Raw genomic sequence first — 69,930 nt, forward strand, 5'->3', positions numbered from 1 at the left:
CACATCTCTCTAAGCAATTTTAAACTATCAACCTAGGCTAAACTATCAACAATTGACAAACTGAAGCCTGTCCAGAGGATGCTCACTGGGACAGCTGAACCTGAGGGTACTATTTCACTCTCACATTTAATAATCATCCATAGTGTCATTATGAGGCCTGAATAGAACCTCCAAGGTCAGGGGCAGACTATCTCTCTTCCCCCACTCCTCTACTTGGTCTTTAAAAAAAAAACACCTCCATTTTCAGATTGCCTGAAAATTGAATCTGGAACCTTCTGGCTGAAAATAATGGTTTTCTGCTCCCACACCCATTTCACAGAAGACTAACTGGTGATGCTCAGAGAAGCACACGCACCAGGCTGCTGCAGAACGAAATGGGATTCAACAAATCCACAGAGAAAGATCTATCAATGGCTATTAATCTTGAGGGCTGTGTAGAACCTCCATATTCAAAGGCAGTCTACCAGAGGGCTTGTGCCTCCACATACCCAATAGCACTGCAGGGCAGCAGCAGCAGCAGCCATTTGCCTTCATGCCCTCCTCAGCAAGGTCAGGGAAGAAGCGTGTAAGGATGGGTGCTCTGTCTCATGGGCGCATGGGGGGGGGATTTCTGAAGAGGTGTTTGCTTGCTGCTCACTCAACCTCCCTTTTTCTCTCCCCACCCCAGGGAGCCTGGGCACTGACACCGAGGAACGGCTGGTGGAGCATCTCCTGGACCCGTCACGGTACAACAAACTGATCCGTCCGGCCACTAACGGCTCGGAGCTGGTCACCGTGCAGCTGATGGTATCGCTGGCCCAGCTCATCAGTGTGGTGCGTTAACAGCGGTCGGGAGGGCCAATTTTGGGTCAACCTCGAGAAAAAAACAGACACCGCTATTCTTACCGGGTTTAGTCACACTCAATATGCTCTTGATAGGTTCCGTCAGCCTCGCCGAACTGGCGGTGTAGCTTGGACTACCGTTCCAATCACCCCCAGCGGTGTCAAGGGAAGGCATGATGGGGCAACTACCAATGGCCCACAGCCTAGTAGGGGTTCACTTGCAAGCCCCCCCCCCCAGAGTTGCGGCTCTTCTGCAGCGCTACCTGCTTGCTCACCTGCCTCTTGCTCAGCCCTAGGCAACGGCGGTGCTGCTGAGGAGGAGATGCAATGGCTAACTTACTCCAGGCCTGCCCAACTACCAGGTGGGGGCAATGATGACAAAAGGGAGGCGGAGCTAGAGCAGCTGGGGACAATGGGGTGAGAAGGTAGACTCACAGAGGCAGGGAGCCATAGAGAGGGCTTTGCCTCTGGGGCCCAAGAAACTTGGGAGCCCGCACCAGTTGGGGAAGGCGGCTTTCCTTACATTCCCAATTGCAGAAAAGCAGAGAAAGGACATTCTGAGCTCCTTCTCCTATGCCTCAAGTCCCCGCCCACCTCGAAGACGCCCCACCTACCTGCTCCAGAATGAAGGAAAAGGCCAGTTTGGCTTCCTTCAGCCGGGTGGCTGTTCCAGGGTGTCAATAAGGACCCTCTGAAGATGGTGGATTCCTGCACTGAGCAGGGGGTTGGACTCGATGGCCTTGTAGGTCCCTTCCAACTCTGCTATTCTATGATTCTAGGAGTTAGGCACCTGCCCTAGCCAGCTACCAGAGTCCTGTCCAAGCCCAGAAGGGCTGTGTGCAAAGCCAGCCTCCACGATTGACCAGGCAGGGTTTAAATACCAAGTTCACCGCATTTGACTCTCACTTGGCTAATGGAACAGACCGTTGGTGGACTTACTTCTGAGTAAACAGGATTGGGGCATAAAGCGGCTGTTTTATACACACTTAAGAGGAGAGTTCGTTATACTGGAGTCCCACGGGCCTTACTTCTGACTCAATACTTCATTAGACTTTGATTTCCCCCCCCCCCCAAAAAAAAATCCCTTCGTTTTATCTGTGCCATGATTGTGATTTATAACTGTTCAGTTTTTGTTACATTGTAAAGTGTAAAACACTTTGAGCTTGTGAAAAACAACATCAATTAGAGGTGTAACAATGTTTCTATAAAATGAATAACACAGATCTGCAAAAAAACAACCTTGGCTAAAGCAGAGCTGGTTCCACCAGGCCATGAAAGATGTCTCACTGATTTATTTAAACTACTTTCCTACCAGTCTCGCTTATTTACAACTTACAGACACCCTTTGTGATCAAGTCACTTGGCGGTGTACAAAAGGCATTAAAGCAATTAAAACAAAAGGGAAAACAAGGGAAATCTAATCAGCAAAGATTTCCACCAGTGTCAAAATCTTCCACTGCCATGTTTTGCTGCCTGACCTTCCTACTGCCTCCGGCCGGAGTTCAGCCTTATCAGTGCTTAGGGAAATCATGAAGCAGCCAAGGAAAAATGACAGGCTTGCATTTTGACACTCTAGCCAAACCTGGCACCCTCCAGCTGATGTGGACCTCAGTGCCTAGCATCCCCAGCCAGCTGGGCCAATGGCCAGGCAGGCTGGGCATTGTAGTCCAAAATATCTGGAGGACACCGGGTCAGGGAAGGCTAGTAGATTTTATATATCCGGGCCGCGTCCAATGTGCATTCAGTGCAACGGCTGGTGGAAATAAAATGTCAATTCTTCTTTCTGGGTGTTTTTAAACACCTTTTTCCTTCTGCTTGCAGCACGAGAGAGAGCAGATCATGACCACGAACGTGTGGCTGACGCAGGTGAGATATCGCCCCTCCATTGTTCCCCCAGACGCTCACCTGGTTTTCTTTAAGTATATGTTTAGCTTTGTCTCTTGAGCAATTTATTGAATACGTTTCTATGCTGCCCAACGGCTAGAACTCTCTGGGCAGTTCATGGATGGGCCGATTAGACTGTGGGGAGAGAGAGAGATGGACAGACAGGACGTTCCTGCTAATGTTTAGCCAAAATCCGCCTCTCTCCCATCTCCTCTTGTGGGTTCCTATTCTGCTCCCTCTGGAGAAACTCTTCTTTGTGATGATTTGCCTTTTCAGATCTTTTATGGTACGTCTAGCTCCTTACTCTTCCCTTCTCTACGGGAGGGAGTATTTGTGTTTGTGTTTTTAACTTGTTGGTTGTTTTATGATGGTTTTAATTTTTGTGAACCGCCCAGAGAGCTTCGGCTATTGGGCGGTATAAAAATGTAATAAATAAATAATAAATAAATAAGGGAGTTGAAGAGACAGCAGGAAACGCTGTTGGGCGTGGAAGTGGGGAGGAAAGCTTGAGGGGGTGAGGGGTGGGAAGGAGAGGGGATCTGGGTTGTTCCCAGCTCCTGACTGGCACTCCCTTGCATGTCCTCTGCACCCCCCCCCCAGGAATGGGAAGACTATCGCCTCACGTGGAACCCAGAGGAGTTTGACGACATGAAGAAGGTGCGGCTGCCATCCAAGCACATCTGGCTCCCAGATGTTGTGCTCTACAACAAGTAGGTGCCGCCTGGAGCCGCCGTTCCTTAACGCTCCTAACACTAGCGGATCTAGGGGAAGAGATAGGGAATCCGGTGCTCTGTGCACAGACTACAATGCCCATCAGCCCAGGCCAACATGCCCAATGGTTGGGGATGATGGGAGTTGCATTATGGGAGCTTTCGAGCAGAAAATGTAGGATTTCTCTCTCTCTAAATATGCAAAGAACTGCACAGTTAGTCTAAAAGAGCCCTGCATCACAGTTGTCCAGATGTGGACTGGAATGTCCCATCTGACGTTAAGATCATCCACAGCACTCAAAAGCAGCAGTGAACTCCATCAAATGCTCTAGATTTGTTCCTAGCCTTCCCCCACCCTGAAGAACGAGTGTTTTTGCCCAAGGCAGCTGGCTCTACCATAAGATAGAGAGGGGTGAAGAACCAACACCATGAATCACGCCCAGAGAGCTTCAGCTATGGGGTGGTATATAAATGTAATAAATAATAATAAGTAATAATTGTCCTGTAAAACAGCTCCAACCTCTTGCGAGGAACGCAAAGCACCTTACATGGTCCTCCTCTCTATTTTATCCTCCCAACAACAATCTTGTGAGGCTGAGAGTCAGGGACTGGCCCAAAGTCATCGAGTGAAGCTTCATGGCCGAGCGGGGACTAGAACCCAGATCTCCCAAGTCCCAGTCCAACACCCTAACCTCTACACCACCCCGGCTAGCTTTTAAGCCAGTGGGCCACCACCAGGGCCAGACCTATGCCTCGGGTAACAGTACATCCCTTTTGCGCAACTGTTGTGGCATTTTGGATATTGCAGAATGAAAAGTGGGAGATCATGCTAAGAAAGCAGTATCCAGAATATACGATTATCAGTGTACTTCAGTACAGGTCAAACACACACATATTGATCTATCTCGGGTCACGTGCCAGCCAGCATTTCAGTATCAGTAAAAAGCACTGGCGCCCACCCGTACTGGGTTTCCCCACCTAGACGACCGGGTATCTAAGGCAGTGTTCTCCTTCTCCTCTTGTTTTGCATCCCCCTCTCCCCAGTGCCGACGGGATGTACGAGGTGTCCTTCTACTCCAACGCGGTGGTGTCCTACGACGGCAGCATCTTCTGGCTGCCGCCAGCCATTTACAAGAGTGCCTGCAAGATCGAAGTGAAGCACTTCCCCTTCGACCAGCAGAACTGCACCATGAAGTTCCGCTCGTGGACCTACGACCGCACCGAGATCGACCTCGTGCTGAGGAGCGAGGTGGCCAGCCTGGACGACTTCACGCCCAGCGGCGAGTGGGACATCATCGCCCTGCCGGGCCGGCGCAACGAGAACCCCAACGACTCCACCTACGTGGACATCACCTACGACTTCATCATCCGCCGGAAGCCCCTGTTCTACACCATCAACCTCATCATCCCCTGCATCCTCATCACTTCCTTGGCCATCCTGGTCTTCTACTTGCCCTCCGACTGCGGGGAGAAGATGACCCTCTGCATCTCGGTCCTGCTGGCCCTCACCGTCTTCCTGCTGCTCATCTCCAAAATCGTGCCGCCCACCTCGCTGGACGTGCCGCTGGTGGGCAAGTACCTGATGTTCACCATGGTCTTGGTGACCTTCTCCATCGTCACCAGCGTCTGCGTCCTCAACGTCCACCACCGCTCGCCCACCACCCACACCATGCCACCCTGGGTCAAGGTGGTCTTCCTCGACAAACTGCCGACCCTCCTCTTCATGAAGCAGCCCCGGCAGCACTGCGCCCGCCAGCGGCTGCGTCAGAAGCGCCAGAGCCAGGAACGGACCTCTGGCGGCTACTTCCTACGAGAGGGGGTGCGGTCCTGCACCTGCTACGTCAACCCCGCCACCGTCAAGAAGTTTGGGACGGGGAGCGGTGGCAATGGGAGTGGCGGCGAAGGAGGAGGAAGGCCCTTTACGGAAACGGCGGATGGCGTCAACGGTTACCGGGACAGGCCAGGTCAAACGGCGGTGCCGCCGCCGCTACCCGGCCAGTGCTGCTGCGGTCTGGAGGAAGCAGTGGACGGAGTGCGCTTCATTGCAGACCACATGAAGAGCGAAGATGATGACCAAAGCGTAAGTACTGGGAAGAGATACAGGGAACCTTCTAGGCCTTACAGCTCTGTGGAGGGGAGTTAAAGCTCAGAGTCACATCAGAGGGATCTCCAGTAGCCCCTCCCTTGGCCCCGCCCCCCTTTTTAGAGGTTTCCTGTACAGCGTCGTCGTCCCGTCCCGTCCCCCCCTCTCCCAAGCCTAAGAAAATGAAATGCTTCTCCTAAGATTTAGGGTAAAAGCCACCCTGTCCTACTTAGAGACCCATTGAAATGAAAGGGATCCAAGTGTGTTACGGCCAACTTCAATCCCATTTATTTCAATGGTTTCTATTCTACAACTTGGGTTGGGTTTTACCCTTTGTTACTGGCGGGAAGAGCTTTGGCCTGAAATATGCTCATGTTTTCTGGGCCTGCCGAGTCGGCCTTGCCCACTCCTGGATTGTGCCCGCCCCCCAAGCGCTTCTCCAAAATTGAATTCAACCCCAGGGAAGGAAGAGATCCAGAACCCCCCAAGGTGATGGCTTGAACTTGAGCAGTGGGCCGGACTCAGCAGAGGCCCTGACATCAGTGGAGCGGTGAATCTGCTCCGGGTTTCAGTCAGAACTGAAAGGTGCAGAGTACCGGCTGGTTTGGACTAAAACCTGGAGCGGATTCACAGCCCCCCTGACATCGGAGCCACCACCCTGGACTCGCATCAACTCTGACCTCCTTTCGCAAAAGCCCTATAATTTTCTGAGAATCACCTTTAGGGGTGATTTTCAGGAGGGGTGCAGGAAGGGAAGAGCTCATGTTGACACATGCTGCCCATCCCTAAGCCTTGCGACACCTTCTGAAACGGAGTGCACAAAGAGGTGCGCTGGCGCCACGAAGGCAGGACTCTGGGGCAGACCTCCGGGCCCCCGCTGAGCAGAACGAAGAGGAGAGTCCCGCATGGGGTGGCAGGGCTGCCTACCACCATTTGAAATAGGAGAACCCACTCACATTAACCTCTAACGAAGGGGAAGGGAAGGCCAGGTGCGGAATCGACCACCACCAGGCCGCGCCAACGGTGGCAGTTCGCCTTCCGTGAACCTGTGAGACACTTGCAGAGACGCACACGGCGGCTCCGCCAGCACAACCGTGACTCAGAGCATCCTGTCCTCCGCCGATCCCTTCCTCCCGGAGGTGCGGCGTCCGTGTTCTCCAACCGAGCGGCGAGGCCCCGGAATCGATATTTCCCTTCTGCTCGGCTGCATCCCGATGCGGCAGGCGCATGAAATATTCATGCGCGGGGATGTGGAGGCGGGGACAGACGTGGCAGGGGAGAGAGAGACCTGGCTCTCTTTCGGCGTGACGGCAAAATCGATTGCGGAGTCCGCTGGAGTAAACGGGGGGGGGGGGGGTGACCCACAGCGGTCACTTTAGCACTGCCCAAATCCACTCCGACCACCACACCTGTAATCAGGGAGCAGAGCGTCAAAACTAACTCAGGCTGCCCCCGCAGTCAAAGCAAATCACCCCTTGCCAGACTGTCTCTTCTGCTGATGCTCCCTGGACCAGGAGGTGCCAAGTTTTAAGTGGTCGCCATAGGAACCGGGGATGGGGAGGCGGAGGGAATCTGGAACAGGGCTGGGTGATGTCACCGCCTCGGGCGGTGCTCTGAGGCTGCAGGTTCGGGCCAAGTGACGTGAAAAGCAGCCGGGGGGCGGGGGAAGAGGCAGCCCGGGAACATCCCTAAAAGTTGGCTGAGCTTACTGGGCATTATCTGAGGTTCCCTGCACAGAGGGCTTGCATGGTGGTGGTGGCTTTTCTCTCTGTGTAGCACCTGGTGACCATGGCACTGAGATTACAGATTCATGGAGGGAGGGAGGGAGGGAGGGAGCCCATACCTGGGGGGTAGAAGTTCTCGCAACGCTGCTTGGCTCAAAATGGTTGTCCGGTGGGCCGTAGAGCGGGCACTTACAGGGCAGAGAAGAAGCCACTCGAGGGAGGGAGGACAGGTGTTAACCCCAGCTGCGTGTCCCCTTCCAGGTGAGCGAGGACTGGAAGTACGTGGCCATGGTGATCGACCGCCTCTTCTTGTGGATCTTCATCTTCGTCTGCGTCTTTGGCACCATCGGGATGTTCCTGCAGCCGCTCTTCCAAAATTACGCCACCAACTCCCTCCTGCACATCAATCATGGCGCACCTGGCTCCAAATAGCGGCAGGGGACGCCTCCTCTTCTCCGCCAACCTGTCCGGAGGAGAAACAGAGGGAGTGTGAAAGAGACACGCACGCACGCACATCCAAAACGTGGTCCTGCCGCGGACACGATCTCGAGGTGCGACCAAGGAAAAGGACCCGGGGGGGGTTCCTCCTCCCCCCACCCCGCCCCCCACCCCAGCTCTTGCTTTAGTACCAGGAACAGACCTGCTTGGGGAAGGGGGAACAGACGGAAACCAAACAATTACCAGGCTGCGTTGGCTTCTTGGGAAGAGGCCGCAGGAACGTTGTGACGTCCAAATGGCTGCCGGGCCAGCTTGGCTCTTGGGAACTTGGTCGCGCATATCGGTGGCAGAGCACATGCTTTGCATGCAGAAGGTCCCGGGTTCGATTCCCCGTCTCGCCATTTTAAACAGAGGGATCGATCCGGGAGCAATTGATAGCAAAGGCCCTTCTCTGTCGGAGACCCCAGAGAAGCCCTCCCGGTCGTTGGACTTGACCCAATGGATCTTGTTGCTGCAAACGCATCGGTTTCTACTCCAACAGCCATAAGGGAGAACGCACAGGATTTCCTTCCGTGGAAGCGAGCCGTTTCCCAACGGCCAGGAGAAGACGTTAAAAGCAAGGGCAGGGAGGTAGCAGGGGTGAGGTGGGAGGAGTCTTGCTGCCATGAGGGTGTTTGGAGGAAGGACCTCCACTTCTCCAAGATGCCCTTAGCTTGTGCCAATGATGGGGTACCAGCTCCCAACTCAGGGAAAAACAAGACATACATAGATATATATATACACATAGATATACATGTCCCCCCTACATATTCATGGAGCAGAGCGCCAATCTCCAGCTGAGTTATAGATGCTATAATTGGGTTTGCAACGTCGTGGGAAGGGAGCAGTTAGCAGTTAAGTCGCTGACGTCACACAGAGGGGGTTCTCATCAACTTCCTTCCTTCCTTCCATCTCCTGACGCCCAGACCGCTTTGCCCTAAGCATATCTGAGTGTGCCCGCGTGCAGGGAGGAGGGGAAACACAAGCTGGTGCCACTCTGGAACAGCACGGATGTGGGTGGGGGCTTCCACACTTGATAAGCACCAGCGGCTTGGGGATTGAGACCGAAGCCTCAGCACCGTCGGGCCAGTGACTGTGTCTTCCTGCCCCTGAAAGCCAACGCTGACACCGCAAAATCCAATAAAATAGGTCACATAAATGGGAAATTGTCCTTGTTGGGAGTTCAGCTGCGCACGCACATGCATATGTGTTTTTTTGAAAGAGTTTGGTGGAGGCAGTGGGATTCGAAGACCAAAGCAGGCATTGACATCTAGCATATTCCCCCCCCCCCAAAAAAAATAGGCAGAAGAGGCTGATCTGGACCCCAGCATGGCAGGGCTTTTAAGATCTGCTTTGCCCCCACCCCACCCCAAATGCCTACTCTGGAGTATCAATGGAAAAGTCGTAGCTGCTAGATATGAATTTAAATGCCTTTTTTGGCCCTCAAGGTATACGGTGAAAGAGAAGCCTGCACCCGTGTCCTAATGCCACATGAATGTATAGATCACAACAATGAGAGCAGAGGGCCTTTCTTTGCTCCTCCAGAAAGGAGAACCTTACTGTTTCCTTTATATAACAAAAACAAAACATCAAGTTGCTAGTTTTCAACACTGCAAGGAACCCAACCCACCCATAAGAAGTTGGGGAGGAGTGTTGGGAGGCGAGACAGAGCAGTTCTGTTAAGTGTTTGTGTGTGGGGGAGGGGGAATCTAAACAACAACAACACCCCAATATTGTTTCTATGGCTTGATGAGGATAGATGCGCATACCAGGAATTAAAACCACACCAGAAGAAAAATGGAATTCCCTGCCCTGTATAAAACTTGTACGAAGAGGAAAAATGAGAGCTGAAGGCCAACGCTGCTTGGAAGGCAGCAATTTTGCATGCAAATGAATCCGAGTTGAATCTGCGGTAGCGTGTCCAGTGAAAAGGATAAACAAGCCATAGAGAAAACATTTCCCTGCCCAAGATATTGAAGAGCTGTGTCCAGTCAGGGATACAACTCTGGACTCATTAGTCTTACCTGTCCTAATCGGCAGCTCCCCGTGAATGCATCGGAAGGGGCAGAATTCATCCCAGCCCTCTCGTTTCCTCCATTGCAGCTCCTTGGTTTTAAGTCCGGTGGGGGCTGGAGGCCGTGGGCAAGGGCCCCAGGTTCTGTCTCCGGTGTCTCCAGATGAAAGGATCGTGGCCAGTGGTGCCAACAGGGGTTTTTGGGGCAGACCCCACTTGGAAAAATGATCAGAAGCTTTCCCCCCACCCTCCCACATGTAGCAGGGCTGGCTTACCATCTTTTGGCATGGGTAGATGCACATCCCTTTCCAAAGCAGGGGTGTTCAAACTCTTTCAGCCCGAAGGCCAAATCTCTAGGACGCAGCCCCCAAAAGGGGGGGGGGGGAGAGAGAGAGGCTGAGGCAGGCAGGGCTGAAGGCAAAAAGGGGCAGGTTCAGGACACCCAAAACACCAGGGAATTTCACCTTAAAGCTCTTGTACTGCCAGAAGCATTTCAACCTCATTTTGTTTAAAAGGGGGGGGGGGGAGCATGGAAAACCCGACAAGCCAACCCATGATCAGGGAAGAGGACCATACCGAGATCCCAATGCTGACCAAATAGGACCACGGGCCTGAGGTTCGACATCTCGAGAGGAGGAGGAGACGGCACGTTAAACTGCGCAATTCACTCTAAAATTACTTAAGTGTTCCACTGATCTCAGGGAGGTGATGAGAGGGACCCTGTGCCCAATGCTCAGGAGAGCCGCTGTCCAGCAGGAGGCGGTGACATGGGCAAATCATCTGACTTTGTTTAAAATCAGCCGGTCAGGTTTACCGAGAGGGTCCGATGGATTTAGCAAGAGCCTCTCCCCAACAGTTGTTTTTTCTTGAATTCTCTCCTGCACTTTGAACTTCAAAGCTGTGGCACTGCCTACATGCTTCCAGATGAATCCCTGCATCACCCTCCCCAAACACGTAGCATGTGCCGTCTCTGCCAAGAGGCCCCTCTGCTTCCTTTCCTCGCCAAGGCAAGGCAGCCGTTCGCTGCAGAAGCGAGATTTCCCGGCCCCTCTGAAAGGTAGCAGATGGCCGGCAGGCAGGCAGGGTTGATTAGCTGTCCTGCCGTTGCTTTCCACAGCAGTTCTGCGTTCTTGACACACAGGGCAACCCGGCCATGACGGTGCCAGACCGTTTCCACTGGTTGCAGGAGCAGGGAGCGACGGCGTTAAGGCAGTGCACAAGGTGATGCAGACGTGCCCGCGGCACAGACCTTTTCTCGAAAAGGAAAGATCAGACAAATCCACAGCAGGCAAGTGTTGATTATTAGCTGGGAGAGTGTGGCAGAACATCTGTATACAGGAGCAGTTTACCTGGAAGTGGCGGATTTGATTTCCTTCCCCACCCTTTGGTAGCTTTTTGGCTTTTAGCACACTACAAAGTGTCTGGGTTACAGAAGCCTGAACACCGTTTCCTGAACGACACTCCTGTCCACCCCCCACCCCACCCCACTGCTAGAAAACTAACCCCAAAGGGTAGACCTGTTTGCAAGCACCTTGAACCATGAGTAAGTGGTTCTACAATTGCCTTTGGCTACAAAACAAACCATGAACAAAGATTACGTTGATGCTTTTTCGAGACTCTTCCAACACAGAAGTCAAAACACAGCCTGAAAGTTTAGGTCAGCCTGGCGCCCTGCAGATGTGGAACTACAATTCCAATCATCCGCAGACATCATGGCAGGCTAGTTACGGTGGCTAGCAACGCACACTGGGTGTTTCCCACCCGTTGGAGATTTTGCCTCTAACCATCCTTGCTTGTGGCTAAGTTTAGAGAGACCGAAACTATCCTCCTTGCCTTTTCTCCCAAAAGCTGAAACCACAGTAAAGGAGAAAGTAAGATTTTTGGCAGAACCACAAAACAGAGAAAGAATACCAGACAGATGCACTTGAAATCACGACAGGCAAAAGTGTACATACATACATCGACAGCTTACGGTGTAGTGTTTGAGAGTAGTATCAAAATCTTTTATGTGCGAGCTAGAACACCCCTCTCCCCGCTATGCCTGTTTTGTCAAATTCCCGCAGCGCTCTCTCGGGCATTATGCATCAGCAGGAGAGCGAAAGGGACGGGTCCAGACGCATGCGCGCACACCTAAGTTCATCCACAGTAAGTCCAGATTAATGTGTGTTGCACCACCAGTTCTGTTCTCCCAGCCGTGCGATATGTTGGCCTTGCCACCACAGAATTTCAAGGCTCCACCTTTTGGCTAAGGTGGGCTCCCAAAGCCCGTTACGGAGAATTAAAATCCAGCACACAAAAAAGAGATTCCTCTTTGCATCGGCCAGGGCTGCACATACATTCAAGACTTGGCAGAGGGTCACAGTGTCAACCCCAAGCACTGAACGATCACGGCAACTTCTCGCTTGTTTTTATGCCTTCCTATATATATATATATTTTGAGAAGATAGATTTAGACAGACAAGAGCCAGAGGAAAGCCATCCATGCAGGAGCCCTCCCCTCCCGGTTGGTTAAAAGTCGAAGCGCAGCTGTGTCCGTGCCAAGCAACGGCTTCAATGGATCAACTAGCATGGGATGCTGAACAGAGAGGTGCACTGGTTTTGCAAGCCGACAATCGGAGTGAGTTCAGGGCCTGCTTCAGGTGTGTCCTTGCGAAAGAGGAGGGCCTGTCGTGGGAGTGTTTTTATTTCAGAGGAATTAAGAACGAAGCAGCCCTGCTTTGCCCCCTCCCCCCTCTCCCGAAAGAACGACGCCGGAGAAACAAGATACAGAAAAAAAATGTTTTATTTTAGGTGGAATGTGATGACTTCAGTTGTCAAACAAGGGTTTCTAGAGGGGCGCTTAAAAGCAGACTTACAAAAAATAATGGGGGGGGGGGAGAGAAATAACCTGAATTACAATAGTGATGGCTTGGGGAAGGGGAGGGGGATTTGCCATGAATAAATTTACATCTGTTTTTTTTATTTGCTCACTAGAGCCTTCGCAACTAAAGAGGGAAACGAACCGTAGGAGACAAGGGACAGGTGGAGGGGGGGGGTGATGGGTGGAGAGGCTGCCTTCGAAGGGAAAGGAGTTTGCATAAAGAGAAGTCCCCCCCGTTACAGCGCTGCAGCAACTGCCCAGACATCCGGATGGGAGGGGAAGCTGCACACACCCAAGCACAGCAGCTACGCGTCGCTTTCCAAAGACACGGGGGGGCCCTCGGAAGAAAAGGGGGTGCGGGGGAGAACACACAGACTTGGGCGGAAGCTCCGGGGAGAGATTCTACAAAGCAGGTGGAGGAATCGCCGCTCTTGACTCCAAAGTGTCTGCTGCAGCCAAGAGCTCTGATCGGGGGTTAAAAATAAAGGGTCCGTGACCAGGCGGCGTCCGTTTCCTTCCGAGTTTTGGGGTGCAATCCTATACATGCTTAGGCAGTAAGAAGTCCCACAACTCCCAGCATTTCGCAGCTAGCACTTCCTTTTCCTGTCTAAGCATGCCTGTGATTGCGCCCTTAGTGCAGGTAAACCACACCTGAGGTGGCAGTTCTGGCCTACGCCATCACAGACTGCAAGGGGCCCACTTGAGCAATCAAATACACCTCCCTCCCCATCCACCCCAAATTTAAAGGCCGCACGTAGAGAACAGGTGCACGGAGCCTGCGTGTTGGATTTCTACGTGCAGGGAGGAGAAAGCGATTCAAGCCCCCACATTCTCTCCACCTGCGCCTTGCAATGGGGTGGGGTGGGAATGGGTTTTACCTCAACTGGTGTGTGGGCCAAGCGGAGCTCCCAGCGTCCCAGAGCGGTGGCGACGCCATCTCCAATAGGAGGGTTCCCATGCGTTACGGCCCTGCAAGGATGAGTTTTACGACACACGACGAGTGCTGTGTGTCAGGGGAACATGGGAGGTTGTTCCCAGTGCCCATTCCAAGGGGTGCAGGATGAGATCCCAGCCCTTTCGGGCCAGCTCCCCGGCCACCCAAGGGCAGAGCCAATGTGTTGCGTTACAGTAGACCCCCAAGAGGCGGTCACCCCACATTCTCAAACGCTTTGAGGCCCAATGTCAGCCTCCTCACACCTTCCACTGAAGACTCTCGCACCCTGGTCGGACAAGGAGATGCGCGCTCTCCCAGAGCTCAAGCTTGCCCAAGGCTTTCGTCACCTTTCCACGGAGACTACGCTGCAAAGGATGCAGGGGAGCAGAGAGGCAGAGCGCCGTGCGGGCTGCACTCAGATCAGTGAAACCCCAGCTGAACAGGGCAGCCGAGCTAAAAATAGCGACGAAACAGCTGTCGCCAGGGCGCACCTGGGAGAATGGCGTAGAAACAGAAACAGCTGGGACATGGGCGCACTGCTCCATCTTAGCCTGCAGGACAGCCGCAGCAGGGAGGCTGGGCCGTCTCCGCAAGAGCAGGGGAGGGCTGGCAACGAGCCCCCCCATTTTGCGCCGAGGCGGACGTGATCAGCATTTCAAGGATCTGGGAGAGGGCTGACGCCTCCCTAGAACGGGACAGGCGACGCTGCAGCGTCTCCCAAGGCAGGGCCTGGAGCTGAAGAGAAGGTCGTGCCGTCCAACTCGAGCGAGGAAGGAAATCTCCAGGACACTCCCCAGAAACACCTGGGGAGCCCGTGTGGGGGAAAAGGAAATGTATACGTAGCTACCAGTGCAGAGATTCACAGCTTCAAATAGGCGTTTTCAAATAATGGGGTTTTCTGGAAAAGCCAAGAGGAGGAACAGAAGGCAGCCTGTTGATTGGTGCGTGTGTGTGTGTGTGTGTGTGTGTGAGGAAGAATCACAGACACATGTGGATGCTGGTGGATCTCTTTCTCTCGCTCTCTCTCCCTCAAGTGCACATGCTTGGAGCACGCCTTTGCAAATGTTGGCTGAAAAGGGGGGGGGAGTAAATGGGGTGGGGAAGAGCCCCTCCTTCCCGACAGAGTTAAAACGTGCTGTCAATTTAAACCCAAAGGAAGGAAGGGTTCCAAAAATCAATGACCCTAAGTTAACATTCCTGCTTCCATTAAAAAGGGGGGGAAACACCTAAAATAATAAAAAAATATCCCTTCCCTTAACGCGCCCGCCCCCATCAAAAAAAAATGTAATAAAATAAAATTAAATGCACAGCTTGCTAGACTTCAGACAGACCGAAGGTCTTCTCCTCCTGGGGTTTGCAGATCCAGCTACCGTAGCCCATCTCCTGCAAGGCCCAGAAGAACTGCCGCTTGGCACTCTGGTACGTGACCGCGGCCTCCTTGGCCTCGGAGTACACGGTGAATTTCTGCAAGCCCAGGCGATCCATCTTGGCACAAAGCAATTGGAAGAGTGCAAACAGGTTCGTCTTGGAGACGCGGGAGACGTCCAGTTTTGGTCTGAGGACGAGAGGAGGGAGGAAGAGAAGACGAGACGCTTTGGGTGGGCCGAAGCAAAGAGCAGTGCGCTTCTGGGGGCAGACTGTGGCGCGTGGAGATCAGGGAGGGGAGGTGCGTGGGGTTCTGAAGGGGGCAACAGGATCTAGGCCTTACTGCATTAAGCGCCGGGTTACGTTTCAGGCTGCTAGCTTTCCGTACAGCTCAAAAAGAGGGCCATCAGGTCTTCGAAAGAAGACAGCTCGCCCTTGCGTTTAGAAATAGGAAGCAAGCACACGAATTCAACGGCCTGCGCTTGGCGGTAACGGCAGGGAGTGCGCTGTGCAGGGGAATCCCCCATCACAGCCGGAAGGCGGCAGCCTCTGCGACTTGATCCGGTGGCCTTCGGCTCAGCTGCAGGGGCTTCACTTGCCTCGCATCATCCTCTCCCCAAAAGGAGAAGGCCGCCACGCAGCGAAGCTGGTAGCTGGGAGACGGGCCACAAGGATCCTCCCTCCTGACGCGCCTATCGGGGACTGAATTATGCCAGGGGAAATGGCCGTGCCCTTTCCGTGTCCTTCGTGGTTCACCCTCCCAACCCCCAATTCTGGTTGCCCACTCCTGAAATAAATGCAAGCCCAACAACGAAAAAGCCATCCCTTCCCTGTCGCCAACGGAAGCCATCAGCAACCCCGCTTAGGGACACCATAGGTACCCTGCGGCGGCGCACTCAACCTTACCCGTCTACTTTGCCCTTTGTGCCATCCAGGACTTCGACGTCTGTGTCGTCGGGCAGGCACCAGTTGACACTGGACTCCTTCGTCTTGCCCGTCTGCCTCGCGGAGTCATACACGCTGACTCGGCCGACCTGCGCGGCCACAAAGAGAGCAAGGAGGGAAGAGGGGGAGAACAAGACTGCATCGTGGCATAGTCGAGGTGGGAGGGGGCCTAGAAGGCCACCGAGCCCAACCCCCTGCAAGCCCCAGAGCCCAAGGAAGGGTGGAGTAGCAGTATGCACAGCGCCACCATTCTCTCTTGCACTTTCGGTGCTGCGTGTTTGGGAATCGAACAGGTGATACCACAGATAGGCAACAGGAGGGGCCTCCCGACGTTTTGGGCTGCCACTCCCATCAGCCCCCGGCAGTGTGGGAGTGGGCATTGTAGTCCAAAGCATCTGGAGGGCACAAGGCTGCGAACCCCTGGCATTCAGACAAAGAGCACATCCCATCCTTCACGCTGCCCGAGCAAGGGCTAGTTTTCCGCCACGGCACCTACCGTGATGGTATTGCTGAGCGAGAGGCAGTGCGTCGTAGTGGCCGGAGTGCCAGCACTCCTAGGTCCGAGGAGACTGGGTTCAAATTTCCCCAACCCAGCCATGAAGGTCACGGAGTAGCCCTGGACCGGTCACCAGCTCTCGGCCTAACCTACCTCGTAGGGTTGTTGTGGGGACGAGAATCATGTGACCTAGGAGACTGCCTTATACAGAGAAAGTCCCTTTGTCCATCTAGCTCAGTACTGCCAGCACTGACCGGCAGCTGCCCGCCAGGGTTTCGGGCAGGATTCCTTCCCAGTCCTACCGTGAGATGCCGGGCATTGAACCTGGGGCCTTCTGCGTGCAAGGCGGGGGGTCTAGCTCTGAGCCACGGCGGCCCACCTGCTCTCTGCCTTGACACCCTCGGAGGGAATGCAAGATCCCATTAGCAGCCATTCCAGCACGCTGTATGGAGGGAGAGCAGGGCCATTCCACCAGCAACACTGAAAGGGCCCCTCCCGAAGGCTCCTCCTCGTGGGAGGCTTTTGTCCTGGTACAAAAATCCCGCCTTCCCTTTCTCCTTTTAGATCATGAAGCCTGTCGGCAGGAACTGTCTGATTTAATCGATTACACGTAAGCTGCTCTGGGAGCCGCTTTGGTTGAGGACCTCACTAGCTGGGGAAGCTGGGATTTGTAGCCCAGCATGTCTAGAGGGTGCCAGGTTGGGGGACTTAAACGAATAAGGACAAAAAAAGGGGGGGAAGGGAGAAGGTGAGGTTGGGAGAAAGCAGTACCTCTGGGTGATTGACAAAATACGGCTCAGGGAGTCCCGTCTGGAATGTGCTGCCGTCTCTCGACATGCGGCAGCAGATGGCCCGCGTCAGGTGACCTTGGCTGTACAAGTAGCCTGGGAAGAGAGGGAGGATTAAGAACAAGGAAACTCGCACACAGCAAGGGAGTGGCGCAGGGCACAGGAAGGGACACAGATGGGCTGCTTCGTCCACCTGGAAGGGGAAAGCCGCTGCACCACCACCGCCACACGGCAGGGCTGCCTTGGGAGAGGGCCTGACGCTGCCACTAGCTGCTGCCTTTTGGCTGGAACGGCAAAGGTTTAAAACTACACGCAATACCGTGGCTCTGAAAGCCACGCAGCCTTCGTGGCCTTCCTACAGGGTGACGCCATGGCGGAGCGGTGGCGTCTGGGTGTTCCCTGCCCTCCTGCAGAGAGCTGTACCCATTTACTGCCTGAAGAGCTTTACTGGTTTCACAACTATGACAAAAATGATACAGGAAGGGGAGAGAGAGAGAGAGCTCTGTACGCTGAGCTATCAGAAAGCCATCTTGGGCCGCCTACCAAGCGTGACGGAGCGGAGATACACCGGCTGCAAAAAGTGCGAGAGCAGCGCCCCCTGCAGGCCAAGCACGTTCCAGCGCAGGATCTTGTCGCTGCAGGACATGGTGCGGAGGCGCTCGCCGTGCTGGATCCCGTCCCAGGTTGGAACGATGTCGCTCGACTCCACCGGAATGGTGCCTTCCCCTACGGAGAAAGCGTCACTTGGTCAGGAATTACTCCGCCGGTTCAGAACAAAGGCCGAAGGCCAGTTATAGCATGGACCTCTAGCCGCCACCAGGGAGGTGACTCTGGACCGTCACAGAGGCAAGGGCAACCCAAGTGCCTGATTTTCACAGGACTACTGGCCCAGGGAGACACCACTGCGCTATCGTCATGGCACAAAGGAGCCTTCCTGAACCTCGCGCCCTGAACTACAACTCCCAGGATCCCCCAGCCGGCTGAGGGATTCTGGGAGATGCAGTCCCACACATCTAGGCTGGCATGGAAGGTTGCTGACTTATCCTCAGGGGACCTGTCTTGCCCACTGAAGGCCCGTCTCAACAGCCTGTTTAACCCCTTCGCTTTGGATTTACTGGCATTCTTCAGTCCATCTAGCCCAGTATCACCAACACCGGCTGGCAGAGGCTCTCCAGGGTTCCTGGCAGGCGCTTTCCCCAATTTTCCCTGGAGATGCCGGGAATTGAACCTGGGACTTTCTGCGTGCAAAGTGGACGCACGTGAGCGTTGGTTTCACCCTTCTATTTAACGGAGCAGCAAAGCACCCGAGAAGGTCGAAGCCTCTCCCCCAACCCGCCTTCGGAATTTTCACCTGGCAGCCATGAGGACTAGAAACTTTGGGGGCTCCGCTCTCCTGGCCCTTACCGTTCTCCACCTTGGTGCGCAGCTTCCCCTGCTTGGGATTCTCAAAGAGCGGCTGGTGCTGGCCCTCCCCGGCTGTGTTGGCCTGGTCGCTGCAGGATTTGTCAAAGAGGGCGCCGTCCCCGCAAGGTGCCGTGCTGGTGGGCAGGAGGGAAAGGAAAACAACAACAACACCGAACCCAAGAGGTTATCGTTTTGGGTTTTTTAGAGGGAAAGGAAAAAGGGGTTGCTTTTCGGCAGGTGTCCCTGAAACAGCCCCATCACTGCAGGCCTTCTCCTGGGCCCTAAGGACCTGTTATCTTTGGCCTATACCTATTGGGTTTACCTAGTGCAGCCTTCCTCAACCTGGGGCGCTCCAGATGTGTTGGACTGCTGGCTGGGGCATTCTGGGAGGTGCAGTCCAACACATCTGGAGCGCTCCAGGTTGAGGAAGGCTGACCTAGTGGGTGCCCTTCTGTATAAAGGTGTTACCTGGTTTTAACCATTAATCTTCGTTCCACTGTATTTTGTGGCTTTAAGTTTTCTTTGCCTCCTCAGAGCGTTTTCCCTAAAAGGTGGCTTGATTTGAAAGTACATAAATAACATCTAGGCCCCATAGGGATCCGTTCCCGTTCTCACCCAGCCTCCCCTGAGAAATAAGCACAAGCAGCAGGCGGAGACCCTCCCCCAACGTTTCACGCCACTGTCCTCCACCCAGGCCACAGCTGGGACTCACCTGATGTACAGGTGAAAGGTGATGTCGTCCTTGATCTTCAGCTTACCATCTTCCAGTGGCTCGAAGATGCTGTCTTCTGGGGCAGAGGGGTCAAACTTCATGAGCTCATTGTACAGAAACCTGGAACAGAGCGCCAGAACGTGAAGGGGCAAACTTTCAACTTTCTCAAAACTAGGACTCCATGGAAGTCCATCTCCCTGCTTCCTGTCTGTGTCTATCTCCCAGGCAGGACTGCAAAAGTCATAACCAAAACAGTCATTTGGCGTTTCACTTTTCTGTTGCTCCATTTCATCATTTTTACCAAACTTGATTGTTGTTTTTTTACAGGGTTTTTTTTAAAAATACAGGCTGATTGTTTCAACATTTTAATGTAAGCTTTGGGAGGCTTTGGCCTGCAAAATGGCAAACGATACACACAGTGGTTTTGCGCTGACTCCTGTCACAGGTAACACACAGGCAGGAGGGTCCTAATTCACCAGTTATTGACACAGCACACAAGCGGGCAGCAACCAGAGCCAACTATCGTGCTCCATATCCCCAGGGCACAGGGAACCTGTCTTTGGGGGAACCTTTCAAACACAAGAGTGTTCTTCTGAGGAATGCAGAGCCCGTTCAGAGAGGATTTGGGTGGGTGGGGGTACACAACCCTTTCACGCCAGGCTCTTGCCATGTGACACCAGAGGAAGAGCGCGTCTTAGAACTGCGGCTGCACAATGCAGAGGAAACGTGGAAGCCTGGCTGGCAATGCTGATCACTGCCAGAAAGAGCCCCCCCCCCCCCGATAAGCTTCAGGGGACCCCAGGGCTCCCCTGAAATCCTCAGAGGTGTTGCTCTTTTGAAGAAGCTCAACGTGCCCCTGAATTCGTTTAGCAGAGAAGCCATTAGGAAGCCCCCGGCCAAATCTCGCCTGTGCCATGAAGCCAACAGGTTGCTCTTAGAGATGTGAAAGCCGTGGGGAAAAGCAAGAAAAAGTGTGTGTGTGTGTGTGTGTGTGTGTGTGTAAAACAAACAGAACAAACAAACGAAGTCTTTTCCCCACAGAATTTTTTGGGGAAATTGGGGGGGGGGGATTTTTTCCCAATCCTTTCCATCTTTACCCTCAACAATTTGATCTCTCTCAGCCCTCATATCTGAAAGACTGAAGTAATACATCTGTAATAGAAGAAATCCTAGAGACCAGTCCCACCTCACAAGGTTGTCGCATTGTCGCAAGGATTATACTCGACAACATGAAATGCTTCAAGCCTTTGCAGTTTGCCCACTAAACACCAAGCAGTAATATCATTTCACATTTTCTCCAGTCATGCTTACAACCACCCTGTAAGGTAGGACTGGTCTCTGGGGGGCGGGGGGAGTGCCAGATCCACCCGCTACCCTGGCCTGGCTTTGTGACACACACACACACTATACCCCACTCACCTGATGAAGCCCCTTCTGGAAATGATCTCCGCGTGACAATCGTTCACCGTTTCCCCTTTCAGGCTCAGCTCCTCCCCTTTCACACAGCGATTCCCTGGCAGGTGGAGAGAGAGAGAGAAAGCAGTCAGGGAACAGCACGCGATGGACCCCAGCCGGAGAGCAGAGCCCTGGGGTCGTCTTCCAATGGAGCACAGATTCCTAAACTGTGTCCGAGGGCGTCGAAGTGCATCACAAGGGACCTGCATTAAACTCTCAGCCTATTCTGCAAAGCCCGTCGGAGGCGAAAGGAGCTGTCTGAAAGGAATCAAGGACCCTGAATTGGGAGTCAGGAGTCACAGTGTTTTGCAACAGTTTTACATTTTGCGAACCGGCCAGAGAGCTCCAGCTGTAATGAAATGAAATAAATAAAACCTTTCATCTCAGGAAACAAGCCTATAAAGGCGGCCAGTATAAACCTCACATCCCAGGGATCACCCAGCCAGGTACGCAGCGAACCTAAGCTTTTCTGAGCCAGGAGGCTCCTGGCTCCAAGGGGAGAGTCACCTGCATGGGGAAGCGGCCTGCCCTTACCTGTTCCAATGCTCACCACGACACCCAGGCCCTCCTGCCCTTTTCTCATGATGATGGCGGCCAGGATCTTGCGCCCAAGCAAGCTGTGCTGGATGCGAGCGGTGAGGGTGTTGAACCGCTGGTGGCTCAGCATGGCAATCTGGTCATGCAAGGTGCTTCCGCTCACGGGGAGCTGCAGAGCGGGGAGAAAAAGAATTAATAAGAACGCCTGTTTTAGATACACCACAAAGCCACACACAAACCCCCGAGATTCACCGAGAGCTATCCTGGTAATAAGGGGACGGAGCACAAGAGCACCGGAAGTTCAGGTGCCTTGGCAAACTGGGTCTGGGCAGTGTTATGCTTCTGTTCCTCATTTGGATCTTCCAGTTATGGCCAAATGGCCCAAGAGATTCCGGAGCTAGACAATTCCAAGAGAATCCTGAGCAAAGACACTGACCGTACTTTATTTATTTAAGAGTGTTTTTATGCCGCACCTCAGCCAAAAAGGTGCCCAGAGCGGCTTACAATAAATCAGTAAAGGAGGCAGTCCCTGCCCTCAGGCTTATACTCTAAAAAAAGACAAGAAAAAAAAAAGACATGACATGCGAGGAAAAGGGGATGGGGAGGGAAGAGGGGAAAAAAGAAAAAAAAATTAAGGAGACGGTTTAGCAGGACTGATGGGAAGGCCTTGCTCCCCCCTCTCATCCCCCAATGGAGGGCAGACCAACAGCTCCTTCTTCGCCACAGGGTCAAGATGACCATCAGCCCTGTGGTGTGTGTGTGTGTGTGTGTCCAACTGAAGCAGGCCCTGATGTTATCTGGGAACTGGAGGTGTTACCCAGGAACAGAAAAATGCAAGCAGAATGAACGTGGCATTAGGAGCAGAATGACAGGTTGCTTACCTGTAACTGTGGTTCTTCGAGTGGTCATCTGTGCATTCACACTTGATGGGGGGGAGGGCCTCTGTGCCTGCGCTGAGTCTTGTTCGGAACTTCCAATAGCTGAGAAGCATTTTAGGTGGGAACTCCTCCCCCACCGTCGTGTGTATATGTACCATGTTGCCGCATAATCCCTCAGTTCCTTGAGACCGCAATTTTGATCTCGAACTTAAGAGCCGAATCATCGGGATCGACACCGAAGCAGGGACGGGCGGGCGGTGGTAGCGTGAATGCACAGATGACCACTCGAAGAAACACAGTTACAGGTAAGCAACCCGTCATTCTTCTTCGTGGTCTCTGTGCCCAAAGGAGGGAGGACTTTGAATTCTATGCGGTATCCGCGGGCTATGATGTCGAGGACCCATGCGTCTGTTGTGATGTCGGTCCACGCATGTAGGAAATGAGAGCGTGTTCCTGAATGTGGGTTTGCCTGTTCATGCGGTAGTCAAAGACGCCATCTTGGGGCTGGCCACAGCTGGGTCGTGGCTTGGCCGTGTCGTACGGTTTCCTCTGGTGCTGAGGGTCTGGTACCAAGGCGACCAGACTGAATATTGCCTTGCATAGAATGGGTTTTGCTGTCAGAACCATCTTCGGGGTTTACTCGAAAGGTGCCCGTGTTGTAGCTGCCCGAGCCCCATTTTCTTTGCAGTGGATTGGGCTTTTTGTGCCGAGTCCATCCACTCGTCAGTCTTTGAGTTGAATAGGCCTTCCCTATCGAATGGGAGGCCTTTGATTCGGGATCTGGCTTCTGAAGTTAGTCCTGCCAATAGGAGCCATGCATGTCGACGCAGGGCTATAGCCCCTACTATTGATTTGGTGTTGCAGACTGTCTGGTGGTGAGGTGTGTGGTGCCGGGATAGTTTCATTGCCTCAGACTGAAAAACTCTAGCAAGTTCCCTCTGGTTGTCTGGTAAGTGGTCGCAGAGGGAGCCCATTTTGTCCCACAAGAAAAACTGGTCCTTGGCCATCATGGCTTCGTAATTGGAGACTCTTAAACCGAGCGCTGCTGTCGAATGTACACGTCCGAGAAGGTCTAACCTTCTGCCTTCTTTATCCACAGGGGAGCTATGTTGCTTATGGGCTCGGCCCTGGGCTGGTCCAACTACTATGGAATTTGGTCGAGGGTGTGCGAAAAGGAATGCTGCGTCCTTTTCCTGTGTTCTATACATGGCCTTCTAGTGTTTAGATGTTGGGGCCGTGGTTGAGGAAGCAGACCAGGATTGGTGGACTGTTTGTAATAGGGCAGGGTAGGAAAGGCACTGTTACTGGTATCGTCGAGTCGGGGTCTTCGATGTGCTCTGCTTGCTGCTGGGCCTCGATGCCCAGGCCTTGGGCCATACGCAGGACTTGATCCGAAAATACACGTCATTCTTCCAAGGGTGATGCTCTGCCCTTGGATGTGACGATATCCTCTGGAGAAGCAATGGATGGTGCTGGCAATGAGGAGGAATCGGATTCGTAATCGTCCGATGAGTTTGGTGTGTGTGTGTGTGTGTGTGTGTCCCTGGTGGTCAGTTGTCGGCACGGTGCGAGTAGAGCTGCTTCGTTACTGTTCGTCAGAGGTGGAGGCAGTGGAAGGCCTGTGGTCTGTTTAAAGATGTGCCACGTGGTGGTACCGGCAGCGGTCGTGCGTTTGGAGTTGGTGCGGGTGGTCTTTGCACGATCTCTTGCGCCCTTGGACAGGTTGGTGCGTGATCTTCAAAGTGCCGCTCTCGGAGGTGTGGAGACTGGTTTCGGGAGCTATTTTCCCTTGGTGACGGTGGTGGCTGAGGGGGAGGAATTGTTCTTTGATTTCCCCTTCCGATGCCGTTGAAATGGGCTCAATAATGAGTGGCAGAAGCAGCGATCTCACCAGCACTCGAATGGGAGAATCCATTAGAGGTGGTGGCAATGGCATAGATACATTCGTCGTTTGTCTCTTGGCTTTAGGCCTCTTTTTCTTAGCCCGTGTCTCGTCAGAGGGCTTTGGCCTTTTAGCCTTTTTTACTAACTTTCTTGCCACCGTTTGTATAAGGGAGGAGCTCGGCATCAGATTTTCGTTTGGAGGTTGCGAGACAGCTCTTCTCCCAACGCCATGTGTGCCATTTTTGCAGTTGGTTGTTGTGGGGCCTTTTAGTAAAAAAACAATAGCTTAAGAGTTTTTTGGGATGTATTTTGTTTTTGTTTTTTGAAGAAGGACGAGGAGGAGGAGGAGGAGGAGGAGAAAGAAGAAGCAGCTATCTCAGCAGGTCGAAGATTGAACCGAAGACGTTCCTGACAAGATAACCTTAATGGTGGTCGAAGAGGAACTGAGGGATTAGGTGGGAACACGATACATAGACACATGATGGTGGGGGCAGAGTTCCTGCCAAAATGCTTCTCAACTGTTAGAAGTTCTGAACGAGACTCCGCGCAGGCGCAGAGCCCCATGAAGTGTGATGCACAGAGACCACGAAGAAGAATTTGGCTTCTTGGTAAACTCTGCTTCCACTTTAAAAAAAAAAAAGCATGTTTCTAGCTTTTACGGTTACCAAGGCATGGTTGAAAGTGACAGGAACATATCCAAAATCGATCTAGCATGTGTCCTGCTCCCCAAAAGGGAATCCCTTCATGTATTAAATCCAGCGCTACCCACCAACGAAGAGCCTTTTTACAAGAAGACTTTGCTTTGTCACTCATAACGAAAGTGCAGATCAATCCAGCTCTGCCCAGCGACCCCACGCGGCTCGCACGGATGACACGCCTGCCAACTCCGTGGTGGTGCAGCAAGGCAGCCCAGAGACCAGGCAAGGAGGCCGAGCAAGCAAGTCCTACCTCTGTGACGGCCATCCCTTCGGTGTGTTCCGCTTTCTCGGTCTCTCCGATCAGGACCCGCAGTGCTGCGTCCGCCGCCTCTTGCTTGCCTTGCTTCTTGCTGTGTGCCGTCACAGCTGGGAACCAGCGCCCTCCCACTTTGGCTTGGAAGACAAACCTGGCAGGAGGAAGGGAGTTCTAATAAGCGGAATACCCCAAGGTGACCTGGACCCATTTTGTAAGGGGGGGGCACAGCTCAGGGGCAGGAAGTTCTCAGGGCCAACGCCGGATCTCGTCTCCGGGGAAAGGAGATCTGGCAGCCAGGCGGAAAAAGGACCTCTGGCAGAGCTTGGAAAGCCACTGCCTGTTAGAGAAGACGCTCCTGATGAGAGACAATGGCCTGGCTCAGCTTCATACGTTCGATACGCTGCTCCGGTTTGCCTCTAGGAGTGGCGTGGCACACCTACTCACTTTGGGTCATGGGGCGGCCCGGTCTGTTCAATCATCTTGAACTCAGCGGCAAAGCCGTTGGCCCGGGCGTATTCCAGAAGGCCGCTGACCGGGTTGGAGTTCAGGTACTTTATCAACTCGCCAACGCCCTTCGCGCTCGTTGCCTTGGTCTCGTCAAGGTTCACGGCCTGACCGCTAGATACCTCCGAAGGCTGGTCAGCTTGGGGCTCCAACTAAAATTAAGCAAGCAGAGAGAGAGGGAGAGGTTGAGAGAGAGAGAGTGTAAGTAAGAGGGAGGGAGGACCGTTAGGACGGAGAAAAAAGGCTAGGAAGAGATGCCCAGAGCAGGAGAGAGAGATCAGTCTACCTCTTCTAGGAAGTTGCATGGCTCTCCGCTGAGGCCCTTCATGGCGGCCTCGGCTGCCATTTGCTTTGCTCCCTTCTTGCTGTTGGATACCACGGCAGGGAAGACACGGTCGCCCACCTTCACGCAGTACTTGAACCTGAATAAAGGCAATGGCAAAACACCAGGTTTGCTCAATGTGATTCCGGCTTAGCGATTGCATGTATTTGCTGCTGTTGTTATTGTTAGCATGGTACTTATAATACAGCACTCAAATAGGAGAAGAAGAGGGAAATTCCCTGCCCCTCAAAGGACTTGTAATCTAGAAAGAGGGAAGGAAATTGAGGCAGGAGTAAAAGAGGGGGTTCAGCTAAGTTAAGTGTGCTTATAGGGTATTGAGGAGATTGGGTCAAGTGTCACTGAAAAAGGTGCGTTTTGAGGAAGGATTTGAAGGGAAGGGGAGACGCAGCCTCAGAGAAGAAGCACATAGCATTTATTATTTTATTTTATTTAAAGCATTTTTATAGCACCGCCTCACCATTTCTGGCATCGAGGCGCTTTACAGTAACATATAAAACAATTCCATTAAAACCCTCAACCCACATTAAGACAATTCCATTAAAACCCTCACCCTCAAACCATTAAAAGCCCTCAACCCCAATTTAAACCACCCGCTCCCCAAACTCTTGTGAAAATAAAAACGCCTTACAAAGGCCTTTGAAGCAATTGAGAGTGGGAGCCTGTCGAATCTCCAGGGGCACATTGTTCCATAACCGGGGGCCAGCCACTGAAAAAGCCCAGGCCCCCACAAATTCTACTTTGTAGCGGGGGACCATCAGGGCACCCTGCTCCTGAGAGCGAGTCTGCCAGTGGTGAGACACAGGAGAAAGGCGAGTGCTCAGGTATCCAGGACCCAAGCAATGCAGGGCTTTATACATGGTCAACAAGACCTTGTAGCGCACCCTAGCAGTCACCGGCAGCCAATGGAGCTCTTGAAGCACCAAAGTGATAGAAGACCACTTTGGGAGCCCCTTGACCAACCTGGCTGCTGCATTTTGTACAGCCTGTAAGTATTGAATTTGCTTCAAGGGAAGCCCTGTATACAACAGGTTGCAATAGTCCAGTACGGAAAGAACCAGGGCCTGGACTGCAGTGGTAAGATCAGCCTCTGACAGAAAGGGGCGAACTGGGCGGAGCACATGGAGTTGATAAAAGCAACTCCGAACCACAGCCCCCACCTGTGATGACATAGTTAGTGACTGGTCAAGAATAACACCCAGGTCCCGCGCCTCAGGCACAATCCTTGATCGGATTCCTGAAATAGGCAGTTCCTGCCTCAAATCTGCCAGCCGCTGACCTCGGTCAATCACCATCAGCTCAGTCCTCTCCGGGTTAAGCTTTAGTTTACTCCTAGACATCCAGTTACAGATCTCAGCCAGGCACTAAGACAGAGTAGCAACTTCCTCGCCAAGGTCAGACCCCACCGAGATGTAAAGCTGGGTATCGTCAGCATACATATGGTACCTACAGGCAAGTGTTGTAGGACAGCAGACTGATCTTCTGCAATTTCCATGAACATCCTTTCTCTTTGGAGAGATCTGGACGCTCCTCACAGATACCTTTTGGCTGTCGCCCTGGCTAGCCCAGCCATTTGGGTCCCATACGGAGCCTCGAACACTGATGGAATTGTTAAACATTTATAAAGCACCTGACAGTTTTTTAAGCGCTGTACAGATATTAAAAGGTAAAGACAGTCCCTGCAGGCAGGGTTACAATCTAATACAGAATGCGTGTGTATGTGTGCGTGTGCGCAGGGAAGTGAGACAGAATGGAGAGTGAAGAGGTAAACCAAGCATTGGAGCCCATCGTGTTTTCCGGCAGGGAGGAGAGAAGCAAGCGCTCTACAGCTGCTCCTTCTCTGGCCAATAGATGGGGGCAGGTTGGTCTCTCCCTGGCTAGGACAGTCTTCCTGGGAGGCAGTGGCCCACGGTCTCCTAGCCAATGGAATCAAACATTTCAATGGGCAAATTTTATCATCTAGGACCAGGGGTGGGCAGAAAGTAGAGATCTAACTGTTCTGAATTTCGATTTCCAGAAACACTTGCCAACAGGTAGGTGAGGAGGAGAGCAAGGGTTTAGAGGAGGCAACCTAGGGAAGAACTAGTTGGGCTCTCTCGGACAGGGGTTCATAAAGAGGCCCAAGAATTGTGACCCCTGACAGAAGAGGGGCGTGGGAGAGAGCCACAGTTGCACCAGCATTCAGCTCAAATGAGAATCAAATTTGAATGGCAAGTTGCTCTGGAAAAGGTATACTATAATAAGGTATAGTGAACAGGTGTAATAAACAGTCTAGATCCAAGTCCCTTTCCGTCACACTCTGGTGTGACCAACAGACAGACCCCAGGAAAGCGCTATGCATATAAAAGGGGGGGGGGGGTTATAGGCAGATGGCAGCAGACTAAATTCACAATGGCTGGGATGAACAGCGGCAGCTGCAAACCAGTTGCACTCATCTCCTTCTTCTTCCCCAACTCCTAACCAGTTATGGCTAGCCTTTCGTAAGAACATGAGAAGTGCCCTGATGCTGGATCAGACTGAGGGTCCATCTAGTCCAGCACTCTGTTCACACAGGGGCCAACCAGCTGTTGGCCAGGGACCCACAAGCAGGACACGGTGCAACAGCACCCTCCCGCCCATGTTCCCCAGCAACTGGTGCACACAGGCTTACTGCCTCGGATCCAGGAGGTAGCACATAGCCATCAGGACTAGCAGCCATTGATAGCCTTCTCCAAATGGGTAGCCATCACTACATCTTGTGGAAGTGAGTTCCATAGTTGAACTATGAGCTATTCTCACTGGGGACACAACAGCAAGGGGAGGGGAAAGGCAAAAACTTGGGTCCGTGGGCAAACCCTCAAGAGAGCCTCGCAACGGCAATGACCTCCCCACATCCCCACCGATAAGGAGAAAGGAGCTTTGCGATTTATCAATCCACAACAAAGCCTGGTCAGTTTTTTCTTCTACACCAAACTCCCCCACAGGGCAGACCTGACTGCGTTCTTAAAAACAAGCGAATCAAGTCCTACTTTGGATCATGGGGAGGCCCATCCTGAGAGATCAGCTGGAATTCACAGACGCTCCCCGACTTCTGTGCGTATTCCATCAGGGCGCTGACCGGATTCTTTCCGGATGGCAGGTTGGGCTGCGACGTTGCAGACGAAGGCTCTGGCTCAGTTTGTTCAGGCTGGGGTTGACAGGAGGAGGAGGAAGGTGAGAGAAAGGAAAAATGAAAGAATGCGGCACCAGACGGATTATCCACCCAATTCCATGCAGTTGGGTAAGATGGAACTCTGAGGACAAGACTTTTTGGAAGACCTTTGGGGCGCTGCAAGTGGGAGTGGAAAACCAGCTCTGACACACCACCGTTCCGGACTCTCCCCCAGCAGGTTTCATGCACTGGATTGTGTAAAGCAGTGAGTCTGGACCCGCTGCCTTCAGGGAGATCTTTCCCACAGTGCCTGGCCTGCCATGCCTTGCAAGGGATTCTGAGCAGCAGGAAAAAGACCCCCGAGCAGCAACCTGGCATCCTCCAGTTGTTTTGGACAATAACTCCCACATGTCCCAGCCACCATGGCCGGTGGTCCAGGATCATGGGGGCTATAGTCCAAACATCTGGAGGATACCAGGTTGCTTAGCCCTGCTTCAGAGAGTACACTCTGCACAGAGGACTAGCCAAGAGTACCACTGACCTATGGGCCTTAAGCTTCCTGGAAGTGCAAGGATCCGGGGAAGGCTAAAAGCCAGTTTAATCCACGCATGCTAGTTTGGGGTGGGTGCGGGTAGGTTATTGTTTTTTATAAGGTGGTGGGTGGGAACAGTACAGCGGGGAAGAAATTGGAGCCAGCCGGCTTCTCAGATCATTGCAACTCCTGAACAGATTAAGAGCCATATCCGCGTCAGCGACTCCCAATTTGTGCCCTCCAGATGGGCTCGACGACAACTCACATCACGCTCCACCAGCAGGGGCAGCGGCCGTGTTGGCCTGGGGGTGATGGAGGCTGTGGCCCCAACAGATCCGGAGGGCATCAGGTTGGGAAAGGCCGAGCAGACACGCGGGGGAAAGGCCGTCTCTTCCAAACTTCTTGCGAATGGAAGGACATTAAGGCAAGAGCAGCGCAAGTCACGCTGTCGTAACTACGATCCAATCCCCATTGCCTTCTTTTTATTAACCCTGCCTGGGCTGCCAGCTGGTGAGCTCCACTTCCTGCCCCCCACCGCTCACCTCGGCTTCACTGAGGGAACTGTCCTCATAGAGAGACTTCGCCGCCTCCATGCCATCTTCCCCTTCGTTCTGTGTTTTGTGCAACAGGATCTTCATGGCGTTGGCAGCCGCCTCTTGCTTGGCCAGCTTTTTGCTGCCCGCTTCTGCTGGCGGGAACCGGCGGCCGTCAATCACAGCCTGGAATTTAAACCTTGACAGGCGAGAGGCAGAAATGGGTGAAAAAAATAACAACACACGCTCACGCACAATATACATACACGGGCACAGGAGTTTTCAGGAAACTGGCGTCTATGACCTATTACTTCTTTATCCTACCCACCTCTCCAAGGAGTGTGGGGCAGTGCACATGGTTCTCCCTGCACCCCCTTTATCCTCACAACAACTCGGCAAGCTAGGAGAGGCTGCGACTGGGCTAAGGTCGCCCGGTGCGCTTCACTGGGTTTGTGAACTGGAGGCCTCCGTGAGTCTTGTCTACACCATCATGCGCTGGCTCCCTTCCAGGTCCTCTGCCCTAACCAAAGGAGTGTTATCTGGAAAGAAGCTGTTATCGACATTTGCACACCTCTGGGGAACTCTTTCCCCACTGGCTTAACAGCCAAAACACACCTTGCGCGTGGCAGAGGCTTGTGGGTCATGCTCGAAAGCTCGTACTGGATTTGCTGGCCATGCACTAACAGCGCACTCTGGGAAGGCCTCCTGCGCTTCCCTCCCATCAGGCCTTGCAGCGGTGAATAGGCTGCCCTGCCACTGCCAAGGCCGAGCCCAGGTTACAACAGAATCTACTGGCCCAAAGAACCCTCCCAAGCCCTGCCAAGAAGTAGGGCAATTTTCCTGTCTGGCGGATCTATTGACGTGCCAGAGGGAGGCACACACCAGGCATTCTGCTGGTGCTTAGAAAAGGCAAGAGACTGAACGTGCGTTAAAACACAAGTGGCTATAAAAAGCAAGCAGCCAAACAGGGGGTAAAAATAAAACCCAATTCCCCCAACTGTTCAAAGGGCGAGAGGAGAAGCCCGCTGCTTCTCTTCCACAAGGCAACAGACGCTCATCGCCAAAAGCGTACACAGCACGGAAGTCCTCCAGCAACCCAGGGACTTAGGGGGCATAATGTTTCCCGGCACAAAGCTACCAAACAGCCAGCTGGCGGGACTCTTTCCCCTACTGAGCTGCAACGGAGGATTCACTACTGTAAAATAATAATAGCAAGAACAAAAAGAGCTTTTACCAAGCAACCCTTTTCAAATTTGGAGAGGAAGTGGAATTTCCTTCTCCGTTTCACCCTCTCTTAACAGAACCTTCCTTCCTCTTTGGCGTTCCCTGCCAGGCCGCCGGGAGGCGATGGTCAAGTCTGCAGTTTTTATTTACAAGTCAAAATGAGGGAATATGGGACAGAAAGGGGACCTCTCTCTACCGCACCCCCCTCAGGCAGCTTCCACCGTTTCCCATCTGTTCTGCGCTTCCCCAACTTCACAGAGCCCTAAAGGTGGGATCTATAATGATGATGATCAGTATTTCAACAGCCTTGTCTGCACACTTGGTGCTATTGTAAGCGCAAGGCGAGTCCCTGCTCCATGGAGCTTTTACCATCTAAATTTAGACACTCGCCTACAGACCTGAGGGACATTATTAGGTTATTTAGCAGAGACTGCTATGTCATCATCCCTGTACTGATAACATGAAAAATCAAGGTTCGAAGGAGACGGGCAGGAAGATCAGAGAGAGGAATTCCTGCATTTAAGTGATAAATGTCTGTGTTTTTTTTAGAGGCCCAGAAAAATCTTTGTGTTGACTAAGACATTTTTGTAATAACAATAACAACAACAACAACAATTTGTTACTCGCTTCTCCCTCTGGATCCAGGTACAACACAAATGCAAACACCACCAAATACATATAATTGATTAAAACATATAAAACTAATACATTATTAAAAGGCACCTTAAAATTCAACTGGGGAGGCCTGCCGGAAGAGATCAGTCTTTACGGCTTCCTTAAATTCCAAAAGACTGTTAAGTTGACGAATCTCTCCCGGCAGGCGGCATTGTCTTGCTGGCGCAGAGCAAGACAATGCCTCTACGAGAGCGTTGTTTGCTAGAGTAACTGAGAAAAAAAGAGTTTGTTATCTTATATTTGCTTACTTTGGAGTCAGCCCCCATTAATTTCAGTAGGACTGACTTTTGAGAAATCCAAGTATAGGATTGGGTTTATCAGTGGCTGAAAGACGCCACCCATTTCTGGAACTGGTGACCAATCATTGTAATTACCTTGGCATTTTAACCAGCTTATGAAATTGTTCTGGTAAGCCAGCAGGGAGCTTACGGTCCGTGCAAGTAAGTTCATTGAACCCCAAAGATGGAATACCTTTTTAATTTTCCCAGGGACTTTAGCCCTTCAGTTTTGCTTCGTTTTTTAAAAACACACACGTGTTAGTGCATTTACAGACATTCGCTGGCTGGCTGGCTTTTATCTTGGTCGCGGCATGGTTTTATTCCATTTTAAACGTACGGTTTTAATATGCTAGCATGGTTTATGGCTTCAAGCTCTTGCCTTGTAGATCGCCCAGTGGGCTAATGGATGGTACAGAATGTAATAAATAAATAAACTAAGAAGAACAAACCACTTCCCCCAATCTCCACCCCCCACCGCCTCCAGGAGCTCTCTCTTACCGTGGCTCGTGCGACGGCCCGCTCTGCTTCAGCAAGACAAACTCACAATGCTGGTATGTGTACTGTGTGTATTCAATCAAACCACTGACGGGGTTCTTCTTCTGGCATGCCATTAGCTTCTCGAAAGGGGTGCACTGGAAGGCTGTGTCAAACTGGGCTGCATAGCTGGGGGACAGGGGGGACTCCATGATGCACCGCGACTCGTCCTGGTTGCTGATGGCATTCAGGTCCTCGGGGATGTCATCCGTGGCCCACTTGCCGTTCTCAAAGTTGTCGTAACAGAACCAGTGGTACCGCGGCCGCTTGCGAGGGGGGCCTGACCGGTAGAAATAACTGTCACCTTGTTCTGCTGGCTCGGAAGCCTGCTGCCCGTTCTCAACTTTCTCTTCATCTCCCTCTAGCAACGGAGGTGATGGTTGTGGCGGTGGCGGCGAAGGAAGAGGAGGAGTCGGCACACTCGCCGGCATGCCCTCCAGCTCGCTCTCTGGCAGCTCTGCTTTGACATAAGGAGTCGGAGGCTCGGGGTCTGGATCTGGAGCAGGAGGGACCATTTCTCTGACCTCTTCGCCTTTGAGCTTGAGCTGCATCCGCTGGCGCTTGCTGTCAGTGAGGGACCATTTCGGGGGGTTGCCATTCTCTTTGCAGACGTCCCCCAACTTCTCCATGGACACCAGGGTGGCATTGACATCCCTGGCCTTGGACAAGCCAATGTTTTTGGCAAGGTTGTGTGCCGTGGAGTCTTCAACACTTAACAAGAAGTTGCAGATCTTCTCCTTGACCTCGGCCATGCTGGCGGAATCGAGGGAGTCTTCCGAATCGGAGGCAGAGTTGACTTCTTCTCTGATGCCAGAACCTAGAAGTCGGCCCTGGTCCCTCTGGCTGGCAGAGCTTCCTTGTTCTGTCGTAATATCCTGGGGCTTAGGATTGTCCGCTAACCTCCACTGCGGAGGGAGCTCCCCTACTTTGCACAACTTGCCTTGTCTATGAAGCTTGTAGAGATGGTGGTTGACCTCCTTCTTTTCAACGTTGAGTTTGCGGGTGAACCAGCGAGCCGAGACCGTCTCCCCAGGTTTGAGTTGCCCCAAGATCGCCAAGAGCCTTTGCTCAACACCTTTGCTGGCTAAATTCAGCCCCTGGAAGTCTGAGATGAGCCTATCAACTCCGCTCCTCGGATTTCTGCCGCCCTGCCTCGGCCGGGGCTGAGAGGGCTGCTTCTGTTCCAACCAGCTACTGTTACAGGGAGGTCTTTGGGCGGCACCCCAACAGCTGTATGAGAAATTCGGGTGAGTGGGTGGGGAGGAGGTTCTCCGATCTTGGCAATAACCCTGGTACGCTTGGGGTCTCTGCGTCTGGGACTGAAACAGTGGTGCGTTGGGAAGTTGCCCTCTAAGGAAGAGGACCTGCTGCTGGTGAAAATCCTCAAGGCCACCTCCCTGCGGGACAAGAGGACCGTTAAAGAAAGGTGGGTTAGAGTGGCCGCTATATTTGGGGGGAGCCTGATCTGAAATTCTGCCTCGAGCGGCCCCTCTGCTCATAGCGCGCTGCTGGGGCGCAAGGGTGGGAGTGGGCACGTGCACACCAGACGAGAGGCAGCTGCGGTCCACTCTCACTGGGGCGGCTGCGCAGAGGCCTGGCAAAGAGAAAACAAGAGAACAGGGCACGTTTCAGACCTTGGTTATATGCCAACTACAGCTCAGAAGGTTCAACCTGACCAGCCTCTTTGCCCCAACTCCCAAGACTACACTGGACAGCGACAACTTGCCTCCCTACCAACTCAGTAGCTGTCTCGTCCTCACAGGTAGCACTAAGCTCCTTAAGGTACATCTTCCTTTGCTTCATGGAAACCAGCTGAAGGAACTGAGGGGGTCTACAAATGAGCCAGGGACTGAGAAATGCCAACCCCCCCCCAAAAAACAGAGCTTGAGTTGGGCTTCGACTCAAGGTAGGTTCAGCTTGACTCAGACTTTCCTGGGCAACGAAGGACACAGACACTGTAAGTATTTGCGCTTTTCATCTCGGGGGGGGGGAAAGGAGAACCATCTGTTACTCCGGCTTGCACCTTCCCAGTCCGCCCCCATCTTTTGTACAATAAAGACTAGCAGTAGCTTCATAACTGAACAGCAGCGCTGTGTGTGTGGACAGTGCTGCAACTGGCAGACAAAAGGAGACCCCATTCTAGCCCAGTATCCTGCTTCCAACAGAGGCCAGCCAATTGATTCCCAGAAGGTCACAGGAAGGGCAAGAGAAATCTCCTGTTGCTTATCCCCAACCACTGGTACACTGCGCCTGAACATGGTGGTTCTGTTTAACTATCATGGCCAACAGCAATTGATAAGACCCTCTCTACTACTCCACAATTTGTCTATCGCTCCCTTCCCCTTATAGCTGTCTAAGCCAGCGTTTTGTTATTTTCACAAACAAAACGAGCTTAAATTAATTATATGGCAGCCTTGTGCAAGGTGACCCAAACTCTTGGCAGCTCTCCCTATGGGAGGAAACACCCTAGCATTTGGAAAGCGATGCCCTAATTCATCAAGCGTGGAGAACGAGGAGGTCACCAAGCCTAGGCAGTGGAAGAACCAAGCCCTGGACCGCTCCCTTAGAGCTGTCTGAACCTGTCTCAGTGGCAGGGGCTTATACCCAAACAGCTGGTGAAGACCACAGGGGGCGACCCTATGAACATGGACTCTGCAAACCATGCGCAGGGCTAGTCTTTGTGGAAAGTGAAATGCAAGCAGCTCGGCTGCGGTTTTTTGTTTTAAAGTATTAAGCTTCTAGTCCACATGATCACAAAAAGGACCCCTACTCTGAAAACATGTTTGTGCCTATCTGTGGAATGTTTCAGTGGACATAGGATAAAATTGCTTTTAGCATTTGTACATATCTACAGAACTACTCCCCCCCCCACATCACTTCCCTGCAGCTCCCAATCACCCTCCTCCTCCTCCAGTCTCTCACATAAAAAATCAACTGTACAGAAGGGAGAGAGGGAAAGGGAGAGAGGGAAAAGTCTCCACCAAACAAACTATCCCAGTTCACATGTACCCTGTGGACCGGGTCACTGTCTACTGATGTAAAGTACTATTAAATTTACACAGTTCCAGGGATGAAAAATCATTTCCCGGCTCTTAGGAGATGAGTTTTTTTTTAATAAGGAGCAAAAAAATGGGGGCGGGAGAAGAGAGATATCAATTCCTACGTAACAGGATCAAACCATTGCAAACCAAGTAGCTGGAAGTTTTCCAGCCTATACTTTTGTGAAAGGTTTTCATCATTAGGTCCAGCTGCAATTTGAGTTTGGTTAGGGGGAAAAACTAGGACTGCAGGTTAAGAATGCTTTTAGCTCAGTACTTCTGACTGGTACCAGGCCTTGGATCTATAGGTCTCCAAGAAGCATGTTTGGAAAGATCTCTTAAAAGATGTTGAGAGCTCAGCCACAAAAACTGTCAAAAATCTGTAGCTCCTCACTAACCTCATGGTGTACAACATTCAGCAAATGAGGGGCGGCCATATTTCAATACCATCCTACACAGGTCTATTCGGAGGCAAGCCCAACTGAGTCGAACCACCCTTACTCCCATGTAAGTGCGCACAGGAATGCACTCGTAGTCTGTTATGACAGTTACACACATAAAAGTAGAGTCCTTGTGGAATTCCACAACTCACAGACTTACTTTATCAGTCCTGATGGGTTTGTTAGCATTTAAGGAACCACAAATATTTTTGTATCTATTAGAAGTGTCTCCCTCTCTACATTTCCCCCCAATTCAAAGACACCTTTGGATTTCCTTGGTATTTTGAAAGGCCACAGAGAGGAGGGCTATATTATTTCCCCACTATACCCACCCTTCGAAAAACATCCAACTATCATAATCTTACAAGCGACCCAGAGAACAAGCAAACCTGGGGCAGTGGGACGGGGCGGGAAGGGGGGGTGGAATGGAAGAGAAGGCTGTTTCAAGAGGAGGCAGATTGTAAAACAAGTGGAAGAGGGGGTGGAAACAGGAGATCCTTACCTCTTTGTGTTCCACGCCAGTAAGGACCAGGCATTGCATCGGTGGCAAGAAACAAAAGAGGGAAGAAAACCTCTTTGCAAGATAAGGTCAGATGGGGTTTGGGGGGGCAGGAGAAGTAAGAGAGGAACCCCACTAGGGAGACACAGGCATCGGGGGGGGGGGCTCTCTTTTTTGTTGTCCTTCAGCCAGGGCCGAGGGGAGGGAAGCGAAAGGGAGTTCACAAAGAAGCAAGGACGTTGAGAGAATTACACCAGCTCTAGGCTTAACAGGGCTCAGAGATAAGTTTCAGTTTCAATTCTCCGTCAGGCCAGGCCAGCCTCCCTCATCGCTGTTCTGCCAGAGTCTCCTGTTTCAGTCAGAGGGGTGGGGCCAAGGTAAGGCCATCAGGCTAGGGGAGTTCGCCAGGAAAAGGGGAGAAAGGTTAGTTCAGACACAGAGTCACACTTGCTGCCCCCTCTTCCAAGCTTGCCTAGAAGAGGCCCAGAGGGGAACCAGTGTCACTCCTGAGTCCCGCCCCATAACGGACTGCACCCACCCTAAGGAAATAGTTTTGGTTCCTTTTTCACAAGTTGGTGGGAGGGACTACAACTGCAAAGCCTTCCTGAAACCATCACACAACGAACAACCCTTTTTCTCTGTTACCCAAGGCTGCCAGACATCTCCATGCCAAATTCAATGCCCTCTGTGTTCCAGCACCACATAGAATGAGGTGCCAGCTCTTTGCAGTTTGGGGGTTATTATTTTTCCGTCCTAGCACTACATCAGTCATTCTTCAGCAAGGATTCCCCAGAGTCCCTCCAGATGTTGCTGTACTCCAACTCCCATTAGCCCCAATCAGCATGGTCAGGGCAGTCAGAACACCTAGACTGGTAAGACTCCTGAGTTACCTGCATTTAGTGAAGGATACTCAAGTGTGTCTCTGTATGAGTTACTGCTCTGGCCTAACCTCCTTCCCACCAGCCTCCATACAGGGTAGGTCATACCTACGTATCTCTGCACTGGGCAGGATCAAACCACTAAATTATTCCCTGTGTACAACAGAAAGGCCAGTCTTCAGAGGCAGAAGGCCCAGAAGAGGGCTCCTTCGAGGCTCTCTTATTTTACACACCTTTTGGGAATGCATGAGTGGCACATAACCTCAAGCTTCGGTTCAGAAATAAAAGTGCCTCAGCGATCAGAAAATTAAGGAACACTACCCTGCACTCAACCACACAAGCAAGTGGTTATTAAATGGCACCAAAAAAGAAGAGAGAAACCTTTCCCAATTATCTCATCTTAACACATTTTGGGACCTACAGATCCTGGGCTGCTGGAAGACGAGATCCGAAAAGCCATCCAGCACCCCATGCTGGAAGTGCTAAGTGATGCAGGAGTATCTCAAACCAGGTCAAGGACAGGCTGCGAACAGCACAGCATAAACTTTCCTCCCCAGTATTAGTTAACAGGCTCAGATAACCCGTTGCCTCTCCAGGTGCAAAACGAGACACACACACACACACAGAGTGACTGCGGAAGATCTTGCGTGCCAGGGGTGCACAGGTGTTGTACGAGCCGAGAGAAAACTGGGAGGCACCCGCCCCTTCTTGGGAGATGAGCTGTCCAAAACATCTCTTTGAGACACCATTGGGATCACCAATCATGCCAACGGTCAGCTTTCTTAACTTGTGGGTCCCATCCAATTTTAGGAGCCTCGAAAGGGATGTTATTCCAACTCCAAATACTATGCACTGAGATTAGGAAAACAGGCCTCAGGCTTCATCTGTGCCCCTCACTGCCAACAGTGAACACTCAAACCAGGAATCTGTCAATATTTTAATGTGAACTCATTTAAAAACAGTCTGCCTGACCCAACACCCTCCAGCCAAATTGGACAGCAACACCCATAATTCCATGCTCGCTGGAAGTTAAGGAAGCTGCAGTCTGACACCTGTGGAAGGTACCAGGGAAGGCTGCTTAAAAACATCAACACGGGGCTCCAAAGCAGCTTACAAACAGCTCAACACAGTTGGTTACCATTTATAAAACTGACTAGGACCAAACATGTACACACAAAAGGCAGAAAGCAAGGAACAGCTGCCACAGTGTTGGGTGCAAATAACCCAGCTCAGTTACAAAGCTCACCAGGTGGCCTTCAATGAAGCCACAGGATTAACCTACCTGACAGGGTTGCTGGGTAGGTAAGGCATCTCTTTCTATTTTCTTCCTCAATTTACCCTTTGATTCGGTTCTACAAGAGTTAATATAGAGAACAGGACACTACGAAACAGGAGTAATGTACCAAGCCAGCAGAATAAAGACAGCCGGACTAACCAAACAGGTAGCTGTTGTTTTTAAAATTGTGCCCAACAGCTCAAAACAGAGGGTTGGCAGGTTACATACAGACTGAAGAATTCTCCAGTTGAGCATTGGTTTATCAGCGTTATTTTGGAAGTAGACACAAATCGCAGGCAGCCATTCTGCTCCCACTCTTGCCTTAGGCAGCCCGCCATGATGTTTGGCTGCCACTGGTGTGAGGAAGGGAGAGCCATGGCTGCCAGTCAGTGACAGCAATACCGGTGGGCTAGATGAAACAAGGTTTCATCTATGCTCCTGTTTCAGCTAAACACACTTCCCTGTATTATCTTAACCTGCCTGAATGCTTAGAATAAGGTGTGAAACGTAAATTATAAAAGAGAAGGGGTTGATACTCTCTTTCCCACTCCTAGCTGCAGACCGAAAGAAAATCCGATTTGCTCCTATCCTCTCTCACATCCAGGCAGGCACTTCATTAAAGGACAGACCACCACAAAGAAACCTGCCAGCCACAGCTCACCTCACCTGCCTAACCTGGCACTGCGACAGCAGCTTTTCCGGCCTTGTTCAAACTGGCTGATCACTTGAGCCTGGGAGGTGGAATTACATCCCGGCAGCAGTTCACGCTCTGTGCCTTGCAACAAGGTTCAAGGGGGGTAACTCTATCCCAGAGGCAAGGTACATGCCCAATATTCATACCCTCTCCAAAAACATGTAGATGGCATGGAATCAACAACACATTTTTGTAGCAGCCAAGTCTGCGGTACATACACACATTTCCTCAGCTATTGAGGACATATCTTTTAACTACTTCCTTCTATTGGTTCTTAAATGCAGGGAGCCTCCCATACTCAGGTTTGACACCTCCTAATGTATGTGCATCCTGACAGCTTTCGGTCCCAGCATATCCGGATAAATACAGCTATATTAGCCTAATGGTCTGCAAACCCTGGCAGCGTCTCCAAGTTAAACCAGCCATGCAAATAAGCACATAGAAAACTAGTAGCCAGCCTACCAACATGTACTTACAGGTAGACTGTTTGGCTCATCAAACTTATGCTAAGGTTTTTTTAAAAAATGGACTCCAGAACCGTTGTTGTTTAAATGGATACTGTTTTATAGTGTTTTTTATATTTTTGATGGTTTTAAATTTTGTTCACTGTTTTTAACTTTTGTAAACCGCCCAGAAAGCTTTGGCTATGGGGCGGTATATTAATTTAATAAATAAATAAATAAATAAACAAACAAACAACTTGAAAGAAACCCAATTCAGGGCCCATCTAGCTCAGTGGAGAAGCACTTGCTTCACATCCAGAGGCTTACAGAATCAATCCCAGACATGACCAGTTAAAAAGGAATTGTGGATATCACATCTGGCAGAGAAGATGGGGCTAAAGAGACCAACTCAATATAGAGCCCGCTAAATCATGTTTAGCTCTCAATGAACCAAGTAGGGCTTGGTTATGTAATCTGGGGTGAGATGCTTACTTGCGACGGGTGGCCACATGAGGTTTGTTTACAAGACTGCTCTGAAACAGAACATATAGTATTATAGTGCTGGCTCTCCGCTTAATTTGTGGATGTTTAAAGGGACACTTGATATATGAAGATAAAATAAAGCATTTTATATAAAGATATTCAAAGCACTTTCCACAATGTTCCCCATTTCCCAAGAATTAGCCTTGTCCTTTATTTAATTTAGATAAAAGCAACTGTATTTTGGGGCAGAAGACCCACAGGTCAACTGCACACGTGGAGTGGGGCAGGAAAAACAATGCTCCAGCCCATCCCTTTTAGTCAATACCACTATTCCTAACCACAACACCACACACTTGTGTTACATGCAGCAGGGCAAGGTCTTATTTCTCTACAATACATATTCAGTAACATTTGCAAGAAACAAAACCCATTAACAATTTAGTGAAACTGGCTAGAATAAAGGCGGCCCGCAAAAACAAAAGGATCAGTAGTTATGACAGCTGTTTACCAATGTGAGTATGTTTGGCTATTATTATTATTATTAACATTTCCATACTGCCACATAGCCAAAGCTCTCTGGGCAGTTTACATAAGGCTTTTGTTTCTCAATGGGAAGATTTGGCGATGGCTTCTAGCTTCTACAGCAGCCTTCCTCAACCTGGGGCGCTCCAGATGTGTTGGACTACAACTGGGCATTCTGGGAGATGCAGTCCAACACATCTGGAGTGCCCCAGGTTGAGGAAGGCTGTTCTACAGCTTAAAAAAGAGATTCAACCAATTCGTGTCAGCTGAACATTGGAACCTCCATGGTTCACAGGCAGTCTACCTCTGAAAAGTAGCTGCTAGAAAGTAACAGCAAGGGAAAACTATTCTCTTCACGCCCCACTTGTGGACTTGCCAGGCATCTAGGTGGTCACTGTGAGAAACAGTATGCGGCATTAGATGAACCGCTGACCCAATCCGACACCGCTTATCTTATGTTTTCATTACCAACAGAAGGCTCCTCGTCCGGCTCCCTGAACATCTTGTTGGCAGCACCAGGGAAGGATACACACATGGCGCCTGTGGCTACAGGCCTTGCTGGCAGTCCACTTTGCAGAAGCGGTTGTGGAGGTGGGGGCCAGGAGCCACCTTTCATCCCCTCTGCAAGCCTCCTGTAAAGCTAGTTGCTGACCAGGTTCCGACACCAGCATGGTGGACTACTGTGCTTTGAGCCAGATGTAGCCATGGCACCAGCTACAACTTCATGCGGCTCTTACAAAAAACAACAACCCCAAAGGTTAAAAAAAGGACAAACACGTGCTCTAAGAAAAAACCCAGCTTAATTATTTTTGATCGCACAAGAAGCAATGCATGTTAAAAGAGGCACACACACAAACTGGAGAGGCGGAAACAGAGAAGCAAGTCTTGTGGCACCCTAGAAGACTTACAGATGTATCGTGTCATAAGCTGTGGTGGATTTATGTCACAATACACCTGGGAAAATTTGGTAAACCAAGATTAGTTGGCTTTGTATCAAGCTATCAGTCCATCAACCCAAATATTGCCTCCAAGTTAGTAGCTACCACAAGATGCCCTTTCTCTTTTTGGTATAGTCAACTAACACAGCTTCCGCTTTGGAAATTATCACTGTGGAGTGGTGGAGAGCATAAGACAATAGGGGAGATAGCAAGGTCTCGAAAAGGCTTGGAAATCTGGCTAGTTGACACTATGCAGAGGGTTAAAAAAAATTACCGTGAAGGAATAATCTTCAAGTACAGGAGGCAGAATACCAAGGCAAACAGTTAAAACTCCTATAAAAGTGAGATGTCTGACGGTGGCCACCCTCGGATGTTTTGGACTACTACTCCCAAAATCATCCACTACTGCCCATTGTTGGCAGTGGCTATGGGGGCTGCAGTTCAAAAACATTTGGAGGGAAATAGGCTGCCTAACCCTGGAGTAACCCATCTGTAGACTTTGAACAAGTGTCTTTCTAGAACCACAGATGCTCCATCTGCCACACATACACACTGCTAGATTTAGAGACATTATGAAACTCTGGTTTCTGACTCAGGGAACTCCAATGAACTGCTGTCTGTTTTCCTTTTACTCCAGATTTTCCTCCATCTGCAATCTGGTTTTAAGTAGGGAGAACCGATCCATTATTTTTATAACCACAAATAAATCAGAGAGGGAGAGATGAACTGCCATGCACTAAGGTAAGCCAACTGCATTACCTGTGATCTATTCATTCTCTACACCAGCCTTACCCAAACTGGTGCTGTCCAGATGTTTTGGATTTCAACTCCCATCAGCCCCAACCAACATGGCTAATGCATCAGGAATTCTAGGAAATGTAGTCCCAAGCATCTGGAAGGCACCATGTTTGCACACACAAATACTGCCCTAAAGCTAAGTAAAGGGCGTTTTCAGTAGCAAGGGAGAGGGAACAGTAATGCTTCCAAGAGCAGTCATGAGCTGCACGGAGCGAAGGTGGACAGTGGCATACAATGGACAGATGTAGCAGTACAGGGGAATACAGGTGAGAAAGACAGAGAAGCTGGCTCAGACCACAGGTCCATCTAGTACAGCACTTCTTTTCCTACAAGGCGAGGCAGAGGCTTACAGGAAGCCCTCAGCAGGGCATAAGAAACAGCACCTAGGGTGGCCCGATGCAACTTTTAATAGCTGTGTAGAAGAGGAAATGTATTAAAGGTGCAGGAACCCTGCTCTCTTCTGCATCTGGCCACCTAAACAGCCCGTTTCATTATTTGTTCCCTCCCCTACTAACCAACTGATATTCAGAGGTATACTGCTTCTGAACATGGAGGTTCCATAGGTAATGGCTGTGGATGGAACACACACAGAGGATTTTGCCCGAGTGATGCTGAAAGTTCCCTAGGGCTGCAATCCTCTGTCACGCGGGGGTAAGCCTCACTCAACTCAACTGGGTTTACTTCCGAGTAGGAGGGTACATGAGCGGGCCTTCCCTACAGCCCTATGGCAGTGAATTTCACAGGGGATACGGGCCGCGTGGCATCTACTGGTGCATTTCTACGGAGGGACCATCAGCCCTAGGCCTGGAGGAGACAGTGAAGAGAGCTGGGGAGGGTGGGGGCGGGTTGCGCGGCCCTCGTGCTGCGTGTCTTGGGACCGGTTGCTTTCCCCACCCCGGTGAGAGCAGGCTCGCGAGCGAGTGCACCCCCCCTCCTCCTCCTCCTCCCGCGCGCACTCTGGCCAGGCCTTACCTTACCTCCCCCCCACTACTACCCTTGCGGGGCGCCGTCGAAAGAAGCCGCCTCTATTGTGCGCGAGGAGCGCCGGCAAGGAGTGATGACGCACGAAGCGGGCGGCCGGGCTGGGGGGGGGGTGCAGAGCGAAGCGCCACGCACGTGACAGGGCCAAAGGGGCACGTGGTGACCGAGGCAGAGCCGGTGCCGCCATCTTTGGAGAGGGCGAAGCGGCCCCTTTCCAAGCCTCCGCAGGCCCTCCTTGCAAGGCCACGTGCGGGGTGGGGGAGAGGGCGACCCGCCCCCCAAGCGCGACCCCTTTCCCGGGAACCGTCTTTTTGAAATGGAGAAGGGGGCCGGTGGAAGCAAGCGCACAGCAGGGCTAAAGCCGCTAACCTGTACTTAACATCTCCAGCCTCCGAGGCGTCTTGCGTCATTCTCCTCCCTCCCTCATTAATAAAAACTACGCCGGATGAACCGACCTGACACGAGACTCCACGGTTTCACAAGCAGATGAGAGAAATTCAAACAGGAAGAGGCAGGCTATCAGTGGTTATACAGGCATGACTCTTTAAAAAAATCACATGCCCTGGCAAAGACAAGACAAGCAGTTTGGGGAGGGTCCTCAGTTATCAACTGTTTCCTTTTCACCAGTCCTTTTCACCAGTACATTTCACATCAATGTACATTGATGGTGCTATATAAATCAATAATAATAATAATAATAATAATAATAATAATAATAATAATAACAGTCCCCTTCCAGGTGGTACCTTTCTTTCACACACCCTTTGTCCTCTGAGATGAATGGCTGACCTTCCCCCTCCAGGTCGTTTGGCCAGAACTCTTTGTCATTCAGACTTGTTACTAGAATAGGATTACCTTTCTGATCTCATTTCACCCATTCTTTGGGTGAAATGTATAGAATTTATACATACTAATAAACTAACATAACTACATAACCCATTGGTCCTCTGCCCAGCGCAGCCTATCTGTTCTCCTTTACATCCGTTACTTCAGGTTTGCTAATAAACGGTAGTTTATTAGCCAGTAACTGGACATTTGAGTACACACCACATATGAATATTGTTGCAGCTAAACACAATAAAGTTACACTCATATTTGCATAGGTATACAATTAATTGCAAGGGAGTGAGAATATTCAGCACCAAAGAAACTACAAACTCATTTGAATAGTCTGCTTGTAGATTAACACAACATGTAGATATGCTCCAGACATTTCCATTCCTCACTCAAGTTAGCCAACCAGCTGGAAGCTCCCCTTCCCCACCAAGGCCTTTACGAAGTTCTAATGCAGAGCAAGGAAAAATGCCAAAGCACCTCATTGCACAGACAAGACTAGCAGTGCCTTGAACTCCTAATCCCAGAAACCAAAACATTGGAACTGGTGTCAACACGCCTTGCTCAAAATGTTCAAATTCACAAATCTACATTTGGGAAAAACACAACGATAATATACTACTACTCTTTCTCTCTCTCTCTCTCTCTCTCTCTCTCTCACACACACACACACACACACACACACACACACACACACACACGAGGGCTAGAAACTTGTTTTTTTTTCCCTTTTCTTTTTAAGGAGAGGAAAATTAAGACTCACAAATCCAACAACCGTCACCCTCGAGGCTGAACCCGGCAGGTTTCCTGCTGCCATGTTTCCTACCTTCAAAATACAAGCTCTCCATATTCCTACCCTGCCACCCCTGCAGTGGAAATGGGAAAGTCTACAGAATTCAGAGACAGATGGGAAACCCCCGAGGCCATCCATGCAATAGGATGCACATTGAGATACAGTCAGTCAATATTACCACCCTACACTCATAACTATTTATAGTCACCAGCAGAGACTCTGAAAATTCACCCAAGGCTTTTAAGGCTGAACACAGGAAGGTGGGAACTGTTAGCAAATGAATATTGGTGAGCATCCCCTTGCCTCTGGCTTGTAGAGCAGAATGCAAAGAAAAGGCAACAACCCCTCTATGCTCAAATATTATATATGCACACACATAGGCCTAGTTCAGACAACATGTTAAACCATGATGCTTAACCACAAAATGGTTAAGCATGTTGTCTGAACCAGGCCACACACACACTTCATGTTCTTTTTATGGTTGGCAATTGGGAAGAGCAGCTGGCATTCCAAATTCAACTAGGCTTTAATCTACAGGCAGATCTCTTTCACAAAGGACAGATAGTGGCCTGAGGCATTAGGCAGTGCAGGAAATGATTTTGGATTGCTGATAATTAGTTGTTGTTTTTAGCATGCAGTCATAGAATCATAGAATAGTAGAGTTGGAAGGGTCCTATGAGGCCATTGAGTCCAACCCCCTACTCAATGCAGGAATCTACCCTAAAGCATACCTGACAGATGCTTGTCCAGCTGCCTCTTGAAGGCCTCTAGTGTGGGAGAGCCCACCACCTCCCTAGGTAACTGATTCCATTGTCATACTGCTCTAACAGTCAGGAAGTTTTTCCTGATGTCCAGCTGGAATCTGGCTTCCTGTCACTTGAGCCCGTTATTCTGTGTCCTGCACTCTGGGAGGATCGAGAAGAGATCCTGGCCCTCCTCTGTGTGACAACCTTTTAAGTATTTGAAGAGAGCTATCATGTCTCCCCTCAATCTTCTCTTCTCCAGGCTAAACATGCCTGAATAAATTTATGTAGGTTTGCATAACTTCGTTGGGTTATTTGAGGGCTGTTTCCCTCTCCAACGAGCCATGCCACCCTGGTTCAGACAATACAATAAGCCGTGCCCAGGTGGATCATTAGGTAAATGGCGCCCAGTTTATTTAACCCGCAGTGATCATGCGAACCAGATTTTATATAATTCATAGAATCATAGAATAGCAGAGTTGGAAGGGGCCTACAAGGCCATCGAGTCCAACCCCCTGCTCAGTGCAGGAATCCAGCCTAAAGCATCCCTGACAGATGGTTGTCCAGCTGCCTCTTGAATGCCTCTAGTGTGGGAGAGCCCACAACCTCCCTAGGTAACTGATTCCACCATCGCACTGCTCTAACAGTCAGGAAGTTTTTCCTGATGTCCAGCCGGAATCTGGCTTCCTTTAACTTGAGCCCGTTATTCCGTGTCCTGCACTCTCGGAGGATCGAGAAGAGATCCTGGCCCTCCTCTGTGTGACAACCTTTTAAGTATTTGAAGAGTGCTATCATGTCTCCCCTCAATTAATTTGCTAGTCACAAGAGAGGCAAGGGGGAGACATCTTGCTCTGCAGCATCTTGTTTAGCTTTTGAGGATTCACAAGGTACCTAACCATGCATATGCTTTCAAGCCTATTTGGCAGCCAGAAGGACTACAAACTTTTATTTATTTATTTATTTATTTATTACATTTCTATACCACCCAATAGCTAGAGCTCTCTGGGCGGTTCACAAAAATTAATGTAGGTTTGCATAACCGTTGCGTTATTTGAGGGCTGTAACAAACTTACTTTGTTATTTTTAAGTGAGAGTCCAGATGCCCACAAAGTTCAATTCTGCACCCAACAGCGTATTCTATGCTCCCAAAGAAATACGGCATACAGCACCCTCTGCTTACAACTCCTGGGAAGCCCCATCACACGCCAAGTAAAACAATTTAGAATAAGCAGTGCTGGTTATGAGATGCTGTGGGTGGGTGTGCTCTCTTCAAGATTAAGACCATTCCTCATAATTTAAAACACAGGTAAGCATTACATGGGTCTTGATGTCAAGCGTAGTTAATATGGACATTGGTTTGAAATTTGAAACCCAACCCAACTAGTAAGCGTCTCTTTGTCTTTAGATGCATGCACACATCACAGCCCTCACCGTTTTACCACATTCTCTAATTATAAATTTGCTATTTAAAATAATAATGCCTAATTAATGGGGAGTTGGGAAAGAACCTTTTACAATCCAATCAAGGGATTTATTTAAGCTCAGTTCACCCAACTTGTTTAAAATCAATTCAAGCAACTTCGCAGCCTAGCTTTTGCTCACATGCAAACTTCCATTCCACCAAACTGCACACACCCGTGAACTCAATGAAGGCTTACTTCCAAAAGTACATAAATAGGATTGCTCTGTCTGGTGATGAGAGCCCAGGTTTTAAAGGCAGGCCCATCCCACGGTGGGGAGAACCAATCAGGCTATAAGTAATCTGGTGCCCTCTAGATGTTTTCAACTATAACTCATATCTAGGGTCACCCTACTTCTATCAACGCTGACCACTGGTCACACTGGCTGGGGCTGCTGGGAGATGTAGTCCAAAACACCTGGAGGGAGCCAGGTTGCTTTGCCTTGCTGTACACCCACTCTACTCCAATACCTCCCACCACTTTTCTGCAATACAGCTGAAACGCAGCAGCAGGGGGGCGAGGGGAAGAGAGAAAGCCAGTAAAGCTCTAAGGCCCAAACCTAGGCATGTTTACACGGAGGAAAATGCTACAACTCCCAGCATCCCCCAAGCAGCCGCGCTGGCTGGGAAATACTGGCAGTTGTATAACTTTTTTCTGTCTAACCACACATAGGGTTGCGCCCTGAGAGCGCAATCCTATCCACGTCTGTTTACTCAGAAATAAGCTTAATGGGACTTGCTCCTACGTGACCGAGCGGAGCAGCCTTTCTCCCTACCTACCGCCATCCAGACCGTGTTGGAACGCAACTCCCATTATCCCCAGGCTGCGAACGCTGGGAGCTGCAGTCCAACCCGGCTGAAGGCAACCAGGTTGGTGGGGAAGGCTGCAGCCTGAAGCTTTCCCGCAAGGCCGAGGAAGGGGAGGGCCGGGGAAGCCGCCCCTCCCCTCCTTCCTTCCTTCCTTCCGCGGCCGCCCCGCCTGCACGCCTCTGTTGCGCAAGACGACCCGCCGCCTCCGCTTACTGAATGCATCGTCGCGTAAGACGCAGAGAACACCGGGGAGCGAGTAGTGCGCATGCGCGTCCTGAAAGCGCCGAGTCCAGCAAGAGAAGACGGGGAAGAGAAACAGAAAAAGCACCGCTCCGCTGACGCGCATGCGCCGCAGAGACCGGCCGCGGCGGTCCCCCCTCTCGTCCGGCACCGCGCATGCCCTTTACGAAACGGCGCTTTCCCGCTCAGCGTCCTCCGCCTTCCTCCCCGCTCCTCGCGGCTTCTCCGGGGAAAGCCCTTACCCGCTTCGCGGCGTCTGGCCCGGAATCCTCCTAACCGGAGACGGCAACGGCTTCCCTCCCCCACCAGAGCCCGCTTTTTCTCCTCAGCGCCGCCGAGCCGGGCGCAGAGTGATGGCGTCGCGTGGTGCGCCCGGCACGTCGCCCGGGTCACGTGACCTGGGCCAGTGCGTCACGTGACAGGGCCTTCAGAGCTATGTAGAACCACACATGTCAGGTGTTAACGGGGAGGAAAACAGCCTCAGAGGTTACTAGTATTACCCGAATGTACCGAGGGAGATGAGAGGGGAAGCAGGGCCATGGCGCCGGCCTTGCTGAAACACTAAGGGCGCCACCCTATGACCGTTCAGATAGGGAAAAAGGCCTACGACTGCCCATGTACCTACCCCACCCTTAGGCCTGGTTCAGACAACACACTAAACCATGCTGCTCAGCCACAAAATCGTTAACGGCATTCCTTTAACCATTTTGTGGTTAAGCAGCATGGTTTAGCGTGACGTCTGAACCAGGCCTTAGTCTTAATAAAGTCTTCTACCTCACAACTGTGAGTCCTTTTTGTCTTGGCCTGGGTCTCTGCTAAATCCGGTGGTGACAGGTTAGGGGAGGACTTGCTCAACCTCATTCCGTGACGGGTCGCCACCGGATTTAGCACAGACCCAAGCCAAGACAAAAAGGACTTACAATTGTGAGGTAGAAGACTTAAGATTTAGGGTAGGTACATGGGAAGAATAACCAAAAGTAACTTGAAATATGCATTGCATAAAAACCCAGTAACCAATAAAACAACAAAATCTTAACTGTGACTACTTACTCTTAAGCAGGACCATGGTTCCTCCACATCCTTTGGCAAAGACAAGACCAGGAGTTAGGGGCGGGCGCCCAACTATATACTTTCCCCTCCTGTTTCAATTCTTTCTCCCCCTCCCTCCTTCCTTGGTCTTGGCGTTTTACTTCCGTTTCACACCTCTCTTGGCCCCCAGGTGGTCCGGCCAAGGTTCTCTGTCATTTAGAATTTGTGCATAATACCAAGCTAATAATAATAATTAGGTGGTCCAGCCAAGGTTCTTTGTCATTTAAAATTTGTACATAATAATACCACCTTTAATTATTTTTCCTCTTCCCTCCCCATCCCTTTTTCTTTGTATGTGGTGTCTTTTTAGATTGTAAGCCCTGTGAACGGACTCTCTTGTTTTATTGATTGCATAAAAGCGGTTCCAGAATCCTTTTTGGCTGTAGAACTGGATAAAAATACTGCTACTGCTAATAATAATCTGATGAAGTGGACACTGCCCACAGAAGCTTAGGCCACAATAAAAGTTTTAGTCTTTATGGTGCCACAAGATACTTTTGTTTTTTTGCTGCAAGAAACCAACAAAAAGCTCATCGTTGAAAAAGTAAAACAACAACAACTAAAACCAAACTAAAATCCCATAAGGACTAAATAAACTAGCTGAGCAGTACAATTGTTTAGGTAAGACTGATAATTGTTATTATTATTCCTAGAAGGGTGCAATGTTTGACTGAAAGAAAGAAAGAAAACAAGAGAAAGAGTGACTAGAAAACCAGAGGCATACAATTCTGAGTATTTTATTTAAGTTTGGATTATTTTATTTTATAATTAACTTTATTTTATTTCATATTTGGATATCTATAGATATAGTAGGCTTCAAAAACATTTTCAAAAACATGGGTGCTTTAAGGTGTGAAATACTTCTGAGCATATGCTGAGTGCCTTACATTGAGTCAGCTCATTAGTTCATGTAGTCTAGTACAATCTTTTCAAAAGCACCAGTGCTCCATTGACGTCAACGCCCCCCACCCTTTTTTTTACTGGAGATGGTGGGATTTGAACCAGGAACCGTTGCATCATGCAAAAACTTTGTGCTTCACATGAGTTGCTCCCATAAACCAAAAGGTCCCGTTCTTTGTAGCTAGGACTGAGAAGGAGGAGGAAAAAGAGGAGGTTGCATTTCCCTTCCAGGATTCAAAATAGATCTCCCTCGGTTAGCTGTGTCATCTCAGAATCGGACCTCTAGTTTCTCTTCTCCCCGTTCACGTTGCACAGCAGCCGCTGCCTCATTGTTCCGAGCTATTTCTTCTCTGCCCTTAGAAAAAGACTTCACCTCAGAGAGGGTAGAGTAGAATCAAGCAAAACAAAAACAGAGTTGCCAGGTTTTAGGCCAGGCCTGAGCGCTCATCGCCTTAGTTTCTTAATGTATTCCCCATTTCAAGACAAGGCAACGTTTTTTATTCCAATCCTTGCTTCATTGAAATTCTTCTTATGTCACTTTCCAGGAACATGGAGGCGGATCCATCTATTCCAATTTTTAAATGGGAGTTGTGAGGTGGTGGCGGGGAGAGGAGAGAGAGAGAACAGAAAGGATTCATCCCCAATTAATTTGGATTCGCCAACATGTCCCTCCTTTTCTGCCCCTAAAGTAAATCCCTCTTAATTTGATTAGCACAAAAACTGCTGGCATCTGACAGATTGTGCATGCCAGCTGATTTGCTGCTTTTCCTGTAAATAATTGTGTGTAATTGACCATCTGGCAATAGGAGCAAAATAAATCCAGGCAGCCCCATTGATTGCTATAGGCCCAGGATGCTTTGGGGCGGTGTTCTTTTCGACGCACGCTGAGTAATTTAAGGGTAGGGACTTGCTTAAATAGCACCTATCAATGATAACTCAACACACACACACACACATACACACACTGTGCTAATTCTCCTTCACACAAAAGGAAAATTAATCTGAGAAAGCTGTCCTCAGTTTCCTTCTCGCTTCTAGGCTAAGATTAAAAAAGCAAGAAACCTGAACAGTAGGCCAATACAACAACTGATGATAGTAAAGAATATATAGAAAAATATCTGATAATATGGTTTTATCTGTGCAAGCTAAAAACATACAGCTGATTGGTGGGAGATTCAGGGCAGATAAAAGGAAGTACTTCCTCACCCAGCGCATGTTTAACATACTTAAACTATGGAATTCGGTACCGCAAGATGTGGTGATGGCCACCAATTTTGATGGTTTTAAAAGGGAGTTGGATAAATTCCTGGAGGAGAAAGGTATCCATGGCTACTAGCCCTGATGGCTATGTGCTACCTCCAGTATCCAAGGCAGTAAGTCTATATACACCAGTTGATGGGGAACATGGGTGGGAGGGTGCTATTGCACCCATGTCCTGTCAGGGCAGAAAATTTATCTACAGAAAGATAAGCCCTGAATAAAACTGGACTTGGCATAGAGTCCAAGTTTCAGTATCACAGCAGGTGTTGCTAGTTAATGATGGAACTGTAAAGGTCAAAGATAAGGGGAGACGTTCCCCCTTCATCCCTAATTGAATAATTGAATGATGCAATAGTGTCATCTAGTTTCTGAATGTATATATAGTTGTACATAGTGAATGTTTCTCTCGTTGCTGCTGGTCGATGGAAGATTATATGTTGGGAATGACGTATGTTGATATGCCTCAGTAAACTCTTTTACTGAAGAAACTCCACGTCTGAGTATTTCTTTTGAGAGGGCACTCTGTCGTCGAGCAAAGGGTCGAAGGCTGATATGCGTTTACTTAAACTCTGCTAAGTACCTAGCGTATCCTGCTTGAGGGTCCCTGGTTTACAGCTGGTTGGCCATTTTGTGAACAGAGTGCTGGACTAGATGGGCCCTTGGTCTGATCCAGCAGGGCTCTCCTTATGTTCTTAAACATCAAAATAATAAAAGGAGGTCCCATATACTACTTCTGGTGTTTTAGGATATTATTTATTTAAAACATTTCTTGGCCGCCTTTGAGGACAGAAGCTTTCCCAAGGCAGCACACAGCAGTAAAATATGTAGAACAGTTAAAACATTAAAAGCAGTAAAAACATAAACACGATGCCAGCATGTTTTAGCCAAGAATGAAGCCTTGGGAGAGGCATTTCAAGCTTTGAGAATGAGGAAAACTGCAAAACACACACACACAAAACCAGGGGGGAAATCCAAATGATTGTTGGTCCAGGAAAAGGGTGTGTCTCCATTTGGGGAAATCCAGAAGTTTTGCACTAGCAAAATTCTGCCTACCTAGTACCAGTGGGTTTGGAAGAGCTTGTTCACCTCTGTATGTCCATGTTCATTCTTGACCCTTTGTATTGAGAGGCCTGTTGCAACCAGGGCAGTGATCACCCACTTCCTCCAGGCGAGTTGCATCGGTTGCTGGACATGCAAATAGTTCTGAGGAGACAATGGAGATTGATGTAAGAGCTGCTGGTAACAGGGCCCAAAATATTTCCCTAGGGCAGTTCCTAGGGAGAATGGACACTGGGTTAGCAATCTCCTCATGGTAAGGATTCAGAGCACAAGAACACACTTCTGTTACACAAAAAAGCAGGTAGCTACATTGGCCATAGGAGAAAAAGCAATCTAAAAGCTCTGTTAGAGCAATACCTCTGTTAGGCCAAGCAAAATAGTATGCCAGCTTTCACATTCTCCCAAAATCTTCATCCGGAGTGTCAAACATCTATCAGCCTGGGGACTAAAAACTGTTTTGGAGAAGATCTCAGGGGGGCGCATTCCAAGGGTGGGTGGGTAGGGCTGAAAGCAAAATGGGGTGGGGCCAAAACAACAGGTTCCCCCCCCCCTCCCAGCTTAGAGCTCTTACTGCCAATAACTAAGCCTTACGAGGCTCATTTTCACCTGTTAGAATGGACAGGACCATGCAAAAGCTGGGAAACTACCAAATGATCAAAGAAAGGGGTGTGGCTATTCCCAGAAAGAGCTGTTATCTCAGCAATGCACAGAGGCCTTATTCTTAATTCCGCCCCCTCTGAGGAGCTATCAACTTCTTAAAGACTATTATCCAGTTCTGCAGCTGTTGGCAACTACGAAGTTGAGGTGCTGAGGACTGAACTGGGGGAGGGGTACAGGATCCTCCTCCTCTCCATTCTATCCTCAAAACGACCCCGTGAGGTAGGGTTGGCTAAGAGCAGAGGATGCTGGCGGCTCCCATTTCAGTGGGGTGGAGATTCCATTCAGGGTTTTGGTTGAAATCAGCCAGAAATCTAAAGAAGCTATCCAAGGTACTGAATCCTGCCACATAGTCTCCATAATGATATAATACAGGGGACAACCACCCCATATGCCTGTACTACCAATCACGAATTGCTCTTCTCCTTTTGGTCACTGTCCCCTGAGCAGCTAAGAAACTATGTTTGCATTTTAAAAACAAATTCTCTTATTGATTGAACTGGATTGATTTACACGGCTAGCTATTATTGCTCATCCAGATATTTAATTATGGCATTTTAATCTCGATTTCACTCATGACCGATTTGATGAGTACTGTTAATGTGCATTTTAATGTTTTATAGTATGTGTATGTCATGTATGGCTTAAGAGGTTGCAACCGCCTTTGTCTATACCTAATAATGCCACATTCCACTCCGATCATCATCGGGCAAACTTCAAAACCGGCTTCAAGCCAGCTATTAATTTTCTTACCGTTCCAAGAGGCTGCCTCTCTCTCCTCCACCATATATCTCTTTGGGATTATCTGTGAGAGGCTTTATATGCCTGTATATCATTGCAGGGTGTAAAAATTTACTCGTGCAAGGAAAGAAGTAATCAAGGCCGGCTTGCAAGTCTCTGGATTTATGGGGAGCTGGGGCCGTCCCCAAGCGCCCATCAATAAAGCCACCTTCTTCGCTATCTGTTTCATTAAGCAAAAAAATCTTTAATATCCTGTCAGAGGCACGAAACATTAATAGCCTAGTGGTGTTCGCTCTCTGGGTCTGGAACCGGTCTGGGAATTGGGAAGTCAATCAGGAAACAAAGAGACAGCAGGACGCTCGTGAATATCTGATCTGTGGACCCAAAAGAGACGTATAAACCACCCTCCTTCCCACTCATTGTCTTGATTTTAACTCACTGTTCTGTCTTCCCCTACAATCCAGCAGCTGACACCATAATGAAAGTTGGAGGGGGTGGGGGAACCAAACATGAAAATACAAAAAGATCAGGGTGATTTTTGGAAAAACTCACCAATTATCTCTGGTTCCTCAAATTTTCCTTGTTTACAAAGGAGGTAAAGATCCAGGGTAGTCCTTTGCGCATCTTGTGAGTTGCTTCCCCTGCTTCTGGAGAAGTGATTTGTTATTATTTTATTTTATTTATTTATTTATTTATTTATTGCATTTTTATACCGCCCAATAGCTGAAGCTCCCTGGGCAGTTCACAAAAATTAAAACCATTCAAAGTATAAAACTTACAGTATAAATGCATGATACATAATACAATATAAAAGCACAACCAGGATAAAATCAGCAGCAGAGCAGAAATGAAAATTTAAAATACAAATTTAAAACAGCAAAGTTAGGGCCCCCAGGAGGTCACAGCAAGGGCGTAGGCAACCCAATGCCCTACAGAAGTTTTGGACTACAACCCCCATCAGCCCCAGACAACATGGCCAGTGGTCAAGAGTGATGGGAAATGTCATCTAAAACATGGGGTTGCCTACCCCTGATTCTAGCCTAGTTACTGGTTCTGATCCAATAAACCCCTACAACAGGGGCAGGGAACATTTTTCAATGTGAAGGCCAAATTGCAAACTAACAAAGGCCCCAGGGGCCACCTTCCATCTGTGGGTGGGGCCAAATGCAGAGTGGGCAGGGCCTTAAGTGATTGTTGCCATTTGATGCCTACTCAGAAGTAAGGAGGGCAAGGCTTCCACATGTCCACTCAGAAGTAAACAGGACAGAATCCCTCAGCAGCACTTTCAAAGAACACCCCAAATCCCCCTGCATGTCTACTCACAAGTAAGTATCCCTCCAGCCTGCAAATTGCATGCCTCAGTTCTATGCAGCAGCGGCTCAATTCTTTGCAGACTGTTTACCTGTCTTTAAAAACCCTCTTCTTTCTGGGAAAAGAAGTTCACGGGCCACATGGGGGAACCCTCCCAAGGGATGCATTTGGACTGGAGGTTCCCCATTCCTGCTCTATAGGACGTGGGACTAGGCGTGTCTGAAAGGACTTTCTCTCCTATGAGCCTACCCGGGTTTGAAGACCTTCAAAAGAGGCCCTTCTTCCGGATCTGCCATCATACCTTCCAGGGATGCAGGACAGAGCCTTTACGTGGCTACGCCTGAGCTCTGGAACTCCTCACCAAGTGATCGGGAGACAAAGAAATGGATGCTTGATTTTATCTGATCTGTGGAACTAGCTGTGTCGTTTTCATAGGGGGATTGATTGGTTGCATTATTGCTGAGTCACCTTTCATTCCAGAAAATACCGCGCTCGCCCCCCCAGGTGACTTGCCATTTTAAACACTTAACACTGCAATCCTTTGGCCACTGACCTGGGAGTAAGCCCTATCGAACTCAGTGGAATTGTGCTTCACGCAACAAAATAAAGAGCGAGGGTAGGCGGGCAATTGTCTTGAATACAGACAGCAGAGCTCAAATCTGCTCAAAAGCCAAACAAAACCCAATTTATCAGCCTGCCTTAAACTAAAAAAGAAACGAGACAATCTAGCCTCCTTAGGGAGAGAGTTCCATCATTGGGGGGGCCACCACAGTGAAAGCCCTGTGTGTTGGGCTCCTGCCAACCTGGCTTCTATTGTGTTAGGGCAGGCAAAGGGGCCTGGAGGCAGGTCTAAAAATAGGGGGCAGGTTGCTTTGGGGTTGTATGAGCCCACCGACACTTCTCCTTGTAAATGGGGGGGGGAAACTGATTAGCTGCCCAGGAATGCTACAGAATGAGGCCAAATGCCTCCCGGGTTGCGGAGCCTGGGGGAGGACGACTTGGCTGCTCCTGGCTCAGGGCAAGCACAACCAGAACAGGGGCCCCTCCCTATTTAACAAGACTGGGCTCCCCTTTCCCCAAGAACAGGATTGCACATTCCTCCTGTGGACAGAAGATGGCAGTATCTGCCAGGCCCTGGGCCCAACACCTACCCCTCTCTCTCAGCATATTATTACTCTCACGTTTCTGCAGCTTCTTTGCCCTTAATACTCTCAAGTCCAGGCCGCAGCACCATGGCCAGTGCTGGCTCCAGGTTTTGGAGCGCGCTTGCGGAAGACCCCCTCCATGCCCCCCCCTTCTCACTGCCATGGCCCTCTATTGCTCTTGGTCCTCCTCCTTGCCCTCACCATTGGTCCGACTTGCTTGATTGACAGCCAGAGAGCCAGTCGGCAGCGGCATCTGCTCCTGCTCCTTCTCACACCCACCTGTTGTCTGGGCCAGAGCAAGAGGCAGGTGAACAAGCAAGTTGCAAAGGTGAAGAGGAGGAGCAACTCCAGGGGGCGCTTGGCAGTGGGCCCTCTGCAGCTGCCTGACCCTTGTCACCAGCCCTGACCACGGTGCCTTCTGGATGTTCTGGACAACAATGCCCCTGATCTACACTGGTGGGGGCTGATGGGATTTGTAGTCCAAAGCGTCCAGAGGGCAACAGGGTCAGGTTTCCTCAAAGGCTTCCAAATTATCCAGGCAGGTGCACACCTTCGCACCTCTCTGAGAAACCAAGGACTGTTTTCCTCCTACCTTGCCCCTCTTTTCTTTCGCGCTGAGTCACAAGCCCATAAAACGTTTCATTTCGTTTGCACAGCAGATTTAAGGTGCATTAAACGCAGGCTTATGAGATTTGTCAGTTACAGAGCTAAGAGGGAACTTGTTGAAAATGCCGGGTTTTGTATAAGCTGAAAGTGTGTGTGTGGAGCAGGGGAGGAGACGGAGAAATTGCTGAGATGCACCTGCGCACACACACACACAGACACACACTTTACAGCTGACTTTACATGGACTTTACAACTATACCTAGAATTACAACTGAAAAACCATAATGGGGGAAAAAAATTAACCGGGACAAATGAAAGGATCACATAATGAGATTTTAAATTGATCATAACAGCTGCTTTGCATGCAGAAGAGGAGCTGGTGACAACGGCGGTGAGAAGGTAGACACCAAGGCCCTTCAAAACCCAGAGCCAGCACTGCCTCCCGACTCTGTTGGACTACAAACCCCATCCTCCCTGACTGGGGCTAATGGGAGCTTGGAATCCAGTCATGTTGGGGCGGGGGTAGTCCAGCTTTCCTATCCATGCCCTAACGCCAAATGTACATCAGAGACAGGACAAACAGAAATGCAGCAGCACATCCTGGAAGGCACTTGCAGGCAAAGCTGAAGTAGTTCGCTTTTGACTCACAAAACACTGGTACCTTGGCCACTAAACCTAGAAATAAAAGTGGCAGCCCTCTTCCTTTCTGCCTTTGCAGCCCATCTTTCATCCTAGGGCCGAATTTCATTTGGAAACTCTCAAGGAGGCTGGTCGACATCTAAAAGAAGCAGGGCCAAAATTACCCCTCGGTTGCTGTTGCCACCCTCCAGCAATTGCTGCCTGAGGCACTCGCCTCACTCTGCCCCATGGTAGAGCCAGCATGGTTCCCCGCCCCATTCTAAAGGTTTGAAATGTCTCACCTGCAGGTACCTGGAAACTTTAGGATTTGTGGCGTGAGGCACACGGCGTGACACACTCTCTGAAGGACTACATCTCCCAGGGTTCCTCAATTCCTGCTGGCATTTCTTATACACAGGTAGGAGGAGCTACTGAGGTGTGGCAGCAGCAAGGCGGGACAAGCAGCACCATCATAACCAGGGGGCGTGCTGCTGATAGGATTGACAGGCCATACAACCTATGAGAGCGAAGGAATTTGGCTTCTAGTCTCCACTGCGCATAACTAATGTTATGTATTGTATTTCATTTAGTGTTGTTTCCTTCCTCGATCCAGAGGGAGAGGCAGGAAATAAATAAATAAATATTATTGAAGAATCGTCACTTGGGGAAGGAGCAGCGATTCACCACTTGTGTGTCATTCATATGTGTGCATGCTGTACTGCCCTCCTGGTGGAGTTGGACTTCAGCTCCCATCAGCCACAGGCAGCATGGCAAGGGAGGATGGGGGTTGTAATCTGACAATCTCTGGAGGGTCCTTGGCCTGTCTGCCTACGAAAATGATCCAGGTACTCAGACATATAAAGGGAACAAAAAGATGTTGAAGGACATGAATCAAACGTCCCATTTTCTAAATATGATGAAGGATATTGGCTGCTTCGAAGGGGGTGGTTGGTGTTACGGGGTTGTATCCGGTCCAGAGAAAAGTTTTTTGGGTGCTGAATCCAGTAGTTTATTCATTCCTAAGCTTTCAATACCTGACAAAGCAACACCTAAGATCTGTGTCCTTTTCCAGGCTTTTTTTTTTTTTTTTGCCTCCATGAGGACTAGATTGTTTATTTTCTGGAAATGAAAGTGGAGACTGTCATCAAACTCTGCCTTGTGCCAAGCCCTGGAAAGAGGACGAGCTGTTCCCAACAGCTGGCTCTCACAGGTCAGAGCTGGGTTCGGATGTGTGCGCTGTGCCTCTTCTCAAAATGACAGCATAAGAGAGATTTTTAAATAAGCTGAGTTCTCCCGTCCACTCATTTGGCCCTTCTGCCACAGATGGGGCTGAGGCTTCCTTACCCACAATCCCTTGCCAACAGAGAAAAGAAACAGAGCCCTTTGCAGTTTCCTGGAACCATTAACTGGCTTCAGTCAGCCCCAAAGGAGCAGATGGTGGCTTCTTTTGATCATGCTTCGCTCGAGGCAGTATCCAGGCAGCGGCTTTTGAAATAGCAAATGCCTGCGTTTGGCACACTGTTCCCTTCCCTTCCTAGGCTCACTTTCTCCAGTGCTTTGACTTATTGTGTGCCTCTGCTTTGGTACAAAGCAGGGCGGTTGATTCACTCTGGGTTTCAGTCAGAACTCAAGATGGTTCTGACTGAAAGCAGGAGCGGATTCAGAGCCCACTGACATCGGAACCACCAGCCTCCATTGATTAAACCCTGCAGAGATCTGATTTTGGGCCATCAAAACATTGGCTGGCTGGTAACCTTCCCCTGGGACCTTTTGCTGTAGTTGGTTAAGGCCTCCGGGCTAGTCAACATGTCTGTGTGGCTCATAGAAGGGGGACGACCTTTGGCGTCTTGGCTGTTCAGCAACTGTTGCTGACCCACATCTGGGGTCAGGCTTCTCTGCCAAATACAGCTATCCACAGCCATTTCTGTTTCATATATTATGTACTTTCCAGCCCAGCAAAGGTGATGGGGGAAGCAAAGAGCAAAAAAGAGTTGGACGCCTTTTTTGCTTCCATCTCTCTGCTCACCTCGAGAGACCAGTAATTGTTGCTGACATTTCAACCAAGAATAGATCTTGCACCTGCTTGTGATTTCTCTCCACCCTCAGTCTTTTCTCTTTTTCCAAAGCAGATCATTTATCACACATTCCTTTCAACAGCAAAGAAGACGCCTGGGAGGAATTCTCTGGTCCTTGCCTCCGAAGACACTCAAATGTATAAAATGGGGGAGATTGTCCCTCGGTTCCCAAGTGTTGTAGGGCTGCTTCTGTGGGTTGTGTCATTCCAGGTGTCCCTGGCAGGGACCGGGAATGGGGTGCGGAAACGGAGGACAACCAGCAGAAGCAGATGGGTGGGGTAGTGAGGAGTAACAAGTGGAGATCTGGTTACCGAGACAAGATTTCAGGACCAGGGACAGCTCCCAGGGAATGGAGACATTGCACCAACCAAGGCAAAACACCAACAGAGTTCTAGTATGGCCAATCAGTGCTGGCTGAATTCCACCTGTCAAATCAAGCCACGGGGAATTTAAAGGGGCGTGGCTCCAGCTGATAACTGCACACTTGATTGGTGGGCCTTGACTTGCAACTTTGGGGGTGTTTCTGCTAGGGACTTTGAGGAGAAGCAGCAGCCTTGTGCGAGTGGTGGACTGACTAAAGATTCCTCTCCAAAAATGTTTTGAGTTGCTACTTTCCGATTGCAGAGTCTGGTAACTCACTGCTCTCTTCTTCAAATATCTGCAGGAAGCGCTCTTGCTCTCTCTCGTCTGGTAGGTCTAGTCAACCCCCTGATGGGCGCTGTAGGCCAAAGCAACCGGACGGCCACAAGTTGCCCACGTTTCATCTAGTCAGTAGAACAGATGAACTTGCCTTAAGGACATTAGCAAGAGCAGCCTAGAGTCACAAGGATTCAGTGGTTGGGGGAAAGACACTCTTCACATGGCCAGAGGCATGCTTTTCTAAAACCATTCTAATCATCTCCTTCCGTACAAACCTGTCTTTCCACTGCCAGAAGCTGGGCGTATGACCCAAGGAAGAACCCTTTTCTGTCACGGCACCAAGAAAATCCTAAGGAATGGGTGTGCGCATGTGTGCAGGGTGTATCAGTGCTAACCACTAGGCAAACTAACAGAGAGCAAACCCTACATATGTCTACTCAAAAGTAAGCCTTCAGAATTGCAGCCTAAGACATATCTCCTCCAGGTGGATTATTTAGACACCATTTTGTTAATTAAATTGGTACTTTGCTATCATTTTAATAGCACTTTGCCACCCTTTAAAAAAAAAACTCATTTACAGATATTTCAAAAACTTCTACCAGTTGTAATGGTGGTTTTTTTTTTCCAGCTGGGGGTTAGGATTGGCTTTTTGATTTATTTGATCACCTTGCTTATCTTAATAGAATGGCAGGATACACATTCTTGGATCACAAAACCAGTGCTTCATCTATCTCCCAGGTTGGAAGTAGCCTCCGGCCAGTTGGACCTGCGTTTAATGGACAAATGGTCTGGCTCAGAAAAAGGCTGGTTTCCTGTTTACTCTTTTGGCTCCCAGCTGGCCTAGCTTCAACCTGGAACGTGCCAAGGAACACAACAGGAGGAGGGAAGGCCTTTCGACACATGAGCACATTTCCCTCTGCACTACGCCACCTACATCTGGGATTAGCGTGCAGGCCTTCCTGGACTGAGGGGGGTGGTATGGTTTCCACAGGCAGGTTGGCCTCAGTACGTCTCACTTGAAATACCTCTCTGAACAGCCCAATGCGGATCTCAGGGCAATTCACATTTTCTAATTCTGGAACCACAACATACAGGTTTACATCTCCAAGTGTGCGTGTGTTGGGGGTGTCAGCGGTGCTACCGAAAGCGGATTAGCGTCCCCTTTGGATTTTCTGCAAGGGCAGATGAACAGTATGAATGAGTCCTCCATAATCCCACATTTTTCATTCAGCTTTCTGAAGCACGTCGGCTCACTGCGGCGGTAATATCCCGCTTCTGAACGCATTACAGTCTCTTAACCATTCTCTTTTGTCTCCCTGGCTCTACTCCCCCCGCCTCCCCGGCCTACTGCCGGTTTTAATATGCAATCCAATTCTCCCCAGTGGAAAGATTTCTGTGAATTTAGAGAAAAGGGCTTGAAAAAAGCAAGCGGGGGGGTATGACTCCTGCTCTCTACCTAAGCTGACTTTGTTATTCAGATCCAGCTGTGCTTAGTCTGCATGCTGGCTAATTATTTCCCCTTTCAACTTGGGGAGGCAGGGGAGCCTTCCTATGATGCCATAAGACTATGGGGCTGTTCACACAACCCGTTAACCCACACTCAGTGGTTGAGCGTAGGTTATTTTGAATGTGTTCATGTGTTGCCCAAATGCAGCCAGGATGGCTTGTTAACCATGCAGTGTTAACCACCCTGAACCGCCCAACAACGAACCATGGCTCTCAAGGTGGCGTGTTTGAGACTGCATTCAGACAACACACTAAGCCATGGTACAACAACCCACGGTTCAAAACAACCCACACTCAATCCCTGAGTGTGGGTTAGCGTGTTGTGCAAACAATGATGGAGAAAATCTTATAGGGTGTACGAGCAGGAACATAACTGTCCTTCATGAGCGTCCCCCCACACCTCAACTACGATCTGTTGGTGGTACTTCATTTCCTGCACTGAGCAGGGAGTTGAATTCAATGGCTCCAAGGACCCCTATGACACGGTGATTCTATAAAACCTCATCTTGTGAAAGTTTAACTTGAGAACAAAGAGACTAGAAAATGTTTTACTCTGTGAAAGCAGTGTGGCTCGGGCCTTGAGATGGAACAGGTAGCAGTTATTTCTGAGTCTCACGGGAAACCATTACTTCTTCCTTTGCATCCCCCTACATGCCAACCGTTATTTGTGGTCTGAGAAATCTCTCTTTTTCTACTGCAGAATTAGGATTTGATTCAAGGGGGTGTCATTTCTCTTTCTTTTCATTGGAGGGGAAGCGTAAGATCTGCAGGGAGGTTTCCTTCAAAGTCCACCCTTGAATATATTCAAGTTTAAATTGTGAAAGGGAGGAAAGAAAGAAACTGTGAAGGACAGTAGTTATATTTCATGATAAGTGTAATTTATAAACAATGAATGCTTTGGGGTGGTGCAGGCCAGGTATATATATGTGTGTGTATATGTGTGTGTGTGAGAGAGAGAGAGGGAGGGAGGGAGAGAAAGATCTACCCAATATTTAGCCCCAGTTAATAATTTCTTCAAACTTCTTCACCAATTGGAATGTTCAACAACATTCCATAACTCCTCAGCAACTGAGCCAATAGCTAGCGGGTAGGGCGGAGCCTATTTCAATCCGCTGAAGACAGGAGGGCTCTTTACACTCAACAGCTATGGAGAGTTCAAACGCTGCAGCCTTCCTTGACTCCTGGTTTTTCGGGCTCATCTGTTATTTTGAGGTGGATTGGCAAAACCACAATTTTGTCACCGCCCGTTTGCATGTGCTGCAATTCAAATGGATAGTTCTCCCAGTGAGCGTAGTAAGGCACACACACACACACATCCAAGACTGAAAGCCAGAGTGGAGATTACAAATCGAGACAGATTTAGGAAAGCCTGAATAAAAATGATAAGAAAAGGTGAGGCAAATGTATGGCTCTCTTTTCCTTTGGAGGGCCCAATGAAAGAACAGAACAGCAGAGAAGAAAAATAGAAAACACAAGGGTTTCAAAGCCTTTATATCAGGGCTGTGTCTACCATGTATATTTTGTGTGCGCGTCTTTCTATGTAGATATCTACATAACTTAAACACCCACATAGGTAAAGACGTATAGACTGACCTCTTGAGATTAAAATTCCAAGGCACTTTTTTTTGTTTTACTTTTTCGTTTCTTTACAGTGAACAGGTTAAAGCCATTAGTTTGGAGTTAGACATGATTGTTTCTGGGTACCGACTGGACTTTCTGCTAATGCTTTGATGGGTACGACGCTCTGATCCTCTCCTTTCCCGATGCCCTGGCCCTATTTTTCTGGTCATATTTTATACTCAAAACACTCGCTCTCCCAACTCAGGCCGGAAGATAAATTGGCACACGGGCAGCACGAGAATGATTGCCCACCTGTGGGTTGCCACATCCTTTGCCAGCCCTTGCTCCTCCGCCTTGAAGCAGCAGCTTGTCCAGCACAAATTAACAGGGGGCACACATGCTTTCAGTTCTGTGCCAAAAAAAGCATCGCCCTGGTTTCTGAAGATCGCATTGGTCTTAAAAGGCACAGGAGCAGGCCAGGCAGGCCTTCACCTGGTCAGCTGGCAACCTAACAAACTAGCCCAGAGAGGGTGTGTGTGTGTGTGTGTAAAAAGAACAGTGGGAAAGACAATTGCTGACAACCTCTCTCTCTTCTTCACACTCCCTCAAGTAGCTCCAAGGTTTGCCACGGACATGAGCACCCCCATCCGGCTACCAGCGATCACAACTGGGCCAGTCACCAAAGTTCTACAGCTACAATGGGTAAACGCAGCCATTCAAGGTTGCAGAATTGAATGAAGCCTACTGGATACTTTGAAGGCCCAACATGTGTGTGTATATAAATATGCATATTTGCCCCCTCCATGGGTGCAGTGAGTCTTACTTCTCACCACCATGGTCATCAGCTGCCCTTGCTCCTCCTCTTCCTCCTCATTGGTCCCACTTGCTTGATTGACAGCCAGACAGACAGCGGCATCTGCTCCTCCTCCTTCTTGCCCCCCCCCCCACCCTGTTGTCTGGGCCAGAGCAAGAGGCAGGTGAACAAGCAAGTTGCAAAGGTGAAGAGGAAGAGCAAGGTCAGGGGTTGCTTGTCAGTGGGACCCTGCTTGGATCTGGGCCCTCAGCAGGTGCCCAACTATACTGACTCATGATGCTGGTGCTGGATATGCTTTGCTGGGACAAGAGACACTCTCACCAACAACAGCCAGCTCACCTGGGGGTGGGGGGGACAAGAATTTGGAAAAAGCCCTTAACCATCATGGCTTACAATGGGAGGGGGGATTAGATTAACACATGGAGGAGGAAGAGAGGCCTGTTAGCTGCAAGAGTGGAATGAAACCTCCCTGTTCAGAGTTGTCCACCAGGTACTAGGGACAAATAACAGCAGGCAATGCCTGTAGCCTTAACGTCTTGCTGGAAGCCACCCTCAGAATCATGAGGACTGGAACCCTACTGTACTTGGGGAAAGAGCCTGCTTAGAGGCCTCCTAGAGGCATTTAAGCTGACCACTCTTGGAAACGGAACACTGGGCCAGATGGGAGTTATGGAGAGGTGGGTCTGATTCAGCAGGGTTCTTCTGCTTTAAAAGATGTCAGCAAAGGAGGCATTGCTGAGGAAAGAGATGGAGTGACGGAAAGGAGGTCTTGACACGATGCTTTGTTGACCTGTGGAGCTCATGGCCACAAGATGCGACAAGGGGCAGCAGCTTAGATGGCTTTAAAAGGGGTGAGACTGATTCATGGAGGAGGAGGAGGAGGAAGAAGAAGAAGAGGAAGAGAGGTCTATTCATGGCTATTGCCCATGGAAACTCCAGGTTGGGGCAATCTACCCCTGACTAGATCATTGCTGGGGGAAGGGCTTACTGGAGGCATTTGGCTGGCACCACTGTAAGAAACATGGCACAGAGCTTCCTTTGGATCTGACCGAGCAAGGTTCTTAAATCAATAGCCATGATAATTAGGAACAGAAACTCCATGTTCAACAGCAATCTACCTGTGTATATTAGATCCTAGTCCCATACACTAGGTGGGAGGCGATGCTTCTGTGCTCTGCTTATGCACCTCCCCTGGAGGCATCTGGCTGGCCGCCATGGAAGAACGGAACACTGGACTAGATGGACCTTACAGTCTGATCCAGCTCTGCTCTTCTTGCGTTACTAGTCCTCATGAGAGTTAGGAACAGGCCGTTCAGAGGTGGCCCACCTTTGGGTACCATCGGCTTGGGGCCTTAATGGACCCTTGAGATCTGATCCCACAGAATTCTTCTTATGTTACTAGTCCTCATGAGAATGAGGAAGAGGTTGTTCGGAAGCAGTCCACCTTTGAGTGCCATCCACTTAGCTCTCATGTTGCTAGTCCTCATGAGAGTTAGGAACGGAATCTGCACGGTCAGAGGCAGTCAACCTTTGAGCACCAGTCGAAGGATTTTTTTTCTTACGGCCAGACAACCCATCTCCTCGTTCTCTCGCCACACTCCTTGCCTCTTCTCCGAATGGGGGAAAACCCCATTCATATGGGTCACCGTGTCGCTCCTCTGGCACAGCTGAACAGGGCAGCATGCGTGTGGCTTAAATCTTCCCAGAGTAATAACATTTGGGCCAAGTCAGAGCTCAGAGTCCGTTTGGTACTCATCAGCATAGGTCAAGGGCAGCTCTGTGGCGAATTCGAATTCTTGAGCCAGTAATTAGCCAGATGTGGGAGTGGGTTGGTTTTTTAAAAGCATCCCTACAGCAAAGCAGGTATCCAGCTGTGCGCTGCCTTTCCCCACCAGCCATGCCCTATTAAAAGAAAGTACACACACAAAGAGCTTGGAGAGACAAAGGTGGTGGTGGGGCGGGTGGAGACCTTTTCAAAACGCAGAGCTGGGGAGAAAACACACACACACACACACACACACACACACACACACACACACACACACACACACACACGCACGGCCCCTTAATGAGACCCATTCAGCTTGAGAAGCAGAAGGGTATATTACCAGTTCTGGGCCTCCCTGCAGCTTCTTAAAGACTTTCAGGTGAGTGGGTGTGTGGGTTTTCTTTGCAAACAGCGGGTGGGGAAAAACACTTCCTCTTCTCTTGATTCATTTCTGCCAAGGTGGTGGGTGGGAACCCTCCACTAAAGGAATATAAGAAATGAGAAACCTGCAGCCCTCCAGATGCTGTCAGACTACAACTCCCTTCAGCCCTAGGCAGCTCGGCCAGGGATGGGAGATGTCATCCAACACCATCCGGACTGTTTACTACAGGGACTGAAAGCCTGCGCACTTGGGAGGTATAGATAAAGACAGATGAAGAGAGGGAATAGCTTTCCAGAGCACAGGAGGGCATAGCTTACTGTTCATCCTCGAGTGACTGACGGTTCAGAGATAGACTGCCTTTGAATGTGGAAGTTCCATTTCCAGGCCACCGCTGAGGGACCCAGTGCCGGCTGCAGGTTTTGGACGGCCCTTGGGCACCCTGAATGGGAGCCCTTCACACCACCATTGTCGCCAGCTGCTCCTCCTCCTCCTCCTGGCTCCCACTTGCTTGCTTGGTAGTCAGGGAGCCAGGGAGCAAGGAGGCCGCAGCACCTCCTGTTCCTCTTTCTCGCCACTGTTTGGGACAGAGCGAGAGGCAGGTAAACAACCAGGTTGCAATGGTGAAGAGGAGCAAATGAAGGGGGCTCTTGTCAGTGGGCCCTGAGCAGGTGCCCAACCAGGCCAACCCTTGGTTCCAGGCCTGGACAGACCTCTCCCTCCTCCCCGGGTTGGTCTGATCCTCTTTTAAAGTTGCAGAGGCCAGAAACCAGGGCCATGAAGACGAAACGGAACCACTAGCTCATGGACGGCGGGGCTCCTCCACGCATCTGAATCCTGGTGCCTGCACAACACTGACAACCTAGTCGCCCTCCTCTCCTCAAGCCAGAGATGTGAAGGCTTGGGGGCAGACAGAAAATCTCAGGAGGAACAGTCCCCCCCCTCCCCACCAATTTTCTAAAAATCACTGGGGGGGGAATGTTCCACCTCCCATTTTCCTGGTCCTTCCTCCTCAAGCCTTCTCATCTCTACCGTCTTGCCAACTGTAGTTAGAGACCCAAACCCTTTGGCCGCATCTAAGTTACAAACCAGTGCTAATCCGATTTTTAAAGCATTTGTTCTCATCCCTTAAAGCAAGATTAGGCGACCCAGGCTAGGCATTCCAGAACCTAAGAGCCTTGCTAAATCAGACCGAGGGTCCATCTAGTCCATCATTCTGGCCAACCATCTGCCCATGGGGAACCCACAAGCAGGACACGAGTGCAGCAGCACCCTCCCACCCATGTTCCCCAGCAACTGATGCAGGCAGTCTGCCTCTGATACTGGAGGTAGCAAAGAGCCCTCGATAGACTCCTCCAGGAATCTGTCAGAGCCCCTTTTAAAGCCATGCAAATTGATGGCCATCAGTACATCTTGTGGAAGTGAGTTCCACAGTTTAACTCTGCACTGCGTGATGAAATCCTGGATCTCCCACCAATCAGCTTTCTGAGATGACCCCACTGGGCTCTAGAATTATTATTAGAATTATGAGAAGGAAGAAGAACTCTCTCCTGTCCACCTTCTCCTTACCATTAGCCATGCTGCCCGGGAGTTGGAGTCCAAAAACTCTGGAGCGCAAGAGGTTGCCTCACCTTCTCCTAAAGAAATCCTAGGAACTCTCTACCAAAGGAGTCCTAGATCTCTACCAACAGAGATCTCTTCAACCCACAGCGTCACCCAATTTTCCTTTCTATAGGAGAACCGTGAGTTGTCCAATATCCAAAAGGCTGTGACCCAGAAAATGGAGATAGGTTCTCAATTGCTCCGCATTTCCAGGGACTGGTTGCTGTAGAGGTCCCCCCCCCATTGCTGTGTAAAGCAACGTGTCCCCTCATCTTCCAAACCTGTATCCCAGAAACAATCATGTGGGCAAGTGAAGGCAGCCCCATGGCCCGCCTAAACCAGCTCGTTGGATACAAAAAAGTACTTGAAAGTTACATGATCATCCTTTATAATATAGCAATATATTTCATAGGTAAAATAAACTATGGTTATGCTTTCCCCTAGTAATCTTATTATTTTTTTAAAAAAGAAAAATCAGAAAGCGAGCAGTACATAGCTTTTCCCCTCTTTTTTAAGTGCAGCTTCCGCATTGAAGCTCAATTGTTTGAGAACACACAAGCGCCAGGCATGGGGCGGCTGCCGCCCTTTGAAAGGTGCGTGATTCCTCCACTTGTTGTGTTGGCCCCTCTCGGATGGGGGGTGGGCAGGAATTTGGGGGTTCAGCGCGTGGAGATCTACTGAAATGGCATTCGTCTTGTAACGGTGGAGCCATCTTGTAACGGTGGATCGTGTCCAACGTCTTCTACTCCTCCATCCCTTTTTCCAGGTGTGCTCAGTTGGAGTTCCCATGCGATCGTTAGCAGAGACACGTCGTAGGAAGGCCATTGGGATCTGAGCCGAGGCAGGCCAAGATTCTGGTGCGAAGAACAACAGGAAAACAGGAGCCTTCGAGGCCCAGGTGAGTATGAGCAGAAGGCAAGGCTCGTTTTGGAATTTAATATCTTGTGCTTTTCCCTTGGCTCTGCCAGCATCACTGTCTGCTTAAAAGGGGGCGTCTTCACCAGACCTGCTGCCCAGTTTGTTTTCATCCAGTGTGTAAATGCAGCTGGCTCAGGGGCGCGTCGCACCCGGATCAGGAGATGGCTTGCTTAAGGAGATTCATTTGAGGCCTTCTGCAAGGCAAACACTGCTCAACATGAGGATTCCTCTTCGGAGCTGATGCACACATTCGCAAGAGGAGGGAAGAACCTGGTATGGCTCTGCTGGGACTGTACCACTCCAAACCATCAGGACGGGCAGGTGGAACACAAGACAATTGGTGGAATGTGAGAAAGTGACGCTTGCGTCTGTTAGCTTTCTCACAAGGCAGGCAGCTTCTGACACAAGGGAGCAATTCATCTTGCAGTCTCCCCTGCGCCTGGAGTGGTACAGTCCCAGAAAAGCTATATCACAGGAGGATGCGTATGCGTGTTCGAATGGAGGGCCGAATCCCACTGTTCTCAGGGGCCGCTTTCCAACAGGGCAGGACCAAAGCACCCCCATATTTTACTTTAAACCTTTTGCTGCCAGGAACAGAGTCTTAGGAGAGGCATTTACACCTTTCAGAATGGGGACAAATTATACAAATGCCGGGACACCACCCAAAAATCTGTGCCTGGGGGAAAGGGAGTAGAACCATTTGGGGAATGTTGAAGGACCAGATTGTGGCCTGAAGCC

At 50.1% G+C, this 69,930-nt stretch overlaps 2 protein-coding genes and 1 long non-coding RNA gene across 8 annotated transcripts; 1 reads left to right on the forward strand and 2 right to left on the reverse strand.

The window, feature by feature from the left end:
• The first annotated feature begins 669 nt into the window (after positions 1–669).
• Positions 670–7,738, forward strand: CHRNB2 (cholinergic receptor nicotinic beta 2 subunit). The gene is made up of 5 exons (XM_063146075.1): positions 670–813; positions 2,644–2,688; positions 3,307–3,416; positions 4,461–5,496; positions 7,485–7,738. The coding sequence occupies exons 1-5, from the start codon at positions 784–786 to the stop codon at positions 7,653–7,655; spliced, it is 1,392 nt and encodes a 463-aa protein (XP_063002145.1). The 5' UTR covers positions 670–783; the 3' UTR covers positions 7,656–7,738.
• Positions 7,739–12,478: 4,740 nt separating this feature from the next.
• ADAR (adenosine deaminase RNA specific) lies at positions 12,479–43,746 on the reverse strand. Of its 4 annotated transcripts, none has more exons than XM_063146072.1 (15): positions 43,680–43,746; positions 32,641–34,270; positions 29,975–30,164; positions 28,779–28,936; positions 25,717–25,852; positions 25,371–25,582; positions 24,921–25,077; positions 21,208–21,379; positions 20,638–20,731; positions 19,219–19,338; positions 18,507–18,640; positions 17,646–17,828; positions 17,086–17,198; positions 15,780–15,907; positions 12,479–15,063 (listed from the first exon to the last, which is right to left on the reverse strand). In XM_063146072.1, the coding sequence occupies exons 2-15, from the start codon at positions 34,173–34,175 to the stop codon at positions 14,823–14,825; spliced, it is 3,573 nt and encodes a 1,190-aa protein (XP_063002142.1). In that variant the 5' UTR covers positions 34,176–34,270; positions 43,680–43,746; the 3' UTR covers positions 12,479–14,822. The 4 variants fall into 4 exon arrangements, with proteins under 4 accessions (XP_063002142.1, XP_063002144.1, XP_063002141.1 ...); XM_063146074.1 differs by lacking the exon at positions 43,680–43,746 and adding an exon at positions 36,657–36,801 and having other exon boundaries at positions 32,641–34,073; XM_063146071.1 differs by lacking the exon at positions 43,680–43,746 and adding an exon at positions 36,657–36,777.
• Positions 43,747–50,355: 6,609 nt separating this feature from the next.
• LOC134412079 (uncharacterized) lies at positions 50,356–58,321 on the reverse strand. Of its 3 annotated transcripts, XR_010026385.1 has the most exons (5): positions 58,234–58,321; positions 57,975–58,091; positions 54,804–54,898; positions 52,848–52,997; positions 50,356–51,099 (listed from the first exon to the last, which is right to left on the reverse strand). It is a non-coding gene; the product is annotated as an uncharacterized LOC134412079 (long non-coding RNA). The 3 variants fall into 3 exon arrangements; XR_010026386.1 differs by lacking the exons at positions 54,804–54,898; positions 57,975–58,091; positions 58,234–58,321 and adding an exon at positions 53,460–53,491; XR_010026384.1 differs by lacking the exons at positions 54,804–54,898; positions 57,975–58,091; positions 58,234–58,321 and adding an exon at positions 53,211–53,453.
• Between the last annotated feature and the right edge of the window lie 11,609 nt (positions 58,322–69,930).

The sequence above is a fragment of the Elgaria multicarinata genome, chromosome 21 (genome assembly GCF_023053635.1).
Source record: "Elgaria multicarinata webbii isolate HBS135686 ecotype San Diego chromosome 21, rElgMul1.1.pri, whole genome shotgun sequence".
Taxonomy (NCBI): domain Eukaryota; kingdom Metazoa; phylum Chordata; class Lepidosauria; order Squamata; family Anguidae; genus Elgaria; species Elgaria multicarinata.

Bases quoted from the DNA above. Each gene is read 5' to 3' on its own strand.
- CHRNB2 (XM_063146075.1), top strand. From the start codon at position 784: ATGGTATCGCTGGCCCAGCTCATCAGTGTG. The intron at 3,417-4,460 runs GTAGGTGCCGCC...CCCTCTCCCCAG, and splicing joins GATGTTGTGCTCTACAACAA to TGCCGACGGGATGTACGAGG. The intron at 5,497-7,484 runs GTAAGTACTGGG...GTCCCCTTCCAG, and splicing joins GCGAAGATGATGACCAAAGC to GTGAGCGAGGACTGGAAGTA.
- ADAR (XM_063146071.1), bottom strand. From the start codon at position 36,690: ATGCCTGGTCCTTACTGGCGTGGAACACAAAGAG. The intron at 19,339-20,637 runs GTGAGTGGGGTA...GCTCTGTTCCAG, and splicing joins TCCAGAAGGGGCTTCATCAG to GTTTCTGTACAATGAGCTCA. The intron at 15,908-17,085 runs GTACTGCTTTCT...GTGGCCGCGCAG, and splicing joins ATTTTGTCAATCACCCAGAG to GTCGGCCGAGTCAGCGTGTA.